Source organism: Euphorbia lathyris, chromosome 10 (assembly GCF_963576675.1).
Source record: "Euphorbia lathyris chromosome 10, ddEupLath1.1, whole genome shotgun sequence".
In the NCBI taxonomy this organism is placed as follows: domain Eukaryota; kingdom Viridiplantae; phylum Streptophyta; class Magnoliopsida; order Malpighiales; family Euphorbiaceae; genus Euphorbia; species Euphorbia lathyris.
In genome coordinates this window covers 4686974-4759062 of record NC_088919.1, presented here as the reverse complement: position 1 = coordinate 4759062, position 72089 = coordinate 4686974, and the positions used below count along the sequence as shown (strand labels likewise).

Below are 72089 nucleotides of genomic sequence, written 5' to 3'. Positions count from 1 at the left end.
TTCTTTCAAAATGTATAGTTTGACCCGAAGAAGAGTGGAGGTCGACTAATAGATAATCCCTCAGGGAGTATCTGAGTTGTTTGATTTCCTGGAAGGAAACGAGTGATATTCTCAGCCATTACGGGGATCAGCTCAAGATAGTTTTATCTTGAATAGTGAGCTGTTAGGCTCTAATACCACTTGTTGGTCCCGTGTAACGTAGTAGAGTTAGTTCCAAGAGGGGGGGGGTTAGGAACTATTTTAACTTTTTGATAATTAATGCTGACTTAATTTTTAAGATTTGATGTTTTAAATCAGTTTTAGGTCAGCACGGCTGAGTGTACTGTGAGACAGCTTTAGACAGACACTGACTAGAGCTGTTTCAATCGTGAGTTAGAAAGTAACACTTAAGTCAGTTTCCAACTCAGCACTCAGATTACTCAACTTCAGCGTGTACATATTATTTTACTGAGTAATGTTAAGTAAGCAAAACATACATATATATATATATATATATATATATATATATATATATCAAGAGAAAGGGTTAGAAGTTACTCAGCAGACTTATCCTGGTTCGGCCTCTCTACCTACGTCCAGTCCCCGGAATCTTTCCGAGCTTTTTCAATCCTCTACTGAGCTCTTTAAAGGTAGAGCACAAACCGTTTACAATAGCAACTGAGTATGCAAGAGTACCGTCCTCTATTCGTCTACTCAATCCTATCTACCACTGAGTACTATAACCGAGTACTCAGCTTCTCTAACCTTTTACAAATGATACAAGATTTGTTCTTACTTAGTGAAGAACATCTTAGATGAATAAAATCACTCTAGACTTTTACACAAAAATAGGAGTTGGTGTAAGAGCTTGCTTTTTCTTTTCAGACAACTTCTATTTTGGATTTTGCAAATGAATTGACTTAATGAAGATTTGCTTGTCTGTCTTGTATTTGATCCAAGTGATGGAATGGTCTTTTTATAGTGAACTTTGGGGCGCCAATGATTTGAATCTCGACATAGCCGTTGTGGGGAAACAGTCTTCATTCGTCATCACTTGGTCAGCACTCAGTGCTGCAGGCCAATCCTGTCTTCTATTTTCGTCAGGAGCCAGGTTTGTCAGGTTTGTCTTCTTACGCCAGGTTTGTCTTCTAGAAAATGTCAGATGGTCCATGCTCTTTCTCGAAAAAGTCTTCTAGACAAATTTCTGAGACTTCTGATTATTTCAGAAAATTGTTAGACATTGTCTTCCAAGTTGACGGATCATTGACGCTGATCTGACGACTACTCAGCTTGACTCAGCGGCTTCGCCTTCAAGCTTTTCTGAAGAAGACATTTCTTTCACTAAGCTGAGTTGCATTTTACTCAGCTTCTGCTGTGTGACTTGCGTCTGCTCACTTTGTCTTATAAACTTTTAGTTCCTGTTCTTGTTAATTAACTTACTCAACATTGAACAAACACATTAGTACAATTAAATCAAAGCACTTAAATTTAATTGTTTAATCATGGGATTAACTTAAATAATTTTGTCAAATCAAAATCATGTGGAAAGGTGTTTCAACAATTATGGATACGGGTCAAAAGGTTAAACCCATTAGAATAACGGGCAATCCCCAATTTAAAACTGTTTTGTCGATTAGGAAGGTGGAACACAGGGCGCCATCTTCACTTGGAGGTTGGATTTGTTGGTCCCGTGTAACGTGACAATATTAGTTCCAAGGGGGGGGAGGGTTAGGAACTATTTAAAATTTTCACGTATGGCTGACTATTAATTTTTACCTCAGACTTTTTCGAAGTCTTTTCGCACGGTGAAACTGAGTAAGTTTTAGATACAAGCTTAGTCAACAGGTGGCTAAGTCTGAATCTGTCCTTGAGTCAGGAGATAGCACTTGAGTCTATTCCTGAACTCGGCTTCTCAGTTCACTCAACTCAGCTTATGTTCTTTTTAGCGTTTAACTAGACAATGTTGTAGCAATCAATAATTTAAGGAGATAAGGGTTAGAAAGATATTACTCAGTGGACGTATCCTGGTTCGGCCTCTCTGCCTACGTCCAGTCCCCGGAATTCCTTCCGAGCTTTTCAAAATCCTCTACTGAGCTCTTTAAAGGTAGAGCACAAACCTTTTACAATAGAAAGCTGAGTATACAAAAGTACCTTCCTCTATTCCTCTACTCACTCCTATTTCTACTGCTGAGTACTATGGCCGAGTACTCAGCTTCTCCTTTCTATACTTCTAGAAATGATAAGTGTTTATTTGTCCTAAACAACAATTGCTAAGACACGTTAGATGATTTAGATCACTCTAGACTTTTACACAAAATTGGAATTGGTGTAAGATTTGCTTTGCTTTTCTCACAGAACTTCGAATATCAATTTGGTCAGCGTTTCGACTTGATTGAAGATCTGCATCGAATGAAGTGTTTGAGTGGCCTATTTATAGTGACACTTGATGCACCGATAATTTCGAATTTTGAAATAACCGTTGGAGGGAAACGGCTTCCTGTCGCTTTCACTCAGTACGTGCTCAGCGTCCTCGGCCAATCAAATTCTTGTATCTTCTGTCTTCGTCAGTGCTCAGCAGCTTTCCGTCAAACAAGACAGAATGTCTCCACATTTATGGTAAAGTCTTCCAGATAGCTTTCTGCGTCATCTGAACTTTACCCAAAGTAGAAATACTTTGTCTTCAAGTTTATTCAGGTCAGCCGCTGACCTGACTTTCTTGTCGCTCAACTCAGCAGCTTCGTCTTGAAGCTTTTGGTTGAAGGCTTCTCGATCCTTCTCATTGTTGGGCTTGCGTTTTACTCAGTACGGGCTACGTTTTGATCTGTTTGGGCCATGAGACTTTTATCCGTTGACTTGGGCTTGACTTTTTCTTGTGGGCCTTTTTAGGCCTTACAACTTAATGTCTTATAGATTTAGTGACTCAATATTGAACAAACACATTAGTATGAATAAATCAAAGCATTTAAATTTAATGTGTTAGAATATTTTTATCATGGAGATTTAATTCTTGTTAAATAATTTTGTCAAATCAAAATCATGTGGAAAGGTGTTTCAACAAACTCCCCCATTTTGATGTTGGCAAAAATATTCAATAAGGAACTCAGTGTTGAGGTCCTCCATAATGGTTGACCTTTCCTTAACTTCTTAAGATTCTCCCTCGTAAGGGTTGAACTACTGACTCGGTTTTACTTTAAACATTTCAAGGTTTAATCAAGTAAGTCTAAAGTCAATTTTCAGAGTAAGGTCAGTACTTGGAACATTTTCAATTTACTCAGTTTTGATATTAGGTTAAGCGGAAGATTAAGTTCAGATATCAGAGGTAGGCTGAGTGAATTAGTTGGGGCTGAGTAGTTTTACTCAGTGGCCAAGTACTTGATTAATCTTTATGTTCATATGCTTCAGTTACTTTGTTCAATGAGATTTAAATAAGAAGACATGTGAGAAGGGACATGAATATAGATCAACACATCAGATAAGCATAAAGCGATAAACAGATAACACAAATGTTTTAGAAGAAGATACGATAATATATTAACTCAGCTAAGCAAGAAACATGTCAGCAGCAAATACTACGTTTACACAAGTTAAAATATCTATCGCCTAATGTTGACAGAAACTTGTTTCGATTTGGGCTTGGTTTGCTGACTGGACTTCGTTGTATCTTGTTGCTGAGGTTGTGTGCTGGGAGGGACAACAGAAGTGGAACCAGGATGTTTCTTCTTTTGAGTTCCGTCTGTCGGATGTTTATTTTTCTCCCCTGTTTTGCCAGCATCAATGGGCTGAGGGACAGCAGCATAAAACTTCCCTTGATCAACAGCACGAGTTAGTAAGGCTGAATACTGTTGGAGTTGACCCGTACTGTGCTTAAGCCTTTCAAACACTTGGATACCACCAGCCATGTTGGACGTGGGAATCTCCATATGAGAGTTGATGACACTAAGTATAAACTCGAGTGACTTTCCCATCTAGGTAATGGAGTCCGTCATTTTGGCGTAGGACTGATGGTACATCCTGAGCAGTGCAGCATCATAGTGATGACGCTGATTGGATTGATGTGTGACATGCTGATAAGTAGACTTGGCGAGTTGGAAGATTTCAGATGACTTCGCCTGATCGGTTTGCATCTCTTCTCTGGATAAGCTGAGTATGCGAATAGCTTCAACGATTTGCTCTATAGTGCATTGAGAGGAAGATGAAACCAAGTCTCTAGTAGCAGTCAGCTCAGTGAAGACTTGAGCTACTTGGGCTGAATGAGCTACACCGGAGTTTGCAGCAGATAAAGCATTTAGCTTTCCTTCAATGGTATCCATGTGGTGCACCATATGCAGATGAAGGTTGGACATCTTTGTAGCAAACTCCTGCTTTGGCTGCTGAGCAACCATATTGGTTAGCACACACAAAAGCTCCTTAAGACTTTTGAGTTCAGTCAGAAGTTGCGTTATAGTGCTCAGTTGAGTAGGCTTAGCAGTATGACACTCAGCATCAGAGGCATGAGTACGTTGTATGTCCATGATCAGTTCTTGAGCACCTTGTAGGATTCTTTTCCCAGAATGGGAAGTAGTAAGGAAGCTCAGGGGATCAGCTGATGGATGCTCAGGAACTGATTTCTGGTTAGCAGCGGGTGTTTGGATATTTGGTTGCTCGCCAGAAATGGAGGTGCCCTCTTGATTAAGTGATGGTTGAGTAATGGGAGTGGCAGACTTAGTGTTGAGGCCAGGAGCAGGTGCTGACTGGTTTGCTAACTGCTCAGTAGGAGGATTGAGTTGTGCAACAACATTATCTACCTGCTCAGTGTCATTCTGGAGCTGAGTATGGACTTATGGAGGAGTCAACTCGAGATTGTCCTGAGCAGGAGTTTTCTCAAATACTTGTTCATTCACTTGAACAGCAGGTTCTTCGATGACTTGCTCAGTTGAGGCAAGAGCAGCGGTGTCGGCAGACTTCTGACCTTGGGAAGCGTCAGCTTCGGCATGTTCCTGACTGCGAGAAACAGAGGCTTGTTTGACTGGCGAGGGCTTTGCAATTGGTTTGGAGAAGAAGTTAAACTCCAATGCAGTCAAGTCGATAATAGGATCACGCAAAGGAGAGTTGTCTAGCACATCAAACACTGGTGGTTTGCGTGACTTCCTTTTGAATCGTTTATCACTGCCTTCTTTGGATAGTTTTGGAGAAGGGGTTTGGTCAGCAGAGATTGTGTTCGTTGACTTAGGAGATGTATCAAGATGGACGTCCTCATCCTCAACAGTCGTGGTGTCAATAGGGGACTCAATTTCTGGCTCAGTAGCTGGTTCTTTAGCAGTTGAGTTGCTCGGTGCATTCTTCTTTGTCTTTTCAGAAGAGACAGACTTATTCTGCTGACTGTTAGGAGTTTGTGCACTCTTATCAGGTTCCTGAGCTCGCAGGAAGAAGGAGTCATCTGGAACAGCAAAATCCAGAGGAGTTGCATTCAATGGTGTAACTCCAGAAGCCTTCTTCCTCTTTAGGGGTGGCTCATCATCCTCCGGTTCATCCTCAATCTCTTGGACATCGGCAATCATTTTTGGGCAGCCTTAGCAGGCTCAACTTTCTTCTTAGCTGACTCAGCTGGAGAAGGTTTGGCCAGCACAACTTTAATTCTCTTGGCAGTCTGGATTGCCGGCTTATCTTTCTGTGCAGCTGACGTGTCTGCTTTTCTCTTTTTCCCTTTACTGGGCAGCTCAATTTCCTCTTCATCTTCTATCACAGTTTCCTTTCCTTTCTTCGATTTGGATTTGAAAGGAAGGCTGTGTGCTAGTCCAGCTAGGATCTCAACGGTGATTTCCATCCCCACTACACTTTCTTCACCTATGAAACTGATCTTATGATCCTTGAGGATCTCGGTGATGAGTGATCCCATTCGAAGAGCTCCAGTGCTTCGTTGAATTGCCCCGATAAAAAGCACATGCATATTCAAGGGTTTGTAGTTCAGCATGTGTCGGAGGAAGCACTGCTCGAAGTTGGATGCGGAGGATGTGGCGTTGACCTTTGGGAATAAATAGTTGGTCAGGAGATAGTGGGCGTGTCTTTGATGCTGACTAAGTGAGGTGCACGATACTTCACCTACATGTCCTTCTGGCTTACAGAACTCAGCTTTGTACTTGACTCGTTTATAGTCATTGGTTTTCCTTAATTCAACTCCTTCCGCCTTTAGGTCTAAGAGTATGGACAGGTATGAGGGGTCGATAATGATTTGTTTGTTATTGACGTATGTGACCATGAAATCGGCATCGTCTTTTGCAACCAATAAGTTTGTGTAGAACTCAGTCACTAGCCTTAGGTAAGTTAGGCCGCTGAGAGAAAAAAGTTTGGTCCATCCATTCTTGGATATCCATTCACAGTAGGGTTTCTCAGCTTCAACGAAACTCTTGGAGAACCATCGTGAGGGGACGACATCGAGGTCCGCAACGTCTGAGAATACAGATAGGAAGGTTCTTGCCTTAGGCTTCTTACCATTGTCCTTATTCTTCTTTGAAGGAGTTGAATGTTCAGTGTTGGGGTCAATGCCAAGGATGCTGACTTCATCCATGGGTTTATCGTGCCGACCATGACCCGTTTGAGCCTATTCTTCTGAGGTTTCTTCATACTCCTGCTCAGGTGGAGAAGCAGGATTGATGTTTGATCGGTTGTCTTCGTATTGGTCATCGGAGAGATTCTGGGAATCAGACAAGGTGTTCTTAGAAGAGTTCTCTGGAAATGGTTAGAGATATAGGATTTGAGAGAGAGAGAGAGATCGAGTGCGAAAATCAAGCGTAGAAAGTAAATAGTGAGAAATCTTTCACTATTTATAGCCGGTAAGTGTTGATTTGATAGGTCGGGGAGAACGGTGGGAATTTGAACCATCGATAGTCAGTTATTACTGACATTAATTGTGAGAAACGACGTATGGTTTTACTAATGATGACGCTTACGTCATCCTAGAGGCTACTTAAATACGCGTGCAAACCCTAATTGTGCAAGTTGCTTTACTCAGCAACGTAGTTACTCAGCAGTTCAAGTGCTGAGTGTATAGGTCAGTTTTATAATTTTGCATAGTAAAAGCACTCAACATGCATAGCCACTCAACATGTAATCAAATCACTCAGCATGAATTATACTTAGAATTTATTGAAGAGGATTAAACATACCGATAGCTTCTCTAAGTATGTTGAATTGCTCACGAGCCAGCGGCTTGGTGAAGATATCGGCAAGCTTCTCATCCGTTGGGACATAGGTCAGCTTGATCTCACCTTTGAGTACATGGTCTCTGATGAAGTGATGCCTTATACTGACATGCTTCATCCTGCTGTACTGGATTGGGTTCTTTGATAGGTCAATGGCACTTTTGTTGTCGCATTTGACTTCAATCATTTTGGTCTGAACACCATAATCTTCTAGCTGTTGCTTGATCCAAAGGACTTGGGCAACACAGCTTCCAGCAGCAATATACTCAGCTTCAATGGTTGATAAGGCTACTAACGACTGCTTCTTACTGAACCAAGACACAAGACAGCTTCCAAGGAAGTGACATCCTCCTGAAGTGCTTTTTTGCTCCAGCTTATCTCGTCCATAGTCAGCGTCAGTGTATCCGAGAAGTGTAAAGTCATAAGTGTTAGGATACCATAAACCTGCATTCACTGAGCATTGCAAATATCTAAGGATTCTTTTTACAGCTATGTAGTGAGATTCCTTAGGGTTAGATTGATATCTAGCGCAATAACATACTGAGAACTGAATGTTCGGTCTACTAGCTGTTAAGTAAAGTAAAGAGCCAATCATACCTCGATATAATTTGCTATCTACTGACTTACCACTTTCATCAGCAAAAAGGACAGTGTCAGTGCCCATTGGGGTAGATATTGGCTTACAATTTTCGAGTTCATATTTCTTCAATATTTCCTTAGCATACTTTGTTTGACTGATGAATATGTCATTCTTTCCTTGTTTGATTTGAAGTCCAAGGAAGAAGTTGAGTTCTCCCATCATTGACATTTCAAACTCAGTCTGCATCTGGTTACTAAACTCCTTGCACATAGACTCATTAGTAGCACCAAAAATGATGTCATCAACATATATTTGAGCCAGCAGGGTATCTTTACCCTTTCTCTTAATAAATAAGGTTGTATCAGCTTTGCCTCTGACATAATTTCTAGTCAGGAGGAAACTGGTCAGCCTCTCATACCAAGCACGTGGTGCTTGCTTGAGACCGTACAGAGCCTTTTTGAGTTTATAAACATGGTTTGGGAATTTAGGATCCTCAAACCCTGGAGGCTGATTAACATAGACTTCCTTATTTATAACTACATTAAGAAATGCACTCTTGACATCCATTTGAAACAATTTAAAATTCATGAAACTGGCATATGCGCACAATATTCTAATCGCTTCAAGCCTTGCCACTGGGGTGAAGGTCTCACCGTAGTCAATACCTTCCCGTTGACTGTAGCCCTGGGCTACAAGTCTTGCTTTGTTTCTGACCACATTCCATTGTTCATCTAGCTTGTTGCGAAAGACCCATCTTGTTCCTATGGTCTTCTGGCTTCTTGGATTTGGCACCAAGTCCCAAACTTAATTTCTTTTGAACTGATCAAGATCTTCTTGCATTGCTCCTATCCAGAAATCGTCGTTCTCAGCTTCTGAAAAATTCTTTGGTTCTAGAACTGAGACGAATGCTACATTGCTGAGGTATCTCCTGAGTTGATTTCTTGTCATCAGGGTATTCTCAGCAGTATCGAGAATGGCACTTTCAGAGTGTCCTCTTGGGATTCTGATTTCTTTCGGTAGTGTAATGTCTTAGGCTGGTTGTGTTCCAACAATCTTTGCAGGTATAGATTGGTTAGTGAAAATAATTTGAGTGTCGTTTTTACCTTTGGTTAGCCCTTAAAGTGGTAACTCAGTGGCTCCACTTTGGTCAGCATCTGATGAGTATGGATCATCCTCAGGCAGTTGACTGACCTTCCCTGCAGGGTTAGTTTCATCGAACTCAATGTGTACCGACTCTTCTAAGACCTGAGTTCGTTTATTGAAAACTCTATATGCTTTGTTGTTTGTTGAGTAGCTTAAAAATATAGCTTCATCAGATTTTGAATCAAACTTAGCAAGGTTGTCTTTAGTATTTAAAATAAAACATTTGCAACCAAAGGCACGAAAATATCCAATGTTGGGTTTTCGTCCTTTCCAAAGTTCGTAGGGGGTCTTCTTCAATATGGGTCTGACTAGAGCCCTATTGAGTATATAACAGGCTGTGTTGACAGCTTCACCCCAAAAGTACTTTGGAAGCCTATTCTCACTCAGCATTGTCTTGGCTATTTCAACCAAGGTTCTTTTCTTCCTTTCAACTACCCTATTCTGTTGAGGAGTTCTAGGAGCAGAGAAGTTATGGTCAATGCCGCTGGCTTCACATAACTAAACAAACTGTTGGTTTTTGAATTCTCCACCATTATCACTTCGGATGTGAGCTAGTTTTAGGTCTTTATCATTTTCAAGTTTTCTAACTAATGTTGAAAATGTCTCAAAGGTTTCATCATTGCTACTCAACAAGATGATCCAAGTGTACCGAGAAAAGTCATCTACAATGACCAAGGAAAATCTCCTACCACCCAAGCTCAGCGGCTGGACTGGTCCAAAGAGATCCAAGTGTAGCAACTCTAGTGGACGCTTAGTTGAGACGATGTTTTTACTGTGAAAAGATTTTTTGGTTTGTTTTCCTTGCTGACAAGCATTGCATAATTGATCCTTTTCGAACTTAAGTTCGGGCAGTCCCTCAACTAATTGCCTTCTTGCTAATTTGGCCAGCAGGTCCATGCTTACATGACCAAGTCTGTAACCCCCCTCACTAGGATCACATGATATTTCACACAATATCAGTTATAGACATGCTTTCAATTCTCAATCATATAAACTTCAATCTCACTGTCATTCTGTTCAGTTGTCTGTAATCAATACACAATCGCATACTTCCATCTTTCTTCTTCACAAATAATACAGGTGCTCCCCACGGTGAAGTACTAGGTCGTACAAACCCCTTCTCAAGTAGTTCTTCTATTTGTTTCTTCAATTCTTGTAATTCCATTGGAGCCATTCTATATGGAGCAATTGATATAGGAGATACTCCTGGCATGGTCTCAATAGGAAAATCAATCTCCCTATGAGGTGGTAATCCTGGTAGTTCATCTACGAATACATCTGCAAAATCTCTCACCACTGGAATATTCTCCAATTTGCCTCCATCCTCCCTAGTGTCCACAACATGAGCTAAATATGCCTCACACCCATTTCTAATCCATCTGATTGCTTGAATTGGCGAATGAAGAGGTGTATTTTGTCGTAATATTGGGGTGACACCTCGTGCTTGCTCACAAACCTCAAATTCAGCCCTCCTAAAGTGTAACTTAATCAATTTAGGACATATGAATTCATTCATTCATTCATTTAAGTCCTAACTCAATTAACCAATCGTTACATCTTAACGATACACTAATCGTCTACTAATCGCCTACTAATCGCACGGTAATGGCATTATGCATACGAAACTTCTACTGACAATGAGATGAATCTAAAATGTATGTATTCAATTATGAAAACATATATGAATGTGGGAAGACTCATATGTTAGGGTTTTAGGGATGTTACAAAGTCTCCTATGCCATAGCCATGAATTTTCTTCCTTTGACACTAAGCATATATTTTTTGAAAATTTCTTTTCTAAACTCAGCATAAAGACATTGTCAACACGAGGGGCGGTTAAAATCAATTCATTCGTTTTCCCCTCGAGTATTTTACATCCAGTGGCATCGAATATAACCTTTCTACCGCTATCACACAGCTGAGCTACGCTTAGTAGGTTATATTCAAGTCCTCTGACTAGGGAGACTGACTCAATAGTAGGATTGCCGCCAATGGTACCTGACCCTACTATCTTACCCTTTTTGTTGTCTCTAAAACTTACGCTTCCTCCTCGTTTAAGCTCAAGTGTGATGAACTGAGTTTCATCACCCGTCATATGCCTCGAGCATGCGCTGTCAATGTACCACAACTTTGACTTCTCTGCACACCTCAGGCCGACCTGCAATATAACTAGTTATCTTTAGGTACCCAAGTCTTTTTGGGTCCTCGTTTGTTAGGCACAGCAGGTGATACATCATATTTTATTTTATGACGGCACACGTTGGTGGTGTGGCCAGTCTTACCACAGAAGTCACAATGGACCTTCCTTTGTGGACGCCTTATTGGCGGGTCAGCACCATTGTGCTGAGCATGCCAACACACCTTGGTAGTGTGGCCTTTCTTCCCAAAAAAGTCACATTGGACGTTTCGTTGGGGAGTCCATTTCCGCTGACTAGTACCTGAGTACTCAGCGTAATGATGGACATTTTTCTTATTCAGAACCTTTAGCTGGTTCTAAATAGATGTGATGTCTTTCCTCAGCTTTTTAGAGTCTGATTTGACCTCAGTGACATAACTATGTATGATCTTAAGATTTTCATCTTGCCTAGTATTGTCCTGGAGAAGATGACGAAGGTCACTGAGTTTGACCTCCTCAATCTCATCACATCGCCTGCTGAGTGCTCGCACTTTCTTGTTACACTTTTTGACAAGTGTGTAAAGATCACTCAGGGCATTATTCATTTCATTTTTGAGCAAAGGTAGAGTTGTTACCTCAGTTGGTTGTTCCTCATTGTCAGATACACATAATGAGCAGCTTGCTTAGAAGGACAGGGGTCAGCAGACTCATCTGCCATGAAACAGATGTTTTCTGACTCAGTGGCTTCAGCTCCTGATGAGGATGATTCATCGTTATCGCTCCATGTGGCCACCATTGCTTTTCTCCCACTTTTCTTGTCCTTCTTCAGGGTAGGACTGCTTGAGTTGATATGGCCAGTTTGATGACATTCAAAGCATGTGATAGGCTTTGAGTTTTCCTTCTTGTATTTGCTGTCGCTTGACTCAGCTTTGTATTTGTCATATTTCTTGAATGGCTTTCTGCTGTACTTGTAATTTTTGCGGAACAGCTTCTTCATCTTTCTTATGAACATGGCCATTTCTTCATCATCAGATGAGTCACCATCAGTGGAGTCAGCCTTCATGACAAGAGACTTTTGCTTCTTGTCCTCAGCTTTTTCTTTCACCTCAAAGTTCTTCATCGATATCTCATGGGTCAGTAGAGATCCGATGAGCTCATCATACTTGTAGGTGGTTAGGTCTTGGGCTTCCTCAACGGTTGTCTTCTTTGCTTGCCAACTTTGGGGAAGACTCCTCAGTATTTTCTTCACTTGCTCTTCCTCAGTGAAGTTCTTGCCAAGCCTCTTGAGTTCGTTAATAATGTTGGTGAACCTTGAGTTCATGTCAGAAATTCCTTCACCATCATTCATCTCGAACAACTCGTACAACCTCATGTGTTGGTTCACCTTGGATTCCTTGACCTTACTGGTTCCTTCATAGGTGACCTTAAGCTTCTTCCATATCTCCTGTGCTGACACGCAACCTGAGATTTTATTGTACTCTGCAGCATCTAAAGCACAGTGAAGCATGTTTATAGCAGCGGCATGATTTTGCAGTTTCTTGAGATCATCCTCTGACCACTTAGCCTCAGCTTTGACAGACGTTTGTCCGTCAACAGTTTCAATAGGAACAAACGAGCCTTGGACTATAGAAAGCCATGCACTCATGTTTGTTGCCTGAATGAAGTTTTTCATTCTGTTCTTCCAAAAGGTATAGTTAGACCCGAAGAACAGAGGAGGCCTAGTAATGGACAGTCCCTCAGGGAGAATCTGAGTTGTCTGATTTCATGGGAGGAAACGAGTGCTGTTCTCAGCCATTGTGGGGATCAGCTCAAGATAGTTATATATTGTTCAGTGAGCTGTTAAGCTCTGATACCACTTGTTGGTCCCGTGTAACATGACAATATTAGTTCCAAGGGGGGGGGGTTAGGAACTATTTAAAATTTTCATGTATGGCTGACTATTAATTTTTACCTCAGACTTTTTCGAAGTCTTTTAGCACGGTGAAACTGAGTAAGTTTTAGATACAAGCTTAGTCAACAGGTGGCTAAGTCTGAATCTGTCCTTGAGTCAGGAGATGACACTTGAGTCTATTCCTGAACTCAGCTTCTCAGTTCACTCAACTCAGCTTATGTTCTTTTTAGCGTTTAGCTAGGCAATGTTGTAGCAAGCAATAATTTAAGGAGATAAGGGTTAGAAAGATATTACTCAGCGAACGTATCCTGGTTCGGCCTCTCCGCCTACGTCCAGTCCCCGGAATTCCTTCCAAGCTTTTCAGAATCCTCTACTCAGCTCTTTAAAGGTAGAGCACAAACCTTTTACAATAGAAAGCTGAGTATACAAGAGTACCTTCTTCTATTCCTCTACTCACGCCTATTTCTACTGCTGAGTACTATGACCGAGTACTCAGCTTCTCCTTTCTATACTTCTAGAAATGATAAGTGTTTATTTTTCCTAAACAACAATTGCTAAGACGCTTTAGATGATTTAGATCACTCTAGACTTTTACACAAAATTGGAATTGGTGTAAGATTTGCTTTGCTTTTCTCACAGAACTTCGAATATCAATTTGGTCAGCGTTTCGACTTGATTGAAGATCTGCATCGAATGAAGCGTTTGAGTGGCCTATTTATAGTGACACTTGATGCACCGGTAATTTCGAATTTTGAAATAACCGTTGGAGGGAAACGACTTCCTGTCGCTTTCACTCAGTACGTGCTCAGCGTCCCCAGCCAATCAAATTCTTGTATCTTCTGTCTTCAGCAGTGCTCAGCAGCTTTCCATCAGACAATACAGAATGTTTCCACATTTATGGTAAAGTCTTCTAGACAGCTTTCTGCGTCATCTGAACTTTACCCAAAGTAGAAATACTTTGTCTTCAAGTTTATTCAGGTCAGCCGCTTAACTCAGTAGCTTAACTCAGCCCTGACTTTCTTGTCGCTTAACTCATCAGCTTCGTCTTGAAGCTTTTGGTCGAAGGCTTCTCGATCCTTCTCATTGCTGGGCTTGCATTTTACTCAGTACGGGCTGCGTTTTGATCTGCTTGGGCCGTGGGACTTTTATCCGTTGACTTGGGCTTGACTTTCTCTTGTGGGCCTTTAGGCCTTACAACTTAATCTCTTATAGATTTAGTGACTCAACATTGAACAAACACATTAGTATGAATAAATCAAAGCATTTAAATTTAATGTGTTAGAATATTTTTATCATGGAGATTTAATTCTTGTTAAATAATTTTGTCAAATCAAAATCATGTGGAAATGTGTTTCAACAGGAGTTACATCTTAAATGGAATTCTGGATATCTTCCATGATTTATGTTGCCAATGGAAAAAATTCAAACATAGCGAAATGTGGAAAAAGTCCAAACAGGGAAATCTACTTCGATAGTGGGCAAGAGGTAAATCAATTCTATTTTGATACCACTATGCAATTCCTTTATGATTTCTACCTCTTCTCCACCATCGTTGTTCTTTTGGATTCCTACATTATCTCTACCATCGCTTCCCAGACAAATCTTGTTTGGATTGCTATGTGGGCCCCACCCTTTAACCTTACTTATCAAGGCCATCCACTGAAGTCATTACAATTTAATGGAAACCTTATTTCTATTATCACTCCCACAAAGCAATTTTTCCCTATTTTTAGTGCGACAATACAGAGCAAAAGCGAAGACTGCGAGCCCGATGCTATCCACCCTTATGTTGCCGATGATGTGTTACATAGAGAAGACGGGCAATATGCGGTGGTGGATCCGACCATCCAAATTCAAGTGATGGGGCAAGGCAGAGTAATTGAAACCATTTTATGCGGGTAAGGAAGGATGCTGGTGTTGAAGAACACAAGTAACAACTGGAAGTTCTCTACCCCATCTCCTTGTTGTGGTGAAGGGCATGTCCATGTGGTAGGAGTTCCCTTGCAACCTCTTGTTGCTGATTGGTGGATAACAGAACGGCAATAGATGAACTAGAATCCGCATCAACAAAGGAAGCATTATCATGTTGCTTCATCCCATCACCTACATCTTCCCCTTCCTTAGATTCTGAAGACATAACTTCAACCACGACAGTTTCGACTTCTTCATTCTCCTGTATTTCTAAATTTCCAAGTCTCTCCATGAAAAACTCCTTAAATTCTGACCAAGTTAAATATGGATAGATTTCGGATATAAGACTGAACCAGTGCTTGCTGTAAACCTCCAAACGTTGCCGAACTACAGAGAATCGTTGATTCGCTGGCGTTTGGTTGAACTTCAAATATCTCTCAATGCACTACCATTCCTCCGAATCCTTACCAGAAAAAATAGGCGGTTTCATCAAGTCTCTAAGCATCACTATCATCCCTCTCAAAGTTTCCTTCATTAGTCTTGAATAGTGTATCAATTTTATATTTAGGAGTATGGATTGTCATATTTAATTTATTAGTATATATATATATATATATATATATATATATATATGACGTCATCCGATTCAACCAATCCGAATCAATCGGTTGAACTTATTGACTCATGAATCCTTTATCAGACTGGTTCGATGTTCGGTCTAGTTTTTAAAACCTTGCTTTTCTCCCATCATTTGTGTTTGGCTGTTTAGGAGGAACATTTTCCATTCCTATTCTACAGGATAAACTTTCTTTCCTATTTTATAATTTGTAGTGGTGAAAATAGCCAAAATTAATTAGATTTTTTATATTTCGGAAGTGATATTATCCATGGTTTTAAAAACCAGACTGAACCGGCCGATTGAACCGGAAACTGGCAAGATAACCGGTCCAGTTAGGATGTATTGGAGTTACTACTAGTGACAGCGAACCGGGATCAACCCGATGAACCAGTTTCATCCCGGTTTACTAAAAAAAAAATTCAGCAGTTAATTATTTGTTTTTTTTATCAGAAAAGAAACTTAAAAAAATAACCTTTATTAGAATTTAGATCAGAAAACGTAAAAAAAAACCCCAAATATTTTCAGTTCTTCTCTTCATCGCGATAGAAAGGGGAAAAACCCTATACCAGAAATCTCCTCCACCAGCGGCGACTCCGCCACCAGCGGCTGCTCCTCACTCCACTCGTCCTCCACCAGCGGTTCCGTCTTCAGGTACGGTGAACTTCTCTAATGTTTGTTTCTATTCTGATTCTCTAATGTTGGTCTTCCTTGCTCTGGCTTTTTCCTTCTGTAATCTACTTTCCTTTCTAAATAATATATATTCATTTACAACAGCTATGAGTTTAGATTTTGTTTGTTTGACTCTTGATTTGTTATGGGTGTAAATTTATGGCTGTAAATGTATTCATTCACAGCTATGAGTCTAAATATTAGTTTTGTGTTTGAGGATATAGATCTGTGAAGCCGTTTATTTAGGATAATTGATGGAGGTTTACATGTTAATATATCAACTTATATAGATATTGGAGCACATCAAATGCAAGATAATATAATCTGGAGTGCTGTAATGTTCACTTTGTTAAAAGTGGCCTGTTCTGTTCTTCCCACTCAAACTCCTCACTGTGTAACTTCAAGTTGAGTGCTGTAACTTCAAGTTTTGTACAAAGCTTCATTTATTTGTTACTTTTCTATAATATGGATAAAAAAAACTTCATTTATTTGTTACTTTCCTATAATATGGACAAAAAGAAGAATGTACAAAACTTCATTTATTTGTTATTTTTCTATGTATGGATGTTTAATTTATTAGAATTTTATTTTATATATATATTATTTATTTATGATGTCATCCGGTTCAACCGGTTGAACCCATTGACCCCTGAACCCTGTGTCTCACCGGTTCGATGTCCGGTCCAGTTTTTAAAACCATGATTATCATAATCTTAGCTTAATTGCGTTCTGGGTACTGTTAGAAGCTAATTAAATTGGTTTTAGTGTAGAATTACTTAACATTTTCTTATATAAATTCAGATCTGAGCTTCAGATTGAGATCTCGATGAGATGATTTGGGGAATTGTTCGTCGTACAGTTGCTTCGGTAAAATATCCTTCTTTCCTTACTTAGCTCTAAATTATATCTCTGCTAATGATGTTTGTAATTTTGAGCAGTCAAGGGCTACTGGTAATTCTGTGGCAAGAATCAATCCTTCTTGGATCAGGCAAACATGTTTTGTTCCAGGAGAGGTACTGATTAGTTCTATGTGTTGTGCATGGTTAATTATCTAGTTTGATTTGGGACATGACAAATAAGATCAATGGAGTATTTAGTGGAATGATTGAGCCCAGAAAATTAGCTATTGTAGTAAAATTGTTTTTCTTTTCTTACGCTTTTTCCAGATGTACTAAGAATTTGAAGTACATAACCAGTAAATGATGTCTATTACATATGAATTTGATGCTTTATATATTCTTAAAGCAACCAAAATGAAAAGTCACAGGTACTTGATCAAATATTTACTGAAAAAAAAAAATGCAGAATTGATTCATAAGGTAGGATGCTTTGCCTGATATGCTTAATAAATTTATTGTAGAAGAGAAACTTATTTGCTGAAAACTCTTGCTTCAGTGCGCCCTGCATGATAATTTTCTATTGAGAATAAAATGAGGGAAAACCCACTAAGGTGGTTTGGTCATGTAAGATGAAGAGCGCTTGATGCGCCGGTTAGGAGGACTGAAGAGTGGCAAATGGATGTAATGGTGAGGGGTAGGGAAAGACCTAAGCAAACTTGGAAGAGGGTGATCGAGAGTGATATGAGTTCATTGGGGATTGAGGGAAATATGGTAGTGGATAGGCCGGAGTGGAGGGAGAGAATTTATGTCGTTGACACGACTTGATTTCACGGTTTTGTATGATGGTTCATGTTAGCCGATCCCGAATCATTTCGGGACTAAGGCTTTGTTGTTGTATCCATTTTCAGCTTTATGATCCCTACTTAGCCTTTACACTGTCCAATATATTTCAAATTAAATTTTTATTCGTACTGAGGTTTTTTGTAGAGGTTAATCTATCTATATGCATACAGGCTATGATCAATACTAATGGATTTGAGGGTCTCCAGACCTTTTCTTACTCTAATTCCTTAGGTAATCATATCTAAACCACAATTCTATTCACTAGAAACTTAATTTATGTTTTGCTTGATTGATTGATTTATTGTTATTTATGTAGCTGGTATGAGGAATATAACATTTCTTCAGATGGTAGTACTTAAAAAATTGTAGCTCGTCCAGGTAACTTTAGCAACCTGTTCTTAATCACTTCTCCTTGGTTGCAGGAGGTCGAGTGGCTACTGTTGTCCCATCCACGGGTGAATCCATTAATGATGGCAACCTTACAAAATTCCTCAAGAGTATGTAATTCCAACAGTTTGCTTCTGGTTCTTTCACTTTAGAAGCATTTTATTCTCCTCTATAGTGGTTGGTAGTTGAATTTGCCATGCTTGGATTGTTTTTAATCTTTTCATGAGCAGAACCTGATGACAGAGTTGAATCCAGTGATTCCGGTGCTCAGAATAAAATAGATGAGGTAATTCTAGTTAGGGACTATTTTGAATAGTGAATGTTGAAAACTGAGGGCGAGCCTTGGCGCAACGGTAAACGTTGTTGTCGTGTGACTGAGAGGTCACGGGTTCGAGTCTTAGGAGCGGCCTCTTGCCAAAAAAATTGGCAGGGGAAGGCTTGCCCCCAGTACACCCTTGTGGTGGGACCCCTCCCCAGACCCTCGACTCGTAGTGCACCGGGCCGCCCTTTAGTGAATGTTGAAAACTAACGCCTTCCTCTTTTCTGCCCCTATCAAAGGGCTCTGCTACTCCAGTTATCCACAGTATGAATGCCATAAACTTCACTGAGATGGAAAAGGTCATTAACACTCTAGCTGGGAAAGCAAATGATGGTTCTGTATCAATTGATAAGATGGCTGGACAAACATTCACAAAATTTAACGGCAGTGTTTATGGAAGCCTTTTTAGTACACCAATCTTCAATTCTCACCAGGTATTGATTGCTTTGTATAATTTTCACCTTGTTTAATCCCGGGATGAGCCGATAAAAGGGTGAAATGCATCGTTGGTCACTGAACTTACATGGTTGTCTTAAAATGGTCACTCAACTTCAATTTGTTGTCTCAATTAGGTCACTCCGGCGATTTCAGTGGTTAAAATGCATCGGAATGATGCCATGGCTGACACGTGAGCATGAGTTAACTCGGATGTCTCATCGAAATGACACATGGCTGCCACATGTCGGTTATTTTTATGAAAAAAAAACTAAATTTTTGTTTCTTTTTCATAAAAATAACCGACACATGGCTGCAAGGTGGCGCATAAATGGATGTCATGTGTCGTTTCGATCAGATATCTGAGTTGACTCATGTTGATGCGTTACTCATGTCATCATTTCGATCCTTTTTAATTTAGTGAAATCACTGAAGTGACCTAATTAAGACAAAACTCAAAGTTGATTGATCATTTTGAGAAAACCATGTAAATTCAGTGACCAACAACGCATTTAACCCGCCCATAAAATATTCACAAACAGATGTTAATTTTCTCTTCCTCTCTTGCAGTCTGCTATTCTTGGCATGCACTCAGGAAAAAAGGGTTTATATTTAGGAAAGAAAGGTCTTACTGCTCGCAATTATGGTACTGATGATAAGCCTAATACACCAAATAGCCTTCGCCCATTATCTCCCCATCTTCCTGTTTATAAGCCACAGCTTAATTCCATGGTTTCAATCTTCAATAGATTTGCTGCGGCTTTCTTAACGGCTGAAATTATGTTGGTATATCTTTTACTTGAAATAGGTTCAACTTCCTTCACCTATTATAACTTTTACCAGCTCTTGTTTTACTCATCAAAGTTAACTCTACTCTCCGTTGAGTTAACAGCCTTAGCCCTGGCCTTTCATCTGGTTTATGGAGTAGGAGCGCTGATTCGCCCATTTCGACGGTAGAACCATAACCAATCCTGTATAATCACTGGCTGATTACGGGAGGCAGAGTATGTTTTTCTTGCGTCCTAATAAAGTTTTGATTGAGGATCCTTGAAGAAATGTCATCTGATGTTATAACAAGTGTTTCAGAAATTATAACTATACTATGAGAAGAATAAAAAGATGGCTACTATTATTTTGATTTTGATTGAAGTAAGATTTAGTTGTTGGACTTGTTATGGAATAGTGTATAGTTATAATACTAGTTTTGTTCGTTAATAAAAAAAAAAAATAGGCATTATACCCATTTGGTCTCTAAACTAAAGCTTCAAAGTCAAGTAGGACTCTAAACTATCAAAATTATTAATCAGGTCTCTGAACTAAGTAAAAATCACAAATTGGGTCCACAGCAAAATTTTCGTAATGTAAAATATGATGAAAAGGATTAATAATGTTGAGTTTTTAGTTCACATAGCAGTGAATAAGAGTTGTAAAAAATGATGGAAAAAAAAATTGATTTAAAATTTTGAAGGCTGTTGTGGTTTTTGAAAAAGTGGGGTGGGAAATAGGATGAAAAATATTACAATAAAAGGGATTAGAGTTGTTATTAATTCTAATTTTATTCTGTTTCATTAATTAGAAACAGCACCGTTTTGGTTTCATTTTATTTAAGCCAAAACGGTGTCGCTTCATCTTAGCTGTTAAAAAGCAAAATTAAAAAGCGACCCTTTTTCAACTTTGACCTAGGACAGAGCAGATTCCTTACCCACCCACGCGGTCAAAATAAATATAGGGGGCTCCAAAATTTTCTACCATCATTTTTCGGCAGCTACCTGGGGCTGCAGCCCGGCCTAGTTCCGCCACCGACGGGACTCTTTACATTTTGCATCTAATCTGATTTTTTTTCTACACGTATGGAAATTTAGATATTGATTATTATATTATTCAATGATCATATTACATCAAGTTCTTGTAGTTTAGTTAATAATATACTTAAAATATTTCGTATATATACATGTTATAATCTGAGTGGTCAAGAACGTACCAATATAAAATTTCTTAAAATTAAACTACAGATTACTACAGCCTCAAATTTTGTAGAGACTGAAAGGCCGAAACTACTCTGATCATGGTGGTTCCGGAGGGCCCCGGCCTCCTCCTTGTATCCGCGGCTGCTTAAATTCAATTCTTCACTAAATCTATGTTTGAAGAGGGTTTCATAGAGTTCATCTAATGCATGAAAAGCATGATTTTCTAAAAAAATTGAATAACAAAGTCAAAATTTATATGAAATTCTCATATTCAATTATTCCTATTTTTTGACTTTAAATTGATCAAAGTTGAAAATCCATATAAAAAGCAACCTTTCTTTTTCTGTATGATGGGTTGTAATTTCATTTTTCACAAATTTGGGAAACGCCATTTGCGGTTTAAAGCCCTTGTTTACTAAAAAATAACTATATTTAAAGTTCTTTTCCAAATAAGAATAATAATAATCCATCATGTATTTCCTAATTGCCACATTATTTAGAAAAAAAATTAAGAGGATCACTTAATTATAGTGCCAAGTTTGTGATTAGTGGTCAATACTGTAGTTGATAGTAATTAAATATTATTGTTATTATTGTTTATCAATAAATATTAGTATTATTTATCCAGAGCTGAAGTTTCTAAATAGGGATAAGGTAAAAAATACCCTAATGTTTATAGTCAGGAGAAATTTTACCCCTAACGTCTAAAATGGTGCAATTTTACCTCTAAAGTTTGCAGTCAAGAGCAATTTTACCTCCAATGTTGTCAAGTTGGGTCGATTTAAGAAATAATTCATCAAACTATCTTCTCGGTCATGAATCTTGTCATCTACACTTCACATGTGAGTCATTTTATTACTCATTAGTAACGGACTATAAACATATATTTAGACGTGATTTTTAAAAAAAAAATTAGAAATATACTGTCTATTGTACGAGTTTGACGAAAAAAATTCAAAATATTTCGTCAAATTTATAAATTTTAAATGTTAATTCTATTATTAAATCACAGAAAATATGAATTTTTTTTAAGACTAACGGATATGCAATTGGTGCAGAATAAGGAACAAAATATCTATCTTTTATAATAATGTCTGAAATTGACCAAACTTGCCAATGTTAGAAGTACAATTGCTCTTGGCTGCCAACGTTCCTGATTATAAATGTTAGGAGTATTTTTGCATCTTATCCCTTCTAACTAGGATGAATGCGATAGCTATGGATATGATACTAAAAATAGACCGATTTTATATCACTTTTCAATTTGAATTAGAAAAGAAACCCTCATATTTTTCATCTAGGTTTTGGGGTTTTTTTTTTTTACAGTTTTTAGCTAGAAGATAAGTTCCTTCTTAATTATTTTTTCTTCTTTATTGAATACAATTTTTGATTGATGTACTACGATAGATTTGGTAGTTTCTTTTTTATTTGTAGTTTTTTTTGTTCTTTTTCCTTTCATGAGGGGTTGTGATATGTATCCGTATATGAGTGGTTGTCGTTTATCTCTCTATCTGAGTGTTGTCATGTTTTCCTTCATGGAAAACAGAAGAGTTTTGTCTATCTACATAGATCTGGCTCATTGAAAGATTGTGAAGTCATTCTTGAAGAAAAAAACTATGAAGTTAATTCTGGATGGAGTGTGTTTCTCGTTGTAGTGCCAAAAACAGTTCCAAGCAATGTCTATTATTGCTCTATCACGATCTATGCTATTGAAGATGCAAATTCAAACTTCTCTATTGTAAATTTTTAATTGACATAACACACATTTGACCTCCTAAACTAAAACTTCAAAGTTAATTGGGACATTACACTATCAAAATTATTAATTAGGTCTCTGAGCTAAGCAAAAATCATCAATTGAGTCCTTATCCTATCCTAAAATTAGAAACTGTGACTATTTGACATGGATTGTAACGGTCTTTGTGTTGGCTCAACATGAGTTTGGAAAAGATGGTCTGAAATTGTTCAACCGAATGATTTTCGATAAGAACTCAATTGATGATTTTTACTTAGCTCAAAGATCCGATTAATAATTTTGATAGTTTAAGGTTCTAACGGATTTTGAAGCTTTAGTTTGGAGAGAAAAATGGTCTTATGCTTTTTTAAGGTTAATTTCAAATAAAACCATGTGGTATCACATTTTTTTTACAGATCAGTGGCTGACAAAATTTTCATTTTTTTAAATTTGGCACATAACGATCTCAAAATGAAACTTTTTAAGAATTAAATGATATTTAAGCAACTTTAATTCTTCAACTTTTTAAGTTTGGGGTTATTTAGGTGGTGTTTTTTTTTTTTAAAAAATGAGAGAGAAACTTAATGTTTAGAGAGAGAAAACTCCAAAAATGATGATTTTGAAAAATAAAAAATGTGGTTTCATAATAAATATGATACTTAAACAATTTTAATTCTTGAAAAAATTCATTTTGAGGTTACTATCAAACAAATTTGGAAAAATGAAAATTTTACCCATCATAGGTACCGATTTGGGAAAAAAAAAATTGTGAAATCATAGAGCATTTATTTGAAATTAACATTTTTTAATTACTTATAAATGAAACAATTATTTTGGTGGATAGCTAAATACCGTTCCCTAATTACTTATCATCGCCCCAATTTGGACTATTTTTCCCTTCTTATAATTTCAATCAAAAACTGAAAATTCTCTCTTTAATTTCTTCCAAAATCACAAACCCAAACAACAATCATGGCTAACAGACACGGCAAAGGAAAATGACTAATGATCCCTCTAGTAAGTTGTTTTGCTTAATTTGAATTGAAAACACGAGTTCCGTCTCCGGATTCGGAGACGGAACTCATTGACGATGGCATGGGTGGGTGAAAATCCCGCCTGCCCTAAGGAAAGATGGATGAACATCCCGCCCGCCCTTAGGATATGCGGGTGAAACACCCGCCTGGCCTAAGGGCAGGTGGGAATTTCTCCCGCCTGTCCCAAGGGCGGACGGGATGTTCATCCACCCGTAAAGTAGGTTTCGGCTCCTTGTAAAGGGGGTAGATCATCCACTAAGGGCAGGTGGGTCCACCCACCTGTCCTAAGGGTAGGCGGGTGGAATACCTGTCTGTCCTAAGGGCATGCAAAGATCTCGTTCAGGGAAAATTCCACAAAAAAAATGAATTTTTTGAAAAATTCATAAATTTCAGTAGTTTTCATGTAGATTTGTTACCTCGTGTTTGAAATCGTCATTTTTCGGAGTTTTCAAGTCCAATTTTTTATAATTTCAGTTTCGTACTTGGAAGAGAGGATTTTCAGTTTTTTGTTCGAAATTATAAAAATGGTTAAAATATCCGAGAGGAAACAATGATAACTAAAAAGGGACGGTATTTAACAACTCCTTTTCAAAAATAAATATCATTACTTACTGTCTGACACTTTATTATTGCATTATGTTTAATTTGTTTCGTGTTTGACACTTTATTAGAGATTGATTAGTGATGGAATTAACCAAATGAAGCAATTCAAACTATTAAAATGGACCAATTCAATGTTTGACAAACCTAACAATTAATATATCACACATGGAGCTTTACCAACCATGAAATAATTATCTTCCAAATATATAATTTCAAAATCAATATAATAGATTACGTAATACAATAGGTTATTTAAGTGCTAAAATTTTATTTTTGACCAAGTTTTAGTGGCTTCAAATATTAATGCCTAGCTCTCTAGCTTATATTTATTCGGGATAAATACCAAATTTAATTCTAATATTTTCATTCTAATATTTTTTAATCAAGATCAGTTTTAATTATGTTTTATTGAAATTTAGAAAAAAAATTAATTTGATTGATATTTAATTGTCACTTTAGATTCTCTAAATTTCAATTATGTCTTTGATATTTAGTGTATTTCTAATAAAATTACAAAAGTTCTATTAAAATGCTAAAAATTAAATATGTTACATATAAATTAATCACATTTTTTTTGTTGAACTGTCTAAATTATTTACTATCTTATTAATATAGTTACAAAAAATTATAGAAAACTGCTTCAATTTATCAACAAATTTGTTTGGAATCTCATATATGACAGTTAAATAACATGCAAACCAGTCTTTTCAAATTTATGATAATGCTGAGCTAAAATTGATTTTGCTTGGAAACATTAAGATTAAATTTACATCATTTTATACATTATATCTAAATTTGCACTTCACTTAAAACGTTATATCTAAAGTATGAAAACATGTGTTATGATGTTCTATCAAATTTGGAGGGTACCCAGTTCAGAACATAGATGGTTGTTAACAATGCATTTCCGAAATAAGAAATTGCTAGATTTACTTCAGCCATCATTGACTTGACCATATTGGGAAAAGTTCTATTTCTCCTCTTGGCAACGCTATTCTATTGTGGAGTATAAGGAATGGACAATTGATGTTTAATCTCATTTTCATCATATAAAGCTTTGAATTCATCTGAACGATATTCCCAACCGTGGTCAACTCTCAAAGCTTTAATCTTTCTTTCTTGTTGATTCTCGATGAAGTTCAACTTCTTGAAATATTTTAATGCTTCAGACTTATGAGACATCAAGTAGACATGAACATACCTTGTATAGTCATCTATGCAATTGATGAAGTAGTGTGCTCCATGCCTACCCCTCACATTCATTGGACCACAAAAATTTTAGTGAATTCATTGCAAAGGATCTTTGGCTCCAGTAGCCTTACTAAATGGTTTTCTATACATATTTCCCTTAATGCATGAGTCACATGGAGGTAATTGAACTTGTCTCAAACTACCTAATATACCTTCTTTTGCATCACCGAACTGGTCTAGACTGTATAAAACCCCATCTTAAGAAGAATTGTGACTATGTACTACCATCTGACTCTATCATACGCTTTCTGAATGTCAATTTGCAAAGTTATATACTTGTGCTTACATCTAGTTTGCCTCTTCATATAATGGATCATTTCAAAAGCTAACAAGATATTATCAATAATTGATCTTCCTAACACAAAAGCTGACTATTCTCTTCCTATAAGATCCAGCAATAAGGTCCTTATTCTATTAGCTAAAACTTTAGTAAAGATTTGATAGATAATATTGCATAATAAGGTGGGTCTAACATTTTGAATAGACCGGGGATGATCAACTTTGGCAATGAGCACAATAGTGGTATCATTTACAGACTCAATGAAGGAACCATTATTTAACCACGAGGTACATGCTTAAAACACATCGTTCCCAATGACTAGTTAGAATTTTTGAAAAAAAAGGATTCAAACAATCGGGCTCAGGAGACTTATTCAGGCCCATAGAGAAAATGGATGTCCTAAATTCCTCAATGCAAAAAGGTTCTATGAGATAAGATTTATGATGCTTAGGGAGGGAGTTTAATACGTAATCTACCCTTGATTCATATTGGTGTCGAAAATATTTGAAAATAAGCCAAAATGTGAGAATTTATAGTATCAAGGTCAAAAATATTAGTACATTGGTCATATTAGAGATCTATAATTTTATGGACACGTTTAAGTTAAGAAGTCACTGCATAGAACACTTTGTTGTTCATGTCTCCCCCTTTAAGCCGTGTAAGCTTCGACCTCTAATTCCTCTTGGAGAAGCAAATTATTAAGATTGTTGCAACATGTCATAACATTGTATTCAGTATCCCCATTACTATCTTGAAAAGCACGTAATAGCGCCTTCTTGCAGTCAATAACATGGCTTCTAAAGTCTAGCTGGTGACTCTTGCCCTACTCGTTCATTACAATCAAACAAATTTGGAACATTTTAATAAGGAATTTACCTTTCAACATTTGCCAACTATGTGTAACAAAGTGCATGCATGCTTCCTCCAAGACCCAGTCATTCTCAAATATGAACTTCCAACCTTCACAATCACGCACTTTTAGAGAAGTGGTGAGCTTTATGAGGTAGTGATCAGAGACCGAGGTAGCAAGACAAGTGAGATGAGCATTCTGAAAGATAATGGACCACTCCTTTATCACCATGCACCGATCTAGCCTTTCTTCAACAAAGTTAGGAGTTTCTCTCCCCTTCTCCTAGATAAAATTGCAGCCTAACAAGTCAACATTAGTTAAGCCACAATCGAGAGTAGTTTCCCTTAAACCCCTATAAAACCATTCCAGATGGGAATGGATGCCATTTTTTCAACAGGGCTTAACATATCATTAAAGTCTCCAAAAACACACCACCGTAAATGGGATTGAGATTTAAGAGAGTGTAAGAGGTCCCAAGTATCGTGGTGTTGGGAACGATCTGGGAGCCATGAAGCCATACATATCCAAGTACAAAAACTCTCACCACTTTGAAGCACATCAATGTGGTTTTTAGAAAAACTAAAACGTTCTTCCATAACACATCTAAACCACGTGTTCGACGATTATAATCCACTACAAAATAACCACCGTAGCAAACATTACGGCCCTGTTTCGTAAGGAGTTTTTTTTTTAGTAAAATTAGAGGTTTTGACTAGTCGAACTTCTAATAATGGTGTTTGGTGAAAAGATGCTTAAAAAACTTATTTGGTTCAAAAAGCTAATTTTGAAAATGTTGCTTTTATGAGATTTTTCAATTATCTTATTGCTCAATCTCTTTTAAAAGATACTTTTACTCTTAATTACTACCATTTAACCCGAAATAAAAGTTTTATCATGTCATTATTTATCATTTTACACAAACAGCTATTAGTAATCAGCTAAATTTTATCAAATAATTTACACAATCTAGTCAAATCAACTAACTAAAAAAGTAATTAGCTAATAGCAAATGTAGTCAACTAATAGTTATTTGCTAAACAAGACCTACATTTTATTTTAGGCTTAATACATCATTTGCCTCCTGAACTTGTCTAAAAAGGTTGATTGTCCCCCTGAACTTTCAAAGTGTTCTGATAGCCTCCTTGAACTTGTGTAAAATGTTCATTTAGCCCCCACTTGCGTAAAATGTAATCAATTGGTCACTCGGTCGTAAAAAAAAAAGTAAGTTAAATGTGGAAGATGTATTTCACGCATCTTAGAAATGTTATTACATAATTCAAAAATAGATTAAAAATGAAGTTATTACTTGCTCAATTATAAAACTTAACTTCTCTAATATTAGAACCGCATATCCTGATTTTGGTCGTTTTACTTTTTTTAAGACTTGTGCGGTACATCTTTCGCATTTAACTTACTTTTTTGCAACTGAGTGAACAATTGATTACATTTTGTGCAAGTTCAAGAAGTTAACTGAACATTTTATATAAGTTGAGGGAACTATTGAAACACTTTGAAAGTTCAAAGCTTTTGGACAAGTTTAGAGCAAATGATGTATTAAGCCTTTAGGGGGCGTTTGGTTCGGGGTCTTTAGGAATGGGAATGAGAATGGGAGGGTTTCATTCCCTTTGTTCTTGTTTGCTTAACAAAAAAATTCATTCCCTTTACCCATTTTAGATTATAGGATTACCCCACTTTAGGTTAACCCATTACCCCAAATCTTGTAGGGAATTGGATTCTCTTTCCCAATTTTTTTGTTCTTCTTATTTTATCAAACCACAAATCTCTGAAATTTATGAAATTCTAAAATTTCTGAAATTTTTGAAATTCCAGAATTTTCAAAAAGTCCAAAATTTCTGGAATTCCAGAATTTTTGAACTTCCAAAATTTCTAGAATTTCAGCATTTCTAAAATTCCAGAATTTTTGAAATTCCAAAAATTCTAGATTCTGGAATTTCAGAATTTCCGGATTCTGGAATTTTAAAAATTCCAGAATTTCAAAAATTTTAAATTAAAGTTCCAAAATTTCCAGAATTTAATAATTTTTGAAGTTCAAGAATTTTTTGAAATTCTAGAAATCTGAAAGTTCAAAAATTCCAGAGGTTTGAAATTGCATTCCCTTTCCTAAACATAACCAAACACATAGGGGAATCAATACTTATTCCTTTCCTTTCCTTTGGTTTCCCTTTTTTCATTCCTTTTCCCTTACCTCATGTGAACCAAACGCCCCTTTATTTTATTTATTCGACCAGAATGAACAAGCATGTCAATAAGGAAAAAATATCTGAATTGTAGGTAATCAGTAATCAAAGTATGTGTTCACCAAAAAAAAAAAGTAATCAAAGTCTGTTTGATGTCAACGGTTTAATTCCGCCAACAACCACTAACGCTCCTATTTCCACATATTTACATCCCTATCCTTAACCTTTGGTATTTACGCCGATACCCCAAATACTTTTTTAATTTACTTTTTTACAATACTTTTTATTTGCTTAAAAGTCCTTTTTGTTGCTTTTAATGGTATTTTCTAGTCAAAAAAATTATAAAAGTGAGCACTCACTTTTATTTCTATCCCAAATTTCCATAAACCGATCTAAATTATTTAATATAAGAAATTCAAACTTTAAGTTTCCAATTAAAAATTATTTGGAAATTTCATCTAATTTGAGAAAATAACATGTCCTAATGTCATCAATTTATTGAACACTTGGTAATTAAATTATAATAAATTTATTTAGTTTTTTTTATCCCAATTAGTATTATTTTTATGTCATGTGATGTGGCAAATAGCAACTGGAATTTAATAATTAATTAAAATAGAAAAAGGATAAAAAGGAAAAAAAAGTACATAGTCAAAGGTAGGTCATGAATGCAAAATCTTATACTATAAAACATGTGTCCCGCTATCATTTAAGAAAACATAGATACCTTCAAATAAAGGGTATTTTTTACATGGACCGGGTCATTGGATGACTTTTGACCGATTGATTGAATATAGGGACGGACAGATCTGATCATGGGTCGGGCTGGGCCAGACGGGCTTTTTTATAAAAGTCCTCAGTTCAAGTCCAGCTCGACCCAAGCCCGCCTAAATTACAGTCCAACCCATATAAATCCACCTAAACATATATACATAATTTTTTAATTATAAAAATAAAATTTAATACTTAACAATAAATATTTGATATATAAATATATAAATATATAAAATTTATTAATTAATATTAATAGGCGGGCTGGGCCGGGCCGCGCTATTTTTATTAATCCCAAGCCCGTCCAAAAAATAGGCAGGCTTTAGCGGGCCTGGGCTGGACTGGGTCTAACATCAATTAGCATTGTCCAAGCCCGGCCCAAGAGACACGGGCCTGGACAGGTACCCGGACCCGTGGACAGGTCTAGGGACGAATAGATACTATAGTTGGAGGCGAAACTCCCAGCCAGTTAAAAAATATATTTTAATATGGTGAATGAAGAAGCTGGTCTTTTAATTAGTCAACAATTCCTTTTGAAATATTGACTCTTCTGTAACTTTATCTTGTGCTCGTCTATATACGTGTCTTAAAAGTCGGACGATACATGTCTTTCAAATGGACGAAGGATCTTTATCTACAAATTACTATGAAATCTTAAAATTATATATTTTTGTTGGTCCTAAAAAAAGTTTCTATGAACATTAAATAATGGGCTTTATGTACCGGTCGTCATTAAAGTAGTTTTTTTACTCAATACAGTCACTAAAATAGTAAGCTTTCTTAATAAAATTACTATTAAAAGATCTAACGATGTGAACCACTGAAGTGTTATTGTGACTTCCATATCAACAACACCTCACAATGTTGTCACGTGGAAATTAAAAACAAAAACAAAAAAAATGAATCGGATCAATTTGAAATATGTGTCACCAGGTTATGATATTCATAAATTTCATTTTTTTTAATTGCCACGTCTCAAACATATTGTTAGGTGTTATTGGCATATTGCCATGTAAACATTTCGATGTTCTAGATTGTCAAATTCACTTAGAGCGACTTTATCGAAACAAATTTGCTACATTGTTGATTTTATTGGATAAAAGATTACTTTAATTGAATTACTATTGAAATTTTTTACCCCTAAATATATTATAAATTTATATTTTAACATTTCATAAAATAGGTATGATTCCTCTTTTAATTATAAATAGGGTTAATATATCATCTCTCTTCTGAGCCAATTGCCCTTGAACTGTAGAATATCCCGACCTCAACTTGCTTAAAATATCAATTCATCACTTAGTTCCAAAAATGTAAATTGCACATGGAATGCATATTGTACGCGTTTTGGAATGTTATTACATGATTTATAGAATAGATTAAAACATATATATTAAAATAAAGTTTTTACTTAATCAACTATGAAACATGTCCTCTCTGATATTAGAATCGCATACCCAACCTTAGTCGTTTTACTTTTTCAAAGCATGTGCAACACATTTTTACTTACTCTTTTGCAATTGAGTAATTAATTAATTAATTATATTTTAAGCAAGTTAATGAACTATCGAAACATTTTAAACAAGCTAAGGAGCTATCTAAACAAACCCACTAGTACTCAAACTTTTTACAAATTTAAGGGCAAATTAAATACTAGTAGTAAGCTAAACTCCTACTTTATTATGATTTTAAATTATTAAATTCGCATTCATAAAAAATTAAAATTTATTAAATTCACAATAAGTTAAATACTTCTTTTATTAAATTATCTTTATTTATATTGTTAGTAAATTTACTTAATTAAAGCTAGTCAACTAGTAATAAATAAGTTACTATAAAGAAACTTTTTAAAACATATATTAAAACAAATATATGAACTAATTTTTTTTTTTTTTTTTGTTAATTTTGTAAGTTTTTTTTATTATTGGGCAAAAATAATCATTAAGGTCCCTGATTTTTCTTTTTTTTTACATTAAGCTTCTGATTACTTATTTTTGTTTTATTAAACCCTTACTTATTAAATTAGTAAGTTGTAAACATCTTATTCTATTAAAAATGCGTTATTAATTTCATTTGTATTTAAAATTATAAAAAAATATAATTTTTATAGTTTAAATTAAGGTTTTTACAGTTTTTCTACAGTCACATTATACATCTAAAACTGTTTTCAAACAGTGAAAAAATATAAATTTCGAATGTATGTACAATGAATAATGCTCTATTAACCGAGTTTTATGTTTGAAATTAATTTTTTAATCATTAATAGTTTAATGTGACAAAAAAAAGCTTAATACATTTAAATAAAATATCAATGGTATAGTGAAACAAAAAATGAAAGATCAGGACTAACAGTGATCAAAAAATGAAAGAGCAGGGACTAATGAGATATTTTGCCATATTATTGTGATGATGAGTTGTAGCCGTAGGAGTAAAATATAATACTTTTTATTTTAAAAAAAATAAATAAAAGGCGGGACCCACATCTCCGCCCTTGCATACGTTGGCACCAAACACCCGCGTTTTCATTTTCCACAGAAAGAGAAAAAAAAAAACTTAAGTGAAAGCAAAGACTTTTTATGAACTTCTTCAACTTCGACCAAACCATTTCCTCTTCCTCTTCTTCTTCTTCTCCTCTGCAATTCTAATGGCTTCTTCTTCATCTATCTTCTTCTCATCACTGTTAATATTATTATTTAGGAGTTGTTCCGGATTCGGTACTTACGGATTCGATATCCACCACCGTTTTTCCGATCCAGTCAAAGGATTTTTATCCGTCGATGACTTGCCGGAAAAAGGTAGTCCTCACTATTATGCTACCATGGCTCACCGTGACCGCTTAATCCATGGCCGTAAACTTGCTTCTGCTACTAATAATTCTGTTCCCCTTGCTTTCTCTAACGGAAATGAAACTTATCGGATCAGTTCTCTCGGATTGTAAGTCAGTCTCCTCTTATCTGCTAATAATTTTTGGGGATTTTTGTTGTGCTTTATGTACTTCAATTCCTTATTGTGCTCTGTTTGGCTCCTGAGAAAATTTAAGAAAATTGATTAGAGTGATTAATTCAATTTTGCAGTTTGCATTATGCTAATATTTCAGTCGGGACTCCGAGTTTATCATTCCTTGTAGCATTAGACACCGGCAGTGATCTCTTCTGGTTACCTTGTGATTGTAGCAGTTGTGTTCATGGTTTGGAGTCCCAAAATGGACAAGTAATTAATTTCCTTTTTATGAATCTTTGATTTTGAATTAGAATTCCAATCTATGTTGCACGGAATCTGCGTTTTCACGTTTTGTATCCGTTTCATTACTGTTTTCTAGCTATAATTTCTTAGAAATTTCTGTTTCTCGGTTTCGGTTTCAGTTTCCGTGAAATATAGATTCCAATTCTAAGTAAAACATTTTAGCTTAGTTTCTGATGTTACAACATATGATCAAACAGGAAATAAAGTTCAATATCTACAGCACTAGTACATCATCAACAGGCAAAAACGTTACTTGCAACAGCGCCTTGTGTGCAAGGAAAAATCGATGTTCGTCTGTCGAAAGTACTTGCCCTTATCAAGTTATATATCTATCTAATGGTACTTCATCAAATGGGGTCTTGGTTGAAGATGTATTGCACTTGACTACAGATAATACTCAATCGAAATCTGTCAATGCATCGATAACGTTCGGGTTGGTAATTTCTGTTTGTTTTGCTTTTAGAGACTTGTGATTATGTTTCATGAAATCTGGAATCGAAATGTTGTTTAGATTTTAGTTACAAGGGTGTATGTTGTTTGTGTTTCAATCATTGCAAATTATCTTCTTAGATTGCTGCAATTTGCTTCTTGTTTCGTTAATTTTGTTTCGCTAAATGTCACTTTCTTCGAAAATACTTGTTTGCAGCTGTGGTCAAGTTCAGACTGGTTCGTTTTTGGATGGTGCAGCTCCGAACGGTTTATTAGGTCTCGGAATGACTAATGTATCAGTTCCAAGTACTTTGGCAAGAGAAGGTTATACTTCCAATTCCTTTTCCATGTGCTTTGGACCGGATGGGATCGGGAGAATCAGTTTTGGAGATACTGGAATTTCAGGCCAAGGCGAAACACCTTTCAATCTCAGAGAAGCACAGTCAGTACTCTCTTCTTATTTATTCATTTGTGCATATAGATTTCTTACCCCGAATCCAATGATTATTGTACTTACATTCCCATCCGGAACTTGTTTATAGTCCAACCTACAACATCAGTATAACTAACATCGATGTCGGTGGGAAAAACGCTGCTCTTGAGTTCTATGCAATTTTCGACTCCGGTACCTCATTTACATATCTAAATGATCCAGCCTATACACTCTTAACTGAGACTGTAGGTATCTTTAGTACTTTCATTTCATATTCACTAAAATATAATGCTGTATCGTTTCGTTTACTCACTGTTTATTATATCATGCTGCAGTTCAATAACCAGGCAAAGGAAAAGCGATACTCATCCTCATCCACATCGACTGCTGGTTTGCCTTTCGAATATTGCTACGAGATAAGGTAAGAATTATCTCACGACATCATATCACTAGTAGATGCAGCTCATGTATATTCTTACTTTCGCTAATATAATGCAGCTCAAATCAGACAGATCTGTTAGTTCCAACTGTCAATCTGATGATGAAAGGTGCAAGCCAATTCAATGTCACGGATCCCGTAGTAATAGTCGCTTTACCGGTAATGTCTCGCCTCTAGAGCTTGGATAACTTGTTCCCATTCGTTCCGTTACAAAATGAACTCATTTCTTCGTTGTTATTCAGGGTGACGCGTACATATATTGTCTCGGTGTTGTCAAAAGCGGAGATGTAAATATCATCGGCCGTGAGTATCTTATCACATCACTCCTTCTCTTTGAATTCTGTTTCTTAAATGCCTGTACTGAGGGATTATCATTTACAATATTGCAGAAAATTTCATGACCGGTTACCGTATAATTTTCGACCGGGAAAGGAACTTATTGGGTTGGAAGGCATCAGATTGTAAGTCTACTAAGTTCTTATATTTCAGAAAGGGATACAATTCAAACACTTTTTCTCACCCATTTGTGTTTCAGGTTATGATGATACGAAAACAAATAATCTACCGATCAATCCGTTAAGTCCTGGAATCCCTCCGGCAACTGCAATCAATCCAGAAGCTACTGCAAACAATACTGAGGTGTCGAGGGTGCCGTCGACAGTAGGGGGCTATTCGACTAAGTTGAACCCTTTAACATTTGCATTTATGATGCTTCTTATTCCATTATTTATAATTGTTTAAGTATTCCTTTTTTTTTCTTCTGAGTTTTTTACCATATACAAGACAGGCATTTGATTCAGGTATAGTTAATTCACAAATTGGGAAGCATTTTGCAGGCTTCATATTTAGTTTTTTTTTTAAAATTTGGTCATAGTGATCTGATATGAACATTTGCCTGTAAATATCTTTTAGATTATGAGCTGATGATATAGTATTCTTACATTTTATGTTTTAATTCTTGTTTTATTTATTTGAGTTCTATTCAAAAATTAAAAAAAATAAAAATAAAAAAAGGGAGAATATAAAGAGGGGAGAGAGAGAGAGAGAGAGAGAAGTTTGGAAAATCTGTCCAAGTTGACATAATATTGCATCCATAAATAACTTCCTACCAGATAGCAAACATGGCGTGGAAGCATAGGCTTGCAAAGGAATGTCCACAAATTGTGGGGTCAGAGATGACGGTGATTTATAACTAATATCTGGGGAAAGAAACAAAAAGCTATCTTCACAAACTTTTAATTTATGTTTGAGATAACGTGTAAAAATAACTCAACCTTAGGAGTCAAAAGTAAATTTACCCTAACTTCAATTTAAGCTAATTTCACCCTGACATCGTAGAATCTCATTATTTCAACTCTACGTAATATTACTATTCACTAATATTACCATTCATTAGTAATATATCAAAATACGGATGCACATGTAAAAAAAATTATCTCGTAATTATTTTTGACACTTAAAAAATTTTACGGGTGCATATGTTTTGATATATATGTTACTAATAAGTGATACTATGTAAAATATAATTATTAAGGATGCAAATGGGACGTCTCCATCGGTGATCCACCCCGATAGGGATAAAGAATCACCGATAAGAATCTCCATGAGATGGGGATGGGGATACTTTTGTTCCCGTAATGGAGATAGGACGGTGATGGGGAATGGTATCCCTTCCCCACGGGGATCCCCGACCCCGCTCCGTTAATCCCCAATAGGAAATCCCCGATGGATTCCTAATTATTTCTCGTGATAATTGAATTTATACTTTAAATATTATAATTTATAACTTTTAAATTGAATTAAATGGACTTATTTTTCAAAAAAATATTAAATGAGATAAACAAAATATTAGCCCGAAACTAAATAAGGTATTTTTCATATATATCTTTATTCCTTCTAACCTAAAGGAATACTTTACTGGTAATGCCATACAAAAGTTATTTTTAGAATGATTATTGATTTTTGGTATTTCTTAAAAGTTTTAGTATATATTGATTAAAAAAAAACCATAAATGGTGATTCCCCACGGGGAATGGAGAATGGAGAAAAAGTTCTTTTGAACATCTATAAACGGAGATGGGGATCCACGCGGGGATGGGGATGAGACAAATATGTCCCCGTTTAACTCGCAGGGATATGGACAAATATGTCTCCGTTTAACTCGCGGGGATGGGGGGACGAGGAATCCCCGACTAGTCTGGGGACAGGAATAGAAGGATGGGGAATCCTCGACTAGTCGGGGGACGGGAATGGGAAATGCATTCCCCGCCCATACCGTTTACATCCCTAATAATTATAGTTAAAAGTAAAATTAGTCCAACTTACAAACCTTAGACATATAATTATATCAAGACCAGCTTGTTCTCTCTCCTTTTCTTCCTATTTTGGAGTCCATTAACTCTTGGATTGCTAACCATTTTTGCTTTTCTTGTTTTCCTAGTTGATTTCTTTTCTGTTTTTTCTCAATTTGTTTTAGTTGGATTCTATATATTTTTATTGGATCTCTGAATCCGTTTAAACTATGTCTGTTGGTTATAATCTTTACTTTTGTAATCTTTTCTATTTTAATAATGGCAAAAACGACATATCTTATTTGTAAATCACTAAATCTACATGATTACAAAAGAATGAACTTAGATCCAAAGATTCAAAATGACTTTAGATTATTAAGATTGAACTACAATTACTCCAATTTAAAGTTACAATACTTTTTATAATCTTTTTCTTACTCCAATGGATCATACATTAACTTAGTCTATATATATAAATTTTATTTCTTACTGGTTATCATGTTCTACTTAATGAAACATTAATTTTCCTGTAAAAAAAAATTACTCTTAATATTAAAAGTACTTAGGTGTGTTGGGATTGCACATATCACAACACGTGGCACAATTCCAATGGGTCCTAGAGAGTATCTGACCATACCTAAAATTTCCCTGTTGTTATTTAGAACTTGAATCCAAATTCGGCACTTAAAAGGGCATGAAAATAAATTTATATAAAAACAATGAAATTTCAACTTATCATTGACATTTGAATTTACCCATCTAATTTAATACTAAAGATTAAATATTGAATGAATTTCCTCAATCATCCAAAAATAAAAGGTTGAGAATCAACTTATTTGACCCCAAAAATTAATTTGAATTACCATCCAAATTAATAACTTAATTATATTGAGTGTTACCTTAATGAAAAAAAACAAAAACTCAACCATAAAAAATAACCCTTTCCCGCAACAACAAAAAAAAAAGGCACCATCTCCATCCATCTGTTACCATAAAATCCATTAATGGAGAATAGCTTGGCTGTTTCATTAATGCCAAATACCTCCACTCCTTCCTTCCTGCCTTTTTTAGTATTACTTTTTAGACATGGCTCTTCATTTTTTCATAACTTTGCCTTTCTTTTTTTTCACTGAGAGTTCTGGTTTCTCCATTTCTTTTGTATCTCTTTTTTGTAATTTTTGTATCCCTTTCTGTAACTTAGCTTGATTGGATTTCATTTTAATGGATTTTATCAGAGATGATATCTCATGCTTCTCCCTCCTCGACTCGGAATCCACATGCCCATTATCGATCTCATTAGCCGACACTTGAGATTTTGTAGGTTGTTTCTTATGCTCACCTTCTACTCCTTGCAACTCACTCTTTTGCTGCCTCTGTGCCACCTGTCTAGCGTATGTCGCACTCCTACATTATCGAATACTCGAAACTTTTAGTTACAGTAAGTGAAGACATTTTTAATAGCTCAATCTACTTAGACCAATGTATTGAATATTAATAATGTATACCTTTTGAACCGGGGATCTGTAGGATCCAATGCAAATAGAGATGAATTGAAGAGACCCGAAAACCGGGGATCTTCATCATCAACAGTTGGTATTTTATTCTCATCTGGAACTTCCTTTCCTTTTTTGCCTTTGCACATTTTATGTTTCAAATTATATCCCTTTGGACCATTATCAACCCCATCTTCATCAGCGAGTAACAACTCAAGCTCTGCTTTACTTGCTTCCATCTCCTCCTGAAGTTGCTTTTCTTCTTTATCATTCTTACCTCGAGTGTCATGTTTTGCTTTTTTAGCTGATGGTTCTTCAACGAAGAAATCCCCGGCTTCTACTCTTTCTTCATCATCATCACTGCTCTCATCGTCTGAAGAATTCTTGGATTTGTTCTTTCGAGCCTTTTTCTTCTCCCTCTGTTTCCTAAGATGTTCTTCCCATACAGTTTCTGATTTCTTATTCCCTTTTTCTAGAATGCGCTTACTTAAACCCTCTAAGCCAGTGTTGAAAGTAATCTCCATATCCTGGTTTTCGTCATCCTCCCCATCGGATGCATCACAAGACTCAATCAAAGCACGATATTTATCGCGTTTTTTAAGTTTTTTGTCTGATTCATCCTCTGCACCATCATCATTCTCATCCTCATCACTTTCACTCTCATCAGAAGCTAAAAATTCCTTCAACTCCAAATCAGCAAGCTGAATGAAAGCACATAAATATCAACATACATGCCAAAAGCAAACCTTTTTTTTTCTTAAATAATAATAATAAATAGATATTTGAAGGATCAACTGCGTGTTTTTTGTGTCCTATACAGTCGGAACCAGGACCCCAGATGAGCCAGGGCTCAACTTATTAAAACAGTGTTTAGCAATTTCATTTTAAAAAAGTGTATATATTTATATATATACACACACTATAACTTCATCTTCCAACTCTAATATAGCTTGGCATAATCCCACCCACATAATACTGGATAAAGAGCCAGATAAATCAATAGAATATAAATAAAATATAAGCATTGTAACTGCCGCTTAAAAGAAACCAACAGAAAGTAAATGCAGAGAAAATCGAATTGAGATATGCTCATCATGTTACATTTAATTTTAGCATCAACTATTAGTACAAGGAATATACATACTTGATCAGCATTAAATTTTCGCTGCAAGGTCCTTGCACGCTGTGGTTCATCTTCATCCCAAGATATAGGAATGTTACTATGCTGCAGTGCTTTTGTATGGAAATCCAATCCATCATAGCTTCCAGGTGCCTGAGTATATATTCACAACTTTTTAACTACTATTTGCAATACAGAATCATGATATCCAAACAAGACCAAATTGGGAATAACATTGACAGTACTAGAAACAACAGAATAAATAATATTTGTTTGCTTTGGTACATGTCTCCTTTCAAGTTTTTACTTTTTCTATTATGTTTAATTCGATTATGTATTATTAAGCTTTGTAAAGGGCGGCCCGGTGCACTACGTGTCCCCGCTTAAGCAAGGGTCCGGGGAGGGGTCCCACCACAAGGGTGTACTGGGGGCAAGCCTTCCTCTGCCAATTTTTTTGGCAAGAGGCCGCTCCTAAGACTCGAACCATGACCTCTCAGTCAAATGACAACAACGTTTACCGTTGCGCCAAGGCTCGCCCTCTATTATTATTAAGCTTTGTATGATAAGAAAATCAGATACCTCTGTTGCAACATCACGAGGAGGATTTTTGAATTCCATAGAGTCTGGAATAAATCTAAGATCAAGCACATTAGATGATCTTTCAAATTCAACTCCATCACAAGCGTTATATAAATATTCTGCTGTTGCAACAGAATTGCACTCCACCACAGCAAAGTAATACCTGACAAGAGAGACATGTCAGTTCATACACAACTTCAAAGAGAAGGTAAAAATGAATGAGATACATGATAGAAAATAAAAGCTCTAAAGATTACTCAACCATACTACTGGCATCTACAACTACAAAAAAGAGTGTCAATGCAGCAACATATTTAGAGGTGAAAGTGTACCACAAGAGGCGACCGCCTCTCCAACACAGGCGAGGAGCGGTCACCTCTTGTAGTTAAGGCAGTCGGTCACCTCTTTTTGTCTTTGTTCAGTGAAAAAAAAAAAATTGGAAAAGAAATATATAATGTTGTTTTAGGTAAGTTAACGATAGAAAGAAAAGAAGAAAAAAGAAAGAAACTGCTCCCCGACAGAAACTCTCACCACAAGCACCGCCGACCTTCAGCCGGCCAACCATCACCACCGACAGTGGCGGAACCAGGACCCCGGATGACCCGGGGCTCAAATATATCAGTAAAAAAAAATTCAAAATAACTATGCGGTTGACGGTAAATTTTCAAAGTCCAGCCCGTTAGGGCTGGGCAAAAAAATTTTAGCCTCTAATGCATTAAAACTGTAAAAATGTTATCATTTTTTTTAGAAACTAGTATTGAACTAATAGAAAATTAAACATGTTTATATTTTTTTAATGGTAAAGACATAATAAAAATGAATATTAAATATGTCTATTTTTTTTTTATCAATTCAAAAGTGTTATCAAAATAAAATAAAAATAAATAAAAACTTATTTTTAAAAAATGAGGTTGAAGGGAGTCGAACATAAGACCTCTCAAATAGAAGTAAGCATCCTTAACCATCTAATCTACCTTTAAACATTGAAATAATGCTACATAGAGTCAATATAATTCTCTCCAAAATATTACCAGACACCATTACTAAAATTATTTTTTTCTCAATTCTCCGGCCGGGGCTCGAGCCCCCCCTAACCCCCCCTTGGTTCCGCCCCTGACCACCGATCTACTTCATTGCACTCTAAGGTACTGTTCTTTTTTACTTTTCTCTACTCTTCTCCTTTGTTTTTTTTTAAAATTTTCTTCATCCTACTGATGCTAGGGTTATGCTGCCCAAATTTCTACTCTTCTATTTTCTTCTTTATTTTTCTGTTATTATGACTGACGCTACTGTTATGCTGCCCAATTTTGGGGATGTTTATGAAAGTTATGCTGATTATGCTACTGTTACTGACGAAAGTTATGCTGATGATTGTACTGCTATTATTTTTCTGTTATTATTACTTATGTTATGTTTATGCAAGTTTATGAAAGTGTGTGAAACAGTATGAAAGTTTGTGAAGCTGTATGGAAGTGTATGAAACAGTAGCTTACTAGTGTCTAATTTTTCAAATTTTGCAGGCTTTTGGACATGAGTATTAGTAATTCTAATACATCGAAAGCGACAACAAGAATGGATCCTTGTTGGAATTATGTGCAAGAGGTCAAGGCAGGGAAGTAATAGTAATTCTGATGATGATGTTTGATATGTTATTAGGATCTCATTATTAGACTAGAATTTTTATTTGTTTTACAACTTTAGAAGTTAAACTAGTCAATTTGAGCTATGGTTTTATTTTCTATGTTTTTCTAATTTGTTTGTCACCTCATGTGCGAGAAGCGGTCGCCTCGCCTCGAGGCAATATTTTTCCCTTATCGACTTTAAAAACTATGGTTCAAAATATTATTAAACAGTGTACTATTGCTTGAACCACACTTCCATGAAGCATGCTGTTGCTTATTGGCAGAATATGCAATGGCATAAACAGTGAAGAACTCAAACTGAGAAACATATAAAAGTTTCATGAGAGGACCAACTACCCTATTAAAAATCTGTAATAAACTGAAGTGAATAAACATACCAAGATAGTGGGCTAAACACAGTGTATGTTTTTGTGTTCCCTTGAAAAGTGTCATGGAACCAATTTAACTAAAAGCTCAAGCTGATAGTTAAAGGTGTACTTTATATTAATATCCGACACACCCCCACATGTGAATGCCCACTAGGCTTAAAGCGTGCACAACACAAGTCCATATAAACATGTCCTACAATTTAATCAACAAATAGGGTTGCTAGGATTCGAACACTTGATCAAAGAGGCTCTGATACAAATGGGGTTAGATATTAATATGAAGTGAACCTTTACCTATCAGCTTAAACTTTTAGTTCAAATGGTTCCATGACATAGTATTCGAGTCTCCTTGACCAAGCGGTCAAAGGTTCGATTCCTAGCAACCCCATTTGTTGATTAAATTGCAGGACATGGTAATATGGGCCTGTGTTGTCCACATTTCAAGCCTAGTGGGCATTTCCGGGGGTGTGTTAGATATTAATATGAAGTGGACCTTCACCTATCAGCTTGAGCTTTTTTAGTTCAATTTGGTTCCATGACAAAAAGCATGATTGATATTCAATAGCACAGGAATACTAAGAGAGGACAACTCGATATTGGATAAATCATCAAGATAAATAATCAAGAAAAATAATCAAAAAATTATAGCAGAAACAGCATACAATCACCTCATCCTACTTTTCTCATAAGCACGCAATTTCTCATCGTCAATCTCATCATCATCATCGTCATCGTCATCACTACTATTGGCATCATCATTGCCTTTATTCTCACTGTCAAATAAACCTACAGGGCCATGAAGTTCTTCCTCTTGCATTCGTTGTAGACCAAATTCAGAAGGATACACAGCCACTGACACAATTTCTCCACCTTTAGGAAGAAATGAGCACAACACTACGTACAAGTCAACAGCCTACATAACCCAAAAATGAGTATGCTCAAGAAAAGCCTGGAAATAAAGAAATAAAGGGACAAACAGATACAAATAATACTATTGCATAAAATGAGATCATTTTCTTGTCCATTGTCCTTATTTAATGACAAACTTCAGCAATGGACTACTGCTTTTATACAATCAAACCATAGTTATTTAAGGCGCAAGGCACACTAAGGCGCTAAGGGATCCTGGAGCCTAGGCGCAAGAGCAGGCCTGAGTGACACAAGGCTACTAAATGAAAAAAAAAATAATTATAAATAACACTTGACATTTCTAAAATGCAAGAGAGAATCAAATAACAACAATCTTAATCATAAAATGCATGAAACAAACTCCAAAGTTCAACTTCAACCAAACCAAACACAGACACTAAAAGTTTGACTTCAATTCAACCAAACACTAAAAGTTCAACTTCAATTCAACCAAACACTAATAGCTCAACTTCAACTGCAGTGCTAGAATGGAGGAGATGGCTGCTTGTTTTGCATTTTTGTCTCCTTCAGATTTCCTTTTTTTTTTCTAATTTAATCTCAGCCCTTCATCATAAAGATATCCTATGGTGTGATTAGAATAACCTATTATACTTTAAAACCCTAAAAAAGCTTAAACTTGCTCCTAGGCACGACTCACTCAAGGCGAGAGCCAAGGCGCACCCCTGAGTGACATTGCCCGCCTCACTGACCCAGAGGCGCTAACCCCTGAGCCTAGGGTCAGAGGTGCCTTTACCAACTACGAATCAAACAGTTGCAAACTGAACAAGCAAATGTCAGCTCCCCAATTGTAATCTTTATTAAGATGATTATAGAAACAAGACTGCAAATATCTTGCATATAATAAAAAATCAGGAACACAAAATCCATAAAAATTGCAAACATATGCTCGTTTCTTTGCTCTAGTATGCAAACTAGATTTCAAATGCAGACAACATACCCTCACATGCCTCCAGTCCATATCAACAGCTGCTAACCTGCGAGTTCCATCTTCCATGGTTGGTATATTTTCAACCTGTTACACACAGTATACAAATCAAATACTGCACACACTAACAGAAAATTTGGTAATTTGAAGTTTCATCGCTTAAAAAGGACTCGATGCTATGGAGAGCACGAAGAAACAGGAAAAATCAGGTCTCATAAAACTCCACGACAGTAATTTCCCATAACCTACCTGTACTTCATGCTGATCATCCTCATAAATCACCTCCCCATCCTCTTCATCAGTAGTAGACTCGGTATCATCCGACTCAGAAGCTTCCGACTCGCTAGTCGACTCACTTCCAGCCAATTCGCTATCCAATATCCCTAGTTCCTCTTTGTCACTTTGCTCTTCCACTTCCTCTTCACTCTCATCCTCATCACTCACAACCTTCTTTTCCTTCTCATCCTCATCACTCACAACCTTCTTTTCCTTCTCCACCTCTTGATTTGCATCTTCATCTTCTTCCTCAATGCGATAGAAGTGGCGCAGAGAAGTCTCCGGCTTATGCTTCTTCGGCTTGCCTCGCTTGTCCGACGGTGCAGAACCCGTTGCAAATTTTTTATCGGTGAACATAGGAGTGAAGCGAGAGTCAATTGGGACCTTTGATTTACGCCTTGGAACATTCTGAAAGCGAGGGTCAGAGTGTACTGAAGCAAATCGAGGATCTGCTATAATTTTCCGACCACCTTCCCCGTGTATCTTATCTTCACCGTCGGCAACTGAACCTTTGCTTGGTTTGTTTCTCTTCTTGTTCTTCTTTTCAAAATCCATGTTTTTCGAACCCATTGCAATTGATTAGAGTTGCTGCGAATTTCTCGCACACTAGGGTTTAAGGACTGGAATTAAATCTTATGAAATAATTGGGTGATGTTTGGATCCGGATATTGGGTGACTCGTTCCGGATTTACTTAAACCAGCAGTTAATAACGACTGAAACCGTTTTGTCTTGTTGGGTTAGTGGAGTCTGTTGCTGGGCCTGGAGCCTTCTGGCCCAACTCGACAATAGTCTACATAAAAGTATCAACAATTTGGGTTATTCTATGGTTACTTTAACTAGTTTTTGGCCCGTGCGATGCACGGATTCATTTTAATATATAAATATTAATAAAAATACAATCTAATAATTACAATTAACATAAATGTGTTATATAAATTAAATATTATTATTTGATTTTCACATTTACTTTAAATAATATTTTTATAGATAAATATAATAATAAAATAAAAACTAATATATTATATATTATATTATATTTTTTATCAGTAAAAAAGGAGGAAGTGACACCCCAGTTCCATTGTTACTGTTTTATATTATATATAGATATGTAGAGAATTAGAGAGATTTTAGGAATTAATTTAAATTCTATAATACTCTTAGATATATGGGATAAAATAATCTTTTTATAGATAATATACATAATAAAATTAAAATTAATATATTAAATTTTTTATCACTAAAAAATGAGGAAGTAACACCTCAATTCCATTGTTACTGTTTTATATTATATATAGATGTGTAGAGAATTAGAGAGATTTTAGGAATTAATTTAAATTCTGTAGAACTCTTAGATATAGTACGAATAAAATAATATTTTTATAGATAAATATATATAATAAAATTAAAATTAATATATTAAATTTTTTATCACTAAAAAAGGAGGAAGTGACACCTCAGTTCCATCGTTACTGTTTTATATTATATATAGATTAAAACAAATAATCATACTTTATTTTAATATCCAATAGTAATTGGACATGTGTCAATATGAATAATACTAATTAAAATTAATAAAAAAAATAATATAACAACAAGTAATATTTAATTATAGATAATTTAAAGACTATTAATTAAAATGTAAATAATTTATTATTCTCTATATTTTAATCTAATCACTATTTAGTCATTATATGTAATAACATACTATTTAATCTATAATTTTAGTTCAATTTAACAGTTTAATCCTATATAAAGGGACTAATTTGTTCAATGATTTAAATATTTAAGTGACAAAACTGTTAAAAATGGCGGCCCGGTGCATTACGCGTCCCCGCTGAGAAGTGACAAAACTGTTAATTAAAATAAAAATTAAAAACTAAACGGTATATTATTAAAATACGAGAACTAAACAATACGTTAGGTATTTAACATAGAGACTCATAAATCATTTACCTTATAATTAATTTGTTAAAATTTATATTTGTTTTTTTTAATTAAGTTTATTAATTTTTTAAATATAAATTTATAAATTAAGTCACATTTTACATAAATTAAATCTAAAAATTAAAACAATTACATAAATTTTATATTTTTTACGTAAAATTCCATAAGGTTTGTAGATTTTCCTCTTAAAATAAAAAGGTTACGTAAATTTAGTCAAACTTTACATAAATTAAGTCAAAAAAATAAAAGATTTGCGTAAAATTCAAAGGTTTTATGTAAAACTCTATTTTTCACAAGGTTTCTGGATATTTTCTCCTACAATAACAAGTTTACGTAAATTTAGTCCAACTTTACATAAATTATACCTAAAAAAAAGATTTATGTAAATTTCAAACGTTTTACGTAAAACTCTATTTTTCATAAGGTTTTGTGGATTTTTTTCTAATAAAATAACAAGGTTACATAAATTTAGTTCAACTGTACGTAAATTATTTCAAAAAATAAAAGATTTACGTAAAATTCATAGATTTTACGTAAAACTCTATCTTTTACAAGGTTTGTGGATTTTTTCTGCTAAAATATCAAGGTTACGTAAATTTATTTCAACTTTATGTAAATTATGTCTAAAAATAAAAGATTTACGTAAAGTTCAAAGGTTTTACGTAGAACTCTATTTTTTACAAGGTTTGTGGATTTTTCTCCTAAAGTAACAACGTTACGTAAATTTAGTCCAACTTTAGGTAAATTACGTTTAGAAATAAAAGATTTACGTAAAGTTCAAATGTTTTACGTAAAACTCTATTATTCACAAGGTTTCTCAATTTTTTCTTATATAATAATAAGATTACGTAAATTTAGTCCAACTTTACGTAAATTGTGTCTAAAATTAAAAAGATTTACGCAAAGTTCAATACGAAATACTCTATTTTCCACAAAGTTTATGGATTTTAACTCTTAAAATAACATGTTTACGTAAATTTAGTCCAATTTTACGTAAATTATGTCTAAAAATATAAGATTTACGTAAAATTCAAAGGTTTTACGTAAAACTCTATTTGTCACAAGGTTTATGAATTTTTTCTCCAAAATTAACAAGGTTAAGTAAATTTAGTCCAACTTTACGTAAATTATGCCTTCAAAAAAAAATTTACGTAAAATTCAAAGGTTTTACGTAAAACTCTATTTTCCACAAGGTTTATGGATTTTATCTCCTAAAATAACAAGGTTACGTAAATTTAGTCAAACTTTGCATAAATTATGTCTAAAAATAAAAGATTTACGTAAAGTTCAAAGGTTTTACGTAACACTCTATTTTTCACAAGGTTTATGAATTTGTTTCTTCTAAAATAACAATATCACGTAAATTTATTCCAACTTTACCTAAGTTATGTCTAAAAATAAAAGATTTACGTTAAGTTCAAAGGTTTTACGTAAAACTCTATTTTTCACAAGGCTTGTTGATTTTGTCTTTTAAAATAACAAAGTTACGTAAATTTAGTTAAACTTTACGTAAATTAAGTCTAAAAATAAAAGATTTACGTAAAGTTCAAAGATTTTATGTAAAACTCTTATTTTCACAACATTTATGGTGGTTTTCTTTTAAAATAACAAGATCACGCAAATTTAGACTAAATTTACGTAAATCATGTCTAAAAATAAAAGATTTACGTAATGTTTAAAGGTTCTACGTAAAACTCTATTTTCACAAGGTTTGTGAATGTTTTCTTCTAAAATAACAATGTTAAGTAAATTTAGTCAAACTTTACGTAAATTATGTCTAAAAATAAAAGATTTACGTAAATTTCAAAAAATTTACGTAAAACTCTATTTTTCACAAGGTTTTGTGGATTTTTTCTAATAAAATAACAAGGTTACGTAAATTTAGTTCAACTTTACGTAAATTATTTCAAAAAATAAAAGATTTACGTAAAATTGATAGGTTTTACGTAAAACTCTATTTTTCACAAGGTTTGTGAATTTTTTTCTGCTAAAATATCAAGGTTACGTAAATTTATTTCAACTTTATGTAAATTATGTCTAAAAATAAAAAATTTACGTAAAGTTCAAAGGTTTTACGTATAACTCTATTTTCACAAGATTTCTAGATTTTTCTCCTAAAGTAACAATGTTACGTAAATTTAGTCCAATTTTAGGTAAATTATGTCTAGAAATAAAAGATTTATATAAAGTTCAATTTTTTTTGCGTAAAACTCTATTATTCACAATGTTTATCGATTTTTTCTTATATTATAACAAGTTTATGATAATTTAGTCAAACTTACGTAAATTATGTCTAAAAATAAAAATATTTACGTAAAGTTCAATACGAAAGACCCTAGTTTCCACAAAGTTTGTGGATTTTAACTCTTAAAATAACAAGGTTACATAAATTTAGTACAATTTTACGTAAATTATATCTAAAAATAAAAGATTTACGTAAAGTTCAAAGGTTTTACGTAAATCTCTATTTGTCACAAGGTTTATGAATTTTTTCTCCAAAAATAACAAGGTTATGTAAATTTAGTCCAACTTTACGTAAATTATGTCTTCAAAAGAAGATTTACGTAAAATTCAAATGTTTTACGCAAAACTCTATTTTCCACAAGGTTTGTGGATTTTATCTCCTAAAATAACAATGTTACGTAAATTTAGTCCAACTTTACGTAAATTATGTCTAAAAATAAAAATTTACGTAAAGTTCAAAGGTTTTACGTAAAATTCTATTTTTCACAAGGTTTATCAATTTTTTCTCCTAAAATAACAAGGTCACGTAAATTTATTCCAACTTTACATATATTATTAAAAAAAACTAAAGGACTTAATTTGCTTGTTTAGCCATTAATAATAAAACTTACCCTTTAATGAACTTCAACGAGTAAATCAAAAAATCCACCGAATTTATAAATATTAATCTCAAATTTTATTATTTAATTATAAAAAAACATGAATTTTTTTAGAACTAACTGATATGCAATTAGTGCGGAATAAGGAACAAAATATCTGTGTTTTATAATAGTGACTGAAATTGATCCAAATTATCAATGTTATGGGTAAATTTGCTCATGATTACCAACGCTAGGGGTAAAATTGCACCATTTTAGACGTTAGGGGTAAAATTGCTCTTGACCCAATACATTAGGGGTATTTTTGCACCTAATCCTTTATTTTTATACATAATTTACGTAAAGTTGGATTAAATTTATATAACCTTGTTATTTTAGGAGAAAAAAATCCATAAACCCTGTGAAAAATAGAATTTTACGTAAAACCTTTGAACTTTACGTAAATATTTTATTTTTAGACATAATTTACGTAAAGTTTGACTAAATTTCTGTAACCTTGTTATTTTAGGAGAAAAAAACTCACAAACCTTATGAAAAATAAAATTTTACGTAAAACATTTGAATTTTACGTAAATCTTTGAACTTTATACATAATTTACGTAAATTTAGACTAAATCTATGCAACCTTGTTATTTTAGGAGAAAAAATCAACAAATCTTGTGAAAAATAGAGTTTTACATAAAACCTTTGAATTTTACGTAAATCTATTTTTACATAATTTACGTAAAGTTTGACTAAATTTATGTAATCTTGTTATTTTAGGAGAAAAAATCTAGAAACCTTGTGAAAAATAGAGTGTTACGTAAAACCTTTGAACTTTACGTAAAACTTTGAACTTTATGTAAATCTTTTATTTTTAGACATAATTAACGTAAATTTAGACTAAATTTACGTAACCTTGTTATTTTAGGAGAATACCTAATGTGAATACCTAAATTTACGTAATCTTGTTATTTTAGGAGAATATCTAATGTGAATACCTAATTTAGGTAATCTTTTATTATTGGGATATAATCTCTAATTGATTCTAATGTGAATACCTAAATTGAAAATTACTACCATATTGTCACTTAATCAAAATTATTACCATCCATATAACTTCTAAAAAAAATATATTGCCATATACTTCAATTCAAAATAATTTCCCACCATTTCTCTTATTTATATCTGTGCTAAACATTTTCTTACTCATGCTAAACATTTTCTTAGTCTTCTAAACACTCACTCTGCTAAAATTGTCTCTACTAAACATTCTCCTAACCTTCATTCTATGGACAATTCTTGCTTCCGGGCTGAAGATTCTTGGAGTGAGGCAGCGACCTTCACTCTGATTGATGTTTGGACGAGGCAGAACTTGGAGCTGAATATTGGCCATATACGTGAGAAGGACTGTGAGGATGTGGCTCGAGAGGTTAATACTAGACACGGAACATAGAAAACAATTATGCAGTGCAGAAACAAAATGGACTCCCTTAAAAGAAGATACAAGACAACGAGAGGTAAAGTCGAGTCCTCTGATGTTAGGTCGAGATGGGTTCATTATGGGGTGTTGGATTCGTTTCTTCAACCTGATAGGACACAATCTCCCGAAACACAAGCTCCCTCCCCACCGATGAACTGGTCTACGAGGAGGACGAGGACGACGTCGAGGATTCCGATGACGGAGATGACCAATCAGTCAGGGACGGCACACTATACCATAAAACCCCTACTGCAACCAAGTGAAATTGTTGGCTTAGACCCCTTTTTGAGTTGCAGTAGGTCAAAAATAGGCCTAACGCAACAAAAATCCAATTGTTGCGGACGCTCCTGTAGCATTATTTGCAAATGCAACAATTTGTAAACAATAGCGACAATTAACAATTGTTAGATATTTTTTAATTAGTTGCAACAAATCTACAAAATATTGCAACAAGTTATTATTGTTGCATTTAATATAATGCAACTAATTTATTTAATTTTTGCAACAATTTTAATAGTTTTGCAACACGAATGTTGCTCAAATGCAACACTTATATTACTATTTTGCAACAAATTTTATGATTTTGCAACAATTTTAGTTCGAATTGGCGACATAATTGGTTGAATTTTGCAACAATTTTAACTGAATTTTGCAACAATTTTAACTGAATTTTGCAACATATTTTGCAACATTTATAATTGAATTTTGCAACAATTGCAATCTGCAATTTTTTTGTTGCATTACTTTTGAATAATTTAGGCCTGTAATAAATGCAAATTTTAACTAATTTCGGAAAGTGCAATCTGAAATATAATAAATATACTTCTAAACAATGATCCAAATTATACATACACAATATATTACAAAATAAGATAGAGTATCATAATATATGTCTAATACATAGTTTTCAAATTCTAAGAAACGACAATCTTTCATTGATATCACTCGCTATCTTCCCGATCATCATCCTGTACAAGAATTGGCGTATAACTCATGTCAAATTCTCATTATGAAATTATGTTATAATAATGTATAAATTATATTATATATTTACCTCAGCGCTTGGCTCATTCGATACGTTATTTGAAGGAGATACATAATCAGCTAACAAAGTTGTAATCGAGTCAAAATCAATATTTAAGCTTGAGTTGTGTCGTGCCAATTGTTTCGTCATCAAAGTCATTTTTGTTCATTTCTCCCTCCATCTTTTTGTGCATTTTTGCCTCCATCTTTTTCTTCAAATTTTCTTCCACTTCTTGTCTCACTTCCTCCCTTAGACTTGTTTTTAATTCATTCACCAATTCAGGTGGATCTTTTAGTTCTTGGTCCTTTTCGAGACATAGTTGGCACCCCTACCAATAAGCCATGAATGAGATGAATCACCGGATAACACTTGATCAACCATGAAACTACTTTCGCCCCCAATGACTGCATTTGTGACATCTTTGCCTAAAAAAAGCAGATATATGAATTGAAGAAGTTAAAAAGTTCAAGGCGATTGTAACAAGAACAACCCGGACAACTGACATCGATTTTCTCCAATTTTTCTTTTCTTTTTTCATTAAGTCAGCTCTATCACGTGCAATTCATGGTGTAACGTGCATTATCTATGTTAAATTGCGTGAGCAAGTCGCCATTATAAAGTTTCAGGAGCTTAATAAACTAAACTAAAACAGAGAGGTTCAATTACGAAAACCTGTAAATTCAGGTGCTTGAAATTATATTTTCCCTATTTTATTGACAGGAAAATCAACAAAAGCCAAAAGAAAAAAGAAAAAACCCGACTTATTACAGCTCAAAGGTATGAACTTTTTCAACTTTTCATGTCTCATGCAACACACGACATACAAATCGATGATTATACGAGCTAAGGCGAACAATAAGTACTTAATAGTCAATACTATACCAATGCAGCTGCCGAAGTGAATTAAAAGTGCGCATGTATGGTTAAGATAGAGGTTGAATTAGCATACCATGTGAGTGTGTAATGTAAATGATCTTGCGGCATGACTGAACTACGTATCAAGGTATTGACATCCTTCGGGAGAGGGTACGGGCATGAAGGATTAACATGTTCATTTATATCTTCAACATAGATAGTATTTTTGAGAAGTTGACAAGTACGGGCAATTGAAGGGACATCAACATAAAACCACTGGCCAGAACTTGGATCGTTTTCTGGAACAAAAATGCTAGGCTGTTCGCTCCCTTGAATGACTCCTATAACTTCTACAGCATCCGCATACGGAGTTGGATCCTGTAAAAATTAAAGATAAAACATTTTAAATTCCATGTTATGTTCCTCCTATAATGAGGAACTGAAGGAATACAAAGGTCACCTTAGTAAGTTTCGGTTTCTTGGACCAAAATCTCCACCACGATCTCTGTTCAACGTCTCGAGTAATGGTTGATGTTATTGCTGACTACTACAAAAATTTAGAAACTTTCCATGTTTTAAGCCAAGTTGAGGTAACTCACATTTCTTTCTTTTTCTTCTGTGTTTTAAAACAACTTTTTCCCCCAATTTGTGATTTTAATGTGTACTGTGATTTTGCAGCCTGGGTATCTAAGTAAATTGCTGCCAGATTCTGCACCAAATCGACCTGACTCACTTGTCTCGAAAAACTTCATTAAACTTGTGTATAAAGTTTTAAATTTTTAAGGGATAAAGTATATATTTAGCTCTATAGTTATTTGACATAACGAATTTAGTATCCATTTACAATCTAAGCCCAACGTTTCATCAAATCTAAATCCGTCACTATATATATATATATACACATGAATAATGATCACAAACATAACATTAACAATCTTTCACTGTAATGACTCATAAAAAAAGCAGAATTTAGTCGGAATTTTTTTATTATGTGTCATAATGAACCTCACCTACCTGCTTACGAAGATAGGATGAATTTAGTCGGAATTTTTTTATTATGTGTCATAATGACTCACAAACATACATAACAATCTATTCTTTCTTTCTTTCAAATTAAGGATGAAGATAGGATAGAAATAAATTGAAATATGTGTCATAATGAACCTCACTTACCTGCTTACGAACTGGGCATCCAGCAGCCATGGTGCAACAATAGTATGCACGAGGACAAGGGTTACCTTTGGCCATTTTTTGACCATATTTCCTCCATTGACATCCATCAGTAATCTAAAGATACAATAATTCAATTTCATATCCAAAAAGAAAACAGAGTTTGACTAACAATAATATAGTAATAAATGTGTTTTCATTAAATGCTTACCAAAGGAGCCTCCGATCTTGCTCTGCCAGAAACTCTAGCCTTCCTGAAAGGGACATCTACTGCTGGGACTTGATCCTAATCTCCCTTAATTCCTTGATCTAATCTCGGACTCTTTGGTGATCCCCAACTCTGTGAACTCTGATTAATACCTTATTCAACAGAATTAGCCTGCTGTTTTCCTTGATTTACTTGAGACATTGCCTCAGTAGCAGACACATCTTGCTCAAATACCGTCGGATTATTGTTTACATCTAAATCTAATGCAGCAGGGTCCATTATCCTTATGGGACTTGACTCCCCTTTCATCATCTGTAATATCAATCATATAATATAAAGTTTTCAACCTTTTGTATTTATTGCAAAACTAACTAATAATAATATATATCTAGATCAGATATTGTATTAATTATGATGAGTGACATTAAGGATTTTCTCTTATAATGGGACAAAAGAATCTGATTGAATCCGAGTGAATGATTTTAAAAAGTAGTTGAGGATCCTAATGGATTATTTTAATTTTGGCATATGTGCTGCACTCAAAGTAGACTACTAACTTTGTTAGTTGCTTTGTACTTGAACTTGTTCATCTGATGCAATATATAAGTATTTTTATCAAAAAAAAAAAAACTTTGTTAGTTGCAAGAAGGAGATCAATATCATGATTAATAAATCGAAATCAAGATCAAGATCGTTATAACCATCTAGGTCCTCTATATTGTTTGGAATTGTTATTGTTCAATATAATATTAAGTTCAATCAGAGTGAACCAAGATTTGTTAGCTGATGTCCTATATGAAAACTGAACTGTCTGGATGTAAACGCGTTTGGTGTTAGCCAAAGAAACTACCTATATATTAAGGACCTTAGCCTTTAAACTAAAATTAAACAGTACTATCTCGTACTGAAGTTCACAGAAATATGTAAAATGTTGAAGTGCTACATTATCTTGTTCTGTTCCCATTCCCAGTTTGTTGAGTTGCAAATACTGAATTGTGTGTTGTTCGAAATAACATGTGAAGAAAAAGTGTGAAACCCCGATTCCACCATACCTCACTGACCCAATATAAATCCTGGAAAAACAAACACATTAATCTTCAAGATAAAGAGTCCTTACCGAGAAGCCGACACCAACACGAAAAGGAGCACCACAGCAGACTGATAGATCGGGGCAGATCTGCAGCCATCAAAGAATGGAGAAGGTTCAGATTCGCACCCAAAAAACTCAGAATAAATCAAAGAACGGAGAAGATAATTTTACCGAAACAGAACCAAGCGGGCGGAGAAAGTGAAAAGCAGCAAGGCCTTCTTAATCCGTGGGATCTGTCCCCTTTCTTAAGGAGAGGTGTCGTGCTTAGGGAAAGAACAAAAGAGATGTGAGAAGAGGGAGGAAGCCATGGGAGCTGTCGTGTTTTCTGAACGGAAGGAAGAATGGAGGAGTTGAACGGCTGCGAAATGGGTAAAGAGTAACCCATTACCCCTACAAATTACAGATTACCCCCTCCTGTTTTATCAATCTTTAAAATTGACTTTAACTTTCTTTAATTCTTTCAATCATACTCTTCCATATATTAATTTAGACCCAATTGTTTAAATATGGTTCGATTAAACCCCTATGCATTCCCATTACTTATTTTAGATCATTGAAACTTCAATTTAACATCCATAATATTTTTTTTATTATCTGTGCTTTGTGAAATGAGGGTCTCATATAATTGATATTTTTCATCCAAGCGTTAAAAATAACCCAATCTAGCTATTATTATTATTATTTTTATAAATTAAAATTGCATTCTTGATATGTTTAATTTAAATAGAATTAGAAAGTATTTATTTATATTAATCAAAAAAAGAAAGCATTTATTTATTTTTAGACAAATTCAAATTTTGGTAAATAAATTTATGCAAAGCACCATAAAAAAGTAAAAAGAAAAATTTCGTATAAAAATTAGAAAATTTCTTTTCCAAGTTTATATATTAAAAAAATTAATATTTAATATTGTATAATTGTTTTCAAAAATTAATATTATATAATTGTTCTTAAAAATTAATATATATATATATTAATAAAATAATAAATTATTGCAACATTATATATTTGTTAGTTTTTCTTTATTTTTGTTGCATTTGATCACTTAAATGACAATGCAACAATTATAATTTTGTTGCTTTCTCGGTTTTACCTTATTTTTATAACAATTTAAACAAATTGTTGGATTAACTTGCTTAAAAGCAACAAGACAAGCAACAATTAATATTTTTGTTGCATAATTTGTTATCATTTTGCTAATTTGAAGATTAATGCAACAAAAATGCAACATTATTGAAATACAACAAAATAAACTCATTTAATGCATCAATTTTCAAGCAACAAATTGAAATTTGGTTGCAGTAGGGGTTTTATGGTATAGTGGCACTATCAGATGCCATAAGTGCTTTAGCTGTTGCTTTGGAAAAATTTGTGGAGGTTTATGCTACCACCGAAAGTAACAAATTGACGCAGACACTCGACATCGAGACGAAGAAAATGGATTTATCCAAAGTGTTAGCGGCTGACAGAGTGAATTCGAAGAAAGAATTACAGGAGGAGAAGATGGTCTTCGAAGAAAAGATGGAGACAGAAAGGGTGAAGAGAGAAGAGATGCAGAAGGAAAAGAGCAAGAAAAACAAAGAATCTGCTAGTGAGACCCATGAATAAAGTTATCCTTTAGAGCTATGCATATTTAGTTTACATATTCATTTTGTAATTAAATATTTATATATAAATTACTTAATATTATATATTCATATATAAATTAAATAAAGTGTTGTTAGTATTAAATAAAAATTAACCATTTCAAATTTTGCCAATTTTTGTTTTTGTTAAGTTATTTATTCATGATATGCGGGTTTGATGAGTTTTGGTTCGGGGTGCCAACCTAGTTTGGCCCTTCGTCCACTCGTCTTAGTCCCAACCTTTACGCAAAAAAATTAACAAAAAAAGGTTGTGCACTACTCATTTTTCAAAACTAACGTCTAAAGAGTAATTTTACTCCTAACATTTGCAAGTTTGGTCAATTTTAGATATTGTTATAAAATAAATATATTTTGTTCTTTATTCTGCACTAATTGCATAGTAGTTGGTTCTAAAAAAAATATTTCATATTTTGTATGATTTAATAATAGGATTGGAGATTAATATTTATAAATTTGGCGAATTATTTGAATTGTTTTCGTTCAACTCAAACACAATCTTTTTATGTAATGGGTCATTTACATTCTCCTTATAACTCCCTTTCGTCACATATATCACATATACACTTTTACTCTCATTCGGCGCCGATTCAACAGCTTCCTGAATTGTTTCATAATCCTCACTTCCATCTTTCGCTACCACAACATTCGCCTTAACATTCCCAGACGAACTCCCCACTAATCTCATATCTATCCAACCCAGCTGGAATTACCCCACTCATAACATCCTTATCATCATCATCATCTAAAACACTAGCAATAACAGTTAAACATGTTCTCGTTCTCGAGATCAAATCTTCAACCAATTCTATAAACTTCACTTCACTGTTATTCGAAATCCCATCCAAATATGTAAAATGGTTACTAAGTACGCCGTTGAGCCATGTATGAGCATTATCGTAATCAGACCGAGTTTTCCAGTCATCTACGACGGCTATTATGGAATAGGTTCTTTCAATAGACATGTCTATTAGCTGCATACAATCTTCATGATCTTTGTGATTACTGTTGTGGATTCTGCGATTTGATTCTTGAGTAAACTGAGGGTGTTGTGATGTGGATTGTTGGCGAGGGCTTCGGATATGTGGAGTGAGCATGATTGAGGATCGTGAGCTTGATTGCATACCTGTTGAAGTGGAGTGGACTGGAATTGGGGGGTGAATTTGATGAGATTGGGGGCGAGAAAAACGCAGGAGATTAAGAATGTGGATATTGAGAGAAGGGAGAGGAGGATGGTGGAGGTGAAATGAGTAGTGTTAGTGGGAGAGTTTAGTAAAGGATGATGAATGTTGGAAGGCATAGTGATTGGTGAATTAATTGTTTTCTGCAATTCTAATTCTAATGGGTCATTTTTTTGGTTGACAAAAACATCCCGATTGGGTTGACACGCCATTTTTTGGGTTGGGTTTGAGTACTGTACTCATTCGATATTAACCCAATAATGGAATCGATACTAGCCAAATAATTGCCACCACTAAATCGACACTAATCCAATTGCATTGATACAATTATGTCACGACTTTTTTTTAGTCGGGTTTGAATTTTACTCATTGCTACTAACCCAATAATTGACACGATACGAACACCAAATTAACTAGATAACTACCACTGATGCTTTATATCAAAAATATGAAAGAAAAAAAGGAATTCAAACACACCCAAATTCTTAACTGATCTTACCATCAAAGAAACATCAAACTCACTAATGCTTTATACCAAATACTTTATAAGCACAAATATTCCAACTTTATCTAACAAAACCCCTTCGCGTATTCATTCCACCTGCTTAGAAAAACATATTCCCAAATCATGAAACATGATTATAATATCTTTTTCTACCATATACCAAATATAAGTTGCAGGGTCGATTCAAAGACATTAAAGACCCAACTTAAGCATAAAAAAGATGATAATAAAAAATAATAATAAAAGAAAACTAATAAAGTTTGGTGCTTCATTTATGTCATTTCCTTCCTAGTGAACTCACACAATTAGTTATCTTCTTCATGCTTATAAGCATTATGCGTTTTTCTTGTATCAAGTAAGAATTTCCATGTACCAAACAATAATGTAATTTCAAAAGCTTCCCAATTATTTTTAACCCAAGCAAGCAATTACCATCTAACACATGATATATTGAATGTCCATTGAAGAATCATTGGAATTTATAGGATTAGTATCTATGTTCTATTGCTGAACAAAGTCAGGATCGCTACTACGTGTTCTATTTCCCGTTGGTGGACCATCAGTTGGATAATATCCTCCATGAGCAATGTGGTAGTTCTGGAGGCTTCGATGGATGGGGGTTGACAAAGCATTCGATAAGACTGAATTCTTGGGTTGTTGATCACAATGCTCAGGCCGATTAACCTGTGCACCAGCTATTGGACTAGATGAGCCTGAAGAAGGAAAGTTGGAATTTGTGAACTGAATTAGTTGCAAACTCTGATGTTGTGAATGGTGCTCTAAGGGACATTGATGGCTCTTCTCCGCTATAATCCAGCTCATTCTGCATAGAAAATACCACAGTTTCAAATGGTTGAAAGTTCATAACTACATATAATCACACTAACATATTGTAACTATACGTTTTCTTTCTTTGCTTGTGACATTGGAGCCCAAACAAATGAAGCTACAAATTTCAAATGTATTCAGAATCCAAAACAAAGCTCCAATTAGTTACCATTTAACCACAACATCATTTAAACCAACCTTAATAACATGAACTTCGTGCCTTCTCATGCTACAACATGATGATCAACAGTGATTTCAATTTTCACGTTTTCATTTTGTAAGTTGCCAAAATTTTAGAGCCTCGTTTGACTTCTCCCTCTGAATTCATACTATGATGTAACGTTATGTCAGCAAGCATAATAAACTAATTACACATATATTTAATCCCACACAAATAGGAAAGGCACCATTCCAAATCATAATCAACATATCACACTATATTTCAGAATTACTAACGTGTTGCGTGTTTTTTTATAGGGTCAAAGAATTTTAGTCCAACAGCCAAAATACAACAAAAATTAGTTGCATATGAAAATTTGTCATGAAAAGTATAAAAGGACCCAGTTATTTAAATCCAATCTTAATGAGATTGGAGAAAATCTGCCTTCCATTATTGACACAACCACAAACTAAGACTATTATCATGCCATGTTACTGTTCTAACTTCTAAAATTATCTGCCATATTACTATCGCATGAAGACAACCAAGTAAACAGAAAGCATAAAAAACATGTTTGCTAGCTTACCTATCATCTTTTCCTTCAGTTTTTATCGTTTTTTTTTGTGTGCAGTTAGTGGCTCTAAGTGGCAAATCCTTTCTTAGCTTGGACATTAGAAGGATCCAATTCTAAGATTTTCTTCATATCTGCAGGAAACCAAAATTTATATTTTTAGTCAACGGGAAGAAAGGAAATACACCATATTCATTTCCAACAAGCATAAAAAGCACAAGATGTGCAGTAATGCCTTCATCCATGCATGCAAAAAAAAACAAAGGGCTTATAAAACCAAAATGAAAAAATTAAATAGAGAACACAAGAAAAACTAAAGAGATGTAAAAAGAAACAAAGACACATTATATGAATTCTTAAACATAATGAAAGAAATTAACTATTAATTGAACACTTACCAGTTATTGCCTCATCAAAGTGTTCTAGCTTTTAATGGGTCTCTCCTCTTTTAACTAGAGACTTCACATAGGATGAATTTAGTTCTAGTGCTTTCGTACATTCCTTGATTGTATCCTCATATATGATTAGTGAAATCAAAATTTAATTAGTCGAAACTTTATAGTTAAGAAGTCAAGGCCGAATTCAAAAGCCAAAGTGTTATGGCTACATATGATTATAGCACCAAGAATTACCACCATCAGCCAAAAGAGCAAGGTAGTGTTTTTATGATTTTGATACTACGGACCTTCCAAAATACAATTTAGAGAGAGATGCCAAGAAACAGATTTGTGATGTTCGAAATAATAAAATGCATACAAAGTAAGCAAAATTTCACTTAAACAGATGTAACAATGCTATCAAATTCCAAAACTAAAGTATGAGGCCACATGCATACAATGTTAAGTTGTAAACTGTAATATAACAATTCTCAGTTTCTAGTAGTGCAATACACCCTTCACCTAAAGAAGGAAATAAAAAGGGATGCACATACATAGTTTTATTTAACCAATTTCATTTTTGTCCTCACAAACCCACCAGCCTGCCAAAAGAAACTGTTGCAACAACTTGATTGTTTTAGTAGAGAAAATGTACAATATACCAATTTTAAGAAGCAAATACCACGATTTGAATGACATGTGGAACACAACTCCACAGATGAAGGCATGTTAGGCACAACTTCAAGAGTGATTTCACATTGCAATAACGCCTCCTCATATAGCCCATCTCCAAACAATTTATTTCCTTCCAATTTTATATCATTTTCTTGTTCCAAAGCTTTCTGTTTCATATGGAAACAATATATAGCTGAATACTCTTCTCAACTAATTCATAAATAAATAACCATGTTGATTTCCTTGAGTTAAAGAAAAACTATTTTAGAACAGAAGAAATCCACTGAAAAGTAATTCACTGTAAGATCCTAGCTACTTCATGTAGTCAAACATATCGCATTTTAAGTAAAGGAGTTTGACTTTACTATACTGGTAAGTTTATTATAGTACAGAGGTTTCACTTTCAGAAATGTTCTACTTTGACTGCAAGCTAAAATGTTGATACAAGCATATTTTGTTGTCCCCTATTGAGCCTAAGTTATAAATTATACAAGTTCAACTAGAAACTCAACTCAAACCCAATGCACCATGTAAACCATTTAGAAATTTTATTATGCAATAAATATGGACAATTGAAAACCCGGAAAAATGAAAATGATGGGCAAATTATAGGCTAATGAGAGCTAGTCGCTCTGCTATTAGGCTAAGACAAGCATACAATATGCTCTAAAGGAAAAATGAAACCAATTAATTAAGGCAACCAGATACGTATAGATTGACAAACTTGTTTCAATTCGTCATATGAGAATAATAGTGTCACATGAGACACTTATTATACCAAATTCATTGACACACTACCTAGTAGAATGACTAGAAACTTTCAAGAAAACAACTAGTTTGATGAAACACAAATTTTAGCATGAAAGAGAAATATAGTTGTACAAACATGAAGTATATCAAGATATATGACAGGGAACTGTTGTGTAAAAGCTTAGTATAAAGCCTAGTTCAGAATCTAATGCAAAAGTAAATAGAGTCTTAAGAATAGGGCTAGAGAGTTTAAGCAACTTAACACTTAGAAACATAAGTTTCTCATGAATTTAAGGCATGGGAAACCAGAAACTTTCATTTGAGTTACTAAGTGTTGAATATGATCTTAACATGATTGAACATTATAACAGCAAATTCTTAACCTGTTTGACAGTATACAACCTAGTTTCTAAGAAGAAGACTTTATTACTGAAGTTTAGAACAAATTAGAAGAAAGATGTATACGCAGTCCAAACTCATGAACCGAATGAAAGACATGAATGTCATTATGCTAATGACCAAATGAATTAACCATATAGCAGAAATTATAGACATGAGTGTTCAGAATTCACCAATACTTATAAATACCAATCAACAAAGTTCATTATTTTGTATCTTAATTAGATAAAGGGATTGAAAACTTACCAGAATTATAAAAGGGCCAAACAATTCTATCAATACAAAGGCGAGTTCAAGCAAGATAGCATAGGTAATTGTCTGATGAAATTCATGAAGCAGCTTATTCCAATCTCTGCTAACTCTTCAATTGAAAGATTTCGAGGATCAATTTCAATTGGGAAAGGATCCTGTACCAAAGCAAAAATGAATGTAAGATGAACTTCAAACAAAAGAAGAAGAATGTCAATCACGAGTGATCGAATTTAGTTTTCAATGGGAAAGGAAAGGCATCATATTCAAAACTTGCCAGAATTATGAAAGGCCCATAAAAACTGATCAAAGATTGAATTAGGCAAGTTTAAAAATCAATTTCAAAATTGGCAAAGGATTCTTTATGAAACCTAAAACCAACCAGATTCAAACAAAAGATAAAGAATTTCAAGATGGAGGAGCTTGGCGATGGAGTTGAATTTCAAAGATGAAGGTGTAAAATTGTCAATGAAACTCGATCAAGCAAGAGTCAATGAGATAAAGAGGGAAGCATGGTGATGAATAAAATTGGAGAGAAAAGTGAAAACCGGAACCAAAGTTAACAAGTTGCAGTCAATAAAAAACGTTTAAAGAGATTGAATGGTTTGGATTGACACTAATTATAATCAAGGGTAAATTAAACAAAGTAACTTTTACTTTGTTTTTAAACAAAGTAATGATAGCCTGCACCCTGCAATTTTATAAATCACATGTTTTTAATTGTATCAAGCCTAGACAGATAGAAGAAAATTCCTTTTCTACCTTCCATTTCATAACCTATTTAAAAAATTAATTTGACATTTATAAGATATAAATTCATACTTTTGATATATTAAAAATTAAAGGGTAAATTTAAAAAAAAACTCACGTGATTTCACTTTTTTACCGAAAAAGGACTGTGGTTTGTTTCTTTTCAAATACAGGACTGTGGTTTGTTCCGTTACACTATTTACGGATTTGGTGAAGATTCCATTTAGTTGTTGGCGTGGATGAAGGGCAAATATGAGTTTTTTAAAAAATTGGGGTAAATTTTAAAAAAAACCTTGTGGTTTCACTTTTTTGCAGAAAAAGGACTATGGTTTTTTTTCTTTTCAAATACAGGACTGTGGTTTATTCCATTGCACTATTTACGGATTTGATGAAGATGTCGTTTATTTGCTGACGTGACTGAAGGGCAAATATGGGTTTTTAAAAAAATTGACCAATGAAAGGCCTTGAACAACCATGTGAGATTTTATAGTCAATATTGTAGCTACAAAATAGTTATAAAAAATCCATTGGTCAATGTAGACCCAAAATAGTTATAAAAAATCCATTTGTCAATTATCTTGTATATTTATGTCATATCTCAGCAATTAATCCAATTTTTGCACAGCAAACAATCAATTCAAGTGCATATTCTTCAATTCCATTCATTATCAACCACCTTAAAATACATGTCTACATCAGGAATACAACCTTTGGACAACATCATCTCAAAAATTTCATTTGCATTCAACAACTTTCTCACTTTCAAATACACATGTATAAAAGCAGTATATGTCATCACATTTGGGGCACAACCTTTGCATCTCATAAAACCAGTTGCGAGCTTGTTCTATTAAACCAACTTTACAACAACTATCAAGTAACATTGTATATGTATAAACATCAGGAGTAATACCATTCCTTTTCATTTCTTGGAACAACTGAAAAGCTCTGTCTACTTTGGAAGCATCACACAAATAACCAATGACTTTAGAGTATGTCCTAGTATCAGGTATAAATAAAGCCCTTACTCATCATTTCACAAATAACATAATAAGCCTGCCTAGCTCTTCCAATGCTGCATTCCACAAACCATGGTTACAATACTTACGAATCAAATCATTAAGCAACTTGCCAAGCACTTCCTTATCATCGTCCCTAATTTCAAGCAAAAACTGTTCTGGTATTTTATCGTTACTATCAACTATGCTGCTTTCAATTATCTCTAATAATGCATTATACACAAGCAGGCTATGGCTATACCCAATTTGAACTACAAGAAAAACACCACATAAAGATATCAATAAATGACATATTTCATAGATTCCTTGATGAACCATAACCACAAACATATTTGTCCCTAAACATGTGAATGAGGCCACTTGAGAACCACAAAATAGTTATAAAAAATCCATTGGTCAATATTGTAGACCCAAAATAAACTACGTGTCGATTAACTTGTCTATAATGGCATGACACTATCCAAAATTACAAGCAATTACAAACAAAAAGTAGCTTCCAACATTCCCCAATTATTTCTCCACATTTGAAGTACTAAATCCAAATCTCTCAACTAAAGCTGGAAGTCCTGATGCCCTTCCACCCCTTGTATAAAAGACTTGCATAGATGGCTCTGCTTGAGTTTGTGCAACCCATTTTTTTGCTGCTGATATGGTTGATGCTGTATAGTTAGGGGCATCATTTGGTTGAGCTTGTGCAATTGCGGCATTGAGATGAACCCCATCCCTACCTCTAGTTCCCTGAATTATAAAACGGATACAATAACACTACTTCATCACAAAAATCAACATATAACACTAATTCAATAACATGAATTCATATAACACAAAAGTCATGTATTGAGTTTACAGTAAGTAATAACCTCATTTGGTCTTACGCTGCCACCATTTGCTCTTCCACCCCTTGTGCTAGCACCACCTCTTCTTCCACCCCTTGTAGATCCCTAAACCAACAAATTTAATTACTTGAAGAATCATTTTCATATAGCCTAAATCTGAATTGAGGTTACCTCAGTAGCAGTTGATGTAGAAGCACCATCAATATTTTTTCTAGGCTTGCCCCCTTTTCTAGGTGGACTCTCCTACATAGAAAGTTTAAAATTGTATTAAATAGAGGCTGTAAATAGAATCAATAACACATACTAAAATGCAATATCACATAATTACATGTACATTATTGCCAATTCTTCTGTTATTTGCTTTTCGCATCCTTCTTTGCCATGGAGATTCACCAGTGACTTCTGCCTTACATCCTCTAGAATTGTGCCCCTCTTGATTACACTTCCCACAACAAACAGACCCACCTGCTCTAGGAACCCTATAAGGATTTCTAGGCTCATTTGGATGTCAGATTCTTCTTTTCTTTGGTCGTCCAGCAGGTTTTTGGACAATCCAGGGATGGATATCTGGAAAAGGAGTCCTTTCCAATTCTTCTTTTGATGGCACTGGTTTAAATGAGTGTTGGTACACTTGTAGATAAGTTGATTTCAAGAAGTAAGAATGCACATACTTCTCTAGTTTCCCTCTATTCAAGTAGATTGCAGAAACGACCTGTTTACATGGTATACCTGAAATGTCCCACATCCTACAGGTACAAGTCCTATTATTGAGGTCAACTGCAACTGTCCTATCAAAACACATTAATTCATATTGTCCAGCACCAGAAGGTGTAGCAAATCAATCCTTAGCAGACAACTTGATCTTCTCTAACAAATCCTGGTATTTAGGACATATATCTTCGATATACCTTTGCATCCTTGAATTTGACATAATGTCTCCTCATGAAGCACTTCCTAATCCACTCAATCATAGAAACTATAGGATAACTTCTAGCAGGTTGAATATATGCATTAAAGGACTCGCACATATTGTTCTATAAGACATCGGACTTGGTTCTGGTATTAAAATGGCATCTAGCCCAAGAAGCAGGATCGTGATCCATCACCCAATTATATGCATCCAGATCAAAATCCTTCAACTTCTTTATATGATATTCCCATAGTCTTACAGTGCTCGCACTTGCTGCATTCTATAAGTGTTGCTTGTACTCTAGGCCTTTAAATCTTAACTTCATATTCTCGTACATATGTTTCATGAAAAATCGATGTTCTACATTAGGCATCAACTCTTTGAATGATTCAACTAATCCCTACAAATTAAAAACCATAACTTATGAGAATATCCAAAACAAAAAAAAATCAAAATCAGACACAAATATAAATATAACATCTGACCTTTTGTTGATCCGACATGAAAACCCATCATATTTCAGTCACATTACCAAAATCATCTTGAAGCAATCCAAGGAACCAAGACCATGACTCCTTGCACTCTGAATCTACAATGGCTATAGCTAGGGGAAACATATTTTCATTGCCATCCCTTATAATAGCAGATAGTAACTGTCCGCCTTTGGAGCTCTTTAGATGGCAACCGTCCAAGCATATAAACGGTCGAAGCCCAGAAACATACCCTTGCTTTTGGGCAGCAATCCTGACATACATGTATTGGAACACAACAATCTCCCTGGGCATCCTAGTAATGTTTGCAGCATCACTTATATTTCCACTAGGCTCATCATGAACTAGATTCAAGTTTGTCTTCATCTTCACCATACTACCCGGATTAGTTACCTTAATGGTTTCAACATAATCATATAATCTCCTATATTGATCTCTAACTTCTCCATCTATTATTTCCAATGCCTCTTTCTTAGCCCGATAACACATAGCTAAAGTCACCTCAAACCCCAACACCCTCTTCACCTTTCTTTGTAAAACCTTTATTTTTAAAGTTTCATCATGTCTAAAATCCTCTAGAAATCTCTCAGCAATATAAGTATGACTCATAAGGTGGCTATCATATATTCTAGGGCAGCTATGATTAGGATAGAAAGACTTAATCCTAAAAGTCGTACTATCTCTTAACTTTGATGCTCTCACCTTAAAGTTACAAGAACTATCGATACATTTAGCATGTACTACAGTTTTGCAGTTTTTTGTATAAACAAATGAATACCCTTCCTCACATGCCCATGCTTTTAGTGCTTTTCTAAATTGGCGAGCAGATATAAATCTCATCCCAAGAGCTAAGTGTTGCCCTCTAATGCCATTCCTATACTCAAGATTCTGTCCTACTCCCTCGTCATCTGACCCAGGTAAACTTTCCAAATCTGAACCTAAATCAGGAGCATCTTCATTAAATTCCCTCATATCTTCCTCAGTTAAGATCTCGTTATTATGTTCATCACCAGATTCATCATTAGGTCCAACTACATTTTCATCATCAGTACTTTCACTTCCATTTTCAAATATATCATTATTATCATCTTTATCCTCACCAAAATCTGACTCTTTTTCACCGCCACTATCCGCATCTTCATCGTAACTATCACTATCATCCTCATTTTCTGCCATATCTTCCCCTTCACCCTCCACTGGCTCACCATCTCTCATATCAATAGGTTCACCATCTCCTAAAATTAACATGTTCGTCCGGAACTACATTTACATCAATGTCACCTCCTATATTCCCCTCCATAGTGACTAATGTTACCCCAGACATGAAAAAAAAGACATTATGTAAATATGTAATATTCATTGCTTAATCAAACATGTCGAAACATATTAATAACCAAAAATTACATTCCAAAAATAAAGTTACATTGATAATCACTTCTCAAACAACATAATCGACTATTAAGCACAAAACCCTAACTTTAGAAACCCAAAGATGAAACAAACCCTAACCTAATCAATCCAAAACGAAAGACACCAAAAGATTAAAATATAGGTTGCAAAAATTTCATACCTTTAAAGACAAGAAAAGTTCAAAAAGCCCTTTCAACCTTCATTGTTTCCCCCCCAAATGCAACTTTGTTTTCAGCTTCTTTAGTCACTTCACCATTTTTTCTGCTTCTATTGCACCCTTTTAGTGTCGTTTAAGTCTTGGATTTTGATTTAGGCAAAGAAAATCGACTTTACAAAGTAAGGAAGAGAGCTTCGAGAAGTACGTAGTGGAGAAGAAAGATAGGATTTAAAAATGGGTATGTGAAAAGGCTTTTTTGGTTGTTCAACGCTTTTATAGTCAATTTTTTTAAAAAACCCATATTTGCCATTCAGCCACGTCAGCAACTAAACAGAATCTTCACCAAATCCGTAAATAGTGTAACGGAACAAACCACAGTCCTATATTTGAAAAGAAACAAACCACAGTCCTTTTTCGGCAAAAAAGTGAAACCACAAGGTTTTTTTTTGAAATTTACCCAAAATTAAATTACTAATATGGATAAAATAATAATATTACTATCATTTATGATTTTCATATAAAGAATCCAAAATTTATTTCATTTCACATAAGAAATCAATGTAAATAGTTTTGAAAAGAGAAACCATTGTATAATTATAGTATATAAATAATTAAAAAATTATAATTCATAAATATATATAAAAAAAAGGTTTGAATCCGTATCTTCAATATCATATATCGTATAAAACAATAGTAGAAATTTGTTTGAAATTGTTTTTTCCAAAAGGATTTCATGAATTTTTGAAAAATAAAACTCTTCTTTTTTCTTTTTTATATGAATGGAAACACATAATATTACAACTACCCATATTTAATCACATATTTTTTCTTATTCGAAATACGTGGGTATTATAATTATTTATTGTGAGACAAATAATTCCAAAATTCTGTAGTTGGGATTTTAGGGGGTAAATTTCACCTATGGTGTACAACCTTTGTCCTATTTCACACTTTAGTGTACAACCTTCAATTTGTCTCACTAATATGTACGAACTTAGGGGTGACCTCCCACTGTAGTGTATAGCCGGTGAAAATGACCGGTCAACGCCAGTCAACGTGCCACCTCACCACTTTTCAACTCTAATTAAACACACTCCATATGCAATTACCAAAATACCCTTTATACTAAAAGAATAAAAATACACTCTCTCCTTGGTTCAACTCACTCTCTCTCTCTCTCTTTCCCATTGTTAGAAAACTTGGGATAAAAAACATAAAATAGGGATGTGATTAATCACTATCCTTAAAGAAATATTAGCCATCACTATCAATTGCTATTGGGTTTCTAACTAAGTTTCCTCTAGGATTTCCCTAACATAAAATTAATGATAGAAATTCTATTAATTTCCCTATGAACGTATTTGAATAATTAAAAAACAGTAAGTGAAAATACACGAAGGATTGAGGATATTTACAACCAAAAATTTGGTTGCCAAACAGTTATAAAACTGTTTATTCTTATCCAAAATATAGATGTCTCCAAACAATATAAAATACAGATTCCCTTCTTATTCTTTCCATGTGGAATTCCCACAACACCAATATTAAAGACTAATATCCAACAATCCCCCACTTAGACTTTATGTATTAGTGTTTAAACAACTCTCATTAGAGTTATGCATAAATATTGGTATCTTGCGATTTGGACCTCCACTTAGTGTAATTCTTCAAGGAAAAATTAAATTAATGGCGGCTTGCCGCTTTTGAGCCATAATCCCTTTTGTTATACCAGAAGTATCACACACATAACTTCTATATAAATGTATGTTCATAGAAATGGTAGCACTATTATGGCCATGCGCTCATCCTAGACTTCATGGACAGTTATAAAAGCAGACCACACTTTCATTAGGAGCGGCACCACTCCTTATGTCCGTATAAGTTAAGTTCAAATACAACACATGAAGCTTTATTAAGAGTCTAAGACTCACCATAATAATTATATACTATCTAATTTATTATTACACTTACTATATCAATCAGTTATCAACAACTTGTTTTTACCACATTGAACCTTTATATAGTGATAATAATATGATAGGTTGAGTTTCTGTTGTTGCTGATGTAATCATATTGGTCTTAAACCAATCTCTTTGGACATTTTAGATATTATGTCCCTTGGAAGTCCTTTTATGAAAGGATCTGCCAAATTATTACAAGACTTAACATATACAACAATCATAGTCCCGTCTGATATTAACTGTCATACATATGAATGTCTTAAGCTAATATGTCTATACTTTCCATTATATATCTGTAGACACCGAGTCCGAGGACCTGTGATGAAAACCTGTAACAAAGCGGTCGAAGCGGTTGGTTCCGGAAAAATTTAAAAAAAAAAGAGAAGAAAAATATATAATAAGAAAAAGAAAGAAAGGAAAAGACAATGGAAATCGCGGTCGTTAAGTGGACGGCTCGCGAGCGCTCAGCGACGTGGTGCGAGCGCTTAGCGGCAGCCGACGTGTGTCCGATGACAGTTGGATGCACGCCCGGCAGCGCGGGGCGTGCGCTCGACGTCCGCGGGACGCGCACGTCCGGCGGCGCACGCTCGACGATCGTTGGGCGCGCGCGCCCGATAGCGCGGGCGCACGCCCGGCAGCCGTTGGGCGGACGCCCAACGCTCGCTGGGCGAACGCCCAACGTCAGTTGGGCGCGCGCCCAACCTGTTTTGGGTGACGCCCAATCTTAGTTGGGCGTCGCCCAAAATTTTCCGGGACCCGTTGCCTATTTAAGGCACGGATCCCCATGCAAGAAAGGGAAGGATTTTTGGAGACCTTTTCACTCTAAGACATTTTTTAGAGAGAGAAAGTTATTTTTTTGGGGAAAAACATTTTTTTTCCTAAAAATTCCGAATTTCCTTAAAGTTAAAATTTTACCAAAAATACAAAAAACACCGGAAAAGCACGATTCGTGGAATCAACCGACTTCAACCGTCAATACCGAATTTGAGGTATTATCCGAGGACTAGACTCGTTTTATTTATTTATTCATTTAATTTATTTTCTTATTTTATTAGGATATAGTTTTTATTTATTTAGTTATTTATTTATCACGTCTTATTTAATTTTCCGTATTTATTTATTTTTGTCTCGTATTAAATAAACGTTCGTTTTGGTTTTGAAATAAAAAACCTCGTTTTAATATCCCAATACGAACCGTGATCCGATTCAAAGGTAGTTCGAGATTAATAAAAACGTTGTAATTATAAGTTTTGAAAATATTTCGAAATAACGTTTTAAAATAAAACATTGTTTTAGGATTCTCCATTATAGACTATGATCCTATTTGGGTAGTTCGGAAATCCAAAACAATAGAATAGATCTAATTTAAAGTGTTTGAACAAATCTGGAAACTGTTGGAGCAGTTCTGTAATTTTCCGTTTTCTGTCACTAAATGCTGTTTACCGACGGATTTTCCGTTGTAAAGCTGCTGAAATGTAAAAAATGCTGTTTTGGTCCCTTTTTCTCAACTTTTAGACTTTTGGTCCTTTCTATACATATGTATATTTATGTAGTATATACTTTCAATCTATTTTTAAATACTTTGTACATATATTTATTTAATGTGTTTATATATCATTTCTTTTCATCAATTTGATTTAGAGTTTATTCTCTATATGTTATTATGTACAAAACTATTTTGATTTAAAGTTGATTTTCTTATTTATGAATTTCATCCTCTATCTTTACATTTTCTCTTAAATAAAAATCAAAGTGTATTTTAATTAGCCTTATTCTTATTTCCACTTATATATGTATTATTACTTTCCTTATCATATATTTGATCTATATATATTATTACTATTTTACCATTCTTACATATATGTATAAATATGTATATTTATTCTCCATTTGGATTTCCTATAGGTATATATTCTTTAAATACGTTTAGTTGGGTGAATTTGGATTTAATTTGGTATTTGTTGCAATTATATTCAAGTAAGGATTAATTAAGTGAAAAGGGGAAAATAAATCACAAAAAAAGAGTTTAATTTGTTGGTTTAAATTAAAGCTTTTCTAGATGTTCCCAAAGTGTAAATAACGTTTTCTTGACATCTTTAAATCGTTTCCAAAATATCATGTTTTAAAACCTTAATTCATTCCAACGACGGATTAAGCGAACCTTGTAATTAAAATCGTTTTCGTTGTAAATAATAGAATTTTGAATTATTTTCTTAACTAAATGTTTTTTGTACAAAATAAATTGACTTGTATGCCTAATCACGCTTTTAGATTAAAAACGTTTTCTCAAATGCTTTCAAAACGCTCGAGTCGTTCCAACGGCGATTCGAGTGAACGTCATTAACGGGGTTTTTGAAACGTACCTAAATCGTTCCAACGGCGATTAAGGTACGAACCATGTAAATAAACTCATTTTTGGAAAGTGAGTTCAGTTTAGAGTTAGTGTGTAATACGAAGCATAAATCACATTGTAAACAAATCAATTCTTTCTTCTCCCCCCTCTCTCTCCTATATATTTTGAACTGATGTAAATGAGTGATTCTTTACTAAAATGGCTTTCAATAATATATGCTCAAAACGGTTTTCAAAATGAGAAAGAAAAGGTTTCAAATGAATTTTAAACTTAAAGAAATATGCGATTAGTCCATTATCGCCTAACACGCTGAGTAGGAGGCCGGTGGTTCATAACCGGGCGATGTCGGGGTGCCTAGTAGCCTTTCTCCGGAAAGGAGCTAGCCTTCTCGGCTCGTACCTAAGTTTCCCGAACCCTCACCGGTCTCCCGCAAGGGATCGGTGTTCATTTTCCCATTCGTGGGTGGCGACTCTTCCATACTCCGAGCTCCGGTCCTGCCG

The 72089-nt window shown here is 34.6% G+C and overlaps 3 protein-coding genes across 3 annotated transcripts; 2 read left to right on the top strand and 1 right to left on the bottom strand.

Moving 5' to 3' along the window:
• The first annotated feature begins 15908 nt into the window (after window positions 1-15908).
• LOC136209595 (uncharacterized) lies at window positions 15909-20165 on the top strand. Its single transcript, XM_066001113.1, has 8 exons — window positions 15909-16068; window positions 16888-16953; window positions 17025-17099; window positions 17939-17999; window positions 18191-18265; window positions 18386-18441; window positions 18714-18908; window positions 19480-20165. The coding sequence occupies exons 2-8, from the start codon at window positions 16918-16920 to the stop codon at window positions 19864-19866; spliced, it is 885 nt and encodes a 294-aa protein (XP_065857185.1). The 5' UTR covers window positions 15909-16068; window positions 16888-16917; the 3' UTR covers window positions 19867-20165.
• An 11961-nt stretch (window positions 20166-32126) lies between these two features.
• LOC136209666 (aspartyl protease family protein 1-like) lies at window positions 32127-35097 on the top strand. The gene is made up of 10 exons (XM_066001214.1): window positions 32127-32532; window positions 32673-32808; window positions 33039-33274; window positions 33488-33712; window positions 33813-33948; window positions 34039-34124; window positions 34202-34301; window positions 34385-34445; window positions 34532-34603; window positions 34678-35097. The coding sequence occupies exons 1-10, from the start codon at window positions 32243-32245 to the stop codon at window positions 34881-34883; spliced, it is 1548 nt and encodes a 515-aa protein (XP_065857286.1). The 5' UTR covers window positions 32127-32242; the 3' UTR covers window positions 34884-35097.
• A 2027-nt stretch (window positions 35098-37124) lies between these two features.
• On the bottom strand, window positions 37125-44381 carry LOC136208843 (pre-rRNA-processing protein ESF1). The gene is made up of 7 exons (XM_066000096.1): window positions 43741-44381; window positions 43504-43578; window positions 42305-42549; window positions 39626-39788; window positions 39071-39199; window positions 37939-38627; window positions 37125-37837 (listed from the first exon to the last, which is right to left on the bottom strand). Exons 1-7 carry the CDS (start codon window positions 44335-44337, stop codon window positions 37528-37530), a joined length of 2208 nt encoding a protein of 735 aa, XP_065856168.1. The 5' UTR covers window positions 44338-44381; the 3' UTR covers window positions 37125-37527.
• Window positions 44382-72089: the final 27708 nt, after the last annotated feature.

Coding starts and splice junctions, on each gene's coding strand:
- LOC136209595 (XM_066001113.1), top strand. CDS start 16,918: ATGATTTGGGGAATTGTTCGTCGTACAGTTGCTTCG. Junction 18,000..18,190: donor TTCTTACTCTAATTCCTTAG/GTAATCATATCT, acceptor CCTTGGTTGCAG/GAGGTCGAGTGGCTACTGTT. Junction 18,442..18,713: donor CTCAGAATAAAATAGATGAG/GTAATTCTAGTT, acceptor CCCCTATCAAAG/GGCTCTGCTACTCCAGTTAT.
- LOC136209666 (XM_066001214.1), top strand. CDS start 32,243: ATGGCTTCTTCTTCATCTATCTTCTTCTCATCACTGTTAATATTATTA. Junction 33,949..34,038: donor ATACACTCTTAACTGAGACT/GTAGGTATCTTT, acceptor ATCATGCTGCAG/TTCAATAACCAGGCAAAGGA. Junction 34,604..34,677: donor GGGTTGGAAGGCATCAGATT/GTAAGTCTACTA, acceptor TTTGTGTTTCAG/GTTATGATGATACGAAAACA.
- LOC136208843 (XM_066000096.1), bottom strand. CDS start 44,337: ATGGGTTCGAAAAACATGGATTTTGAAAAGAAGAACAAGAAGAGAAAC. Junction 39,200..39,625: donor CTCGTGATGTTGCAACAGAG/GTATCTGATTTT, acceptor ATATATACTCAG/GCACCTGGAAGCTATGATGG. Junction 37,838..37,938: donor ACAGATCCCCGGTTCAAAAG/GTATACATTATT, acceptor TCGATAATGTAG/GAGTGCGACATACGCTAGAC.